Source organism: Vitis vinifera, chromosome 12, assembly GCF_030704535.1.
Source record: "Vitis vinifera cultivar Pinot Noir 40024 chromosome 12, ASM3070453v1".
Taxonomy (NCBI): Eukaryota; Viridiplantae; Streptophyta; class Magnoliopsida; order Vitales; family Vitaceae; genus Vitis; species Vitis vinifera.
The window spans coordinates 16,475,340-16,547,428 of NC_081816.1; the positions used below are offsets into that span (position 1 = coordinate 16,475,340).

At 33.6% G+C, this 72,089-nt stretch overlaps 2 protein-coding genes across 2 annotated transcripts; one reads left to right on the top strand and one right to left on the bottom strand.

Moving 5' to 3' along the window:
* Positions 1 to 8,484: 8,484 nt before the first annotated feature.
* Positions 8,485 to 10,128, bottom strand: LOC100264044 (15-cis-phytoene desaturase, chloroplastic/chromoplastic). The gene has a single exon (XM_002266612.4). The coding sequence runs from the start codon at positions 10,112 to 10,114 to the stop codon at positions 8,630 to 8,632; it is 1,485 nt and encodes a 494-aa protein (XP_002266648.2). The 5' UTR covers positions 10,115 to 10,128; the 3' UTR covers positions 8,485 to 8,629.
* Positions 10,129 to 15,320: 5,192 nt separating this feature from the next.
* Positions 15,321 to 17,580, top strand: LOC100852852 (uncharacterized). The gene is made up of 3 exons (XM_059740936.1): positions 15,321 to 15,713; positions 15,813 to 15,977; positions 16,072 to 17,580. The coding sequence occupies exons 1-3, from the start codon at positions 15,321 to 15,323 to the stop codon at positions 17,578 to 17,580; spliced, it is 2,067 nt and encodes a 688-aa protein (XP_059596919.1).
* Positions 17,581 to 72,089: the final 54,509 nt, after the last annotated feature.

Below are 72,089 nucleotides of genomic sequence, written 5' to 3' on the forward strand. Positions count from 1 at the left end.
AGAGTTTCCCAAGTTGCAAAGCAACCTAGCATCCCTTATTCAAGTTATAAAATTCTAACCTATCAACAAAAAAGATTGGTAAAGAGAACAACGACAAAATCAAATGGTACTTGAACACTACTAGAAAGTACGACTTGGGATGCAACACAACTCTAATGTTCAAAACTACACATGGATGGATCTTCATGTAGTATAATTCTCATAACAGGACCTCTAACACGTGGCCATACTTCACAATGACCCATTGGTAATCACAACGTAGCTCCTTACCAGGTTTAGAGGGTTCTTGTCAACATGGGGAGTTCCACCAACATACTTTTTCGAAGTTTCTTTCACCAAATGAAGCGAGAGCATGACAAACTTGAATCTTCCCAAATCATCCTAGTCGGATTTAATGGAAAGATCACCCATGCCATGAGATAACAAACCCTAGACGTCTCAACAAAAACGGTTTAAGTGCAGATGTTTTTCTTGGTGTAGACATCAACTTCACCCTACAATGCAATCTTAGGATGCTCATGGATAAATGCGACTACCGAAGTAACATTCACCTACCACCAAAAAATAAAAATTTCGACATCATTGGACGTGGTCGAGATATTGGGTGAGCAACTCACTACTTGGCGATGCTAGTTGTCTTTAATGAACAATGCACTCAAGGAAGCTAGTGCACCTACCCCCATGGTGCCTAGAATTACCTCTACAAATAGAAATTAAGGAAAAACCTCCTGTTCAAGTCAAAAGACGATCTTAGAAGGCAAGAGATGGTAAAACCCAATCGGAATGTAAAGATCAGGACTCAAAGTGAGTATGTCGTGAGTCTCGGAAGCAAAATCTTAGGTTTCTTACGAAAACAATTGGAAAAATGTTTGCAATCTCATAAAGATGTCTTTGCTTGGCATCCCTAAGATATGTCTGGCATAAACCCACAAGTTTTCTCTCACTACCTAAACGTCCAACCTAACTTCCCACATGTATAACAGAAGCAGCGACGATTCGCCCCACTCAAAAATTAGATCATACATAAAGAACTCGTCAAGTTACTCACAGTAGGGTTTATATGTGAGGTAAGGTATTCCACCTGGTTGGCGAACGTACTAATAATGCCTAAGAAAAATGGGAAATGTAGAATGTGTTTGGATTATATTGGCCTCAATAGATTTTGTCTTAAAGACAATTACCCTTTGCCACAAATCTGTTAGGATAGAGCCTTTAAAAGCATGACATAATATAATAAATTTGGAATTCATTATTTATTTAATGATGTTCCAGTTTCACCTTTATCTATCCTTATTCCATGTATCATACTTTATAAGCATTCTTATCTGCATCTTTTGCATTGTACGTGACTTAGGTGCATTAGGAGTTGCACAAAAGATCTAAGTCATGGGTTCCTTGTAAATAGATGACTTGTTCATAGTCGGTTTATGGGCCTAGGCAACCCATTAAAGGTTATAGTGCACCACCTCCTAACTGGAGGGATGGTTGGTTTTGGCTATCGGGATGAGTTTTTCATGGTCAGTGCACTAATGTGTATGGTTGCACATTGGACAAGACTTATGGTAAGTTATGACTTAAGGCTATTAAGTAGTCATGATTTCACCAAATTGCTTCATTATATCGTCTCTCAACCTTAAGAGAATGTTGAGCTTATGCTAAAGTTAGCAATGACTTTGACCTACGGGTGAGATTGTAAGCTAATCATATATTCCCTATGGATTTGATGGAAGCCAATAGCAATAAATATTCTCAATAAAGGCACCATGATATCTCTTGGGATTTAGACAATGAGTCCCCTTGGGTGATCTTAAAGAAGCGTGTTCATGGAAACTATGGCCATAGTAGTTCCTTAAGTGGAGCTTGACATAGGTTTTCTAAGAGTTAAGATAAGTTAATTAAACACACAATAAGAGGATTTGTAACTCAAGGATGGCAGAGGTAGTCTTGAAAGGCTGATAGCTTTCACCTAATTAGACAATAGACACCAGTTCATAGGGTGACTAAACATAATGGATAGTAGGTCATAGACTTCAGCACTTATTGTCTCGTTGTTATTTACATAGGATATTGAAGTTCGGTTGATTCTCTGTAGTGGGATGTTGAATCAACTTTAGAATTGGATTCTGAATGAGTACTTATGGTCCTAGTGGTCCTTGCTTTGAGATATCTTGTTGGCACGGATTATGAGAGTTGGATTGACTCTAGGTTCACTTTTGCGTATAAGGGTGTTTTAGTAATTACGTAAAGTTGCATAGGTTAAGGGAACAAGGTTTCTGGATAGGGCTAATTGATTAATTAGTAGACCCTCTTGGGTTAATTAATAAATTAGGACCCATTTTGGGCTAGATTCCCAAGCCTATGTGGGCTCAAGTCACTTAAGCCCACTTAGGAACCCTATAAATACCCCATAGAGGTTAAGGTTTCCATAACTTTTGTCTTCTACCATCTAGATAGATAGAGAGCCATAGCCTCCACCTTCTTTTCCTACTCATGAGAAGTGTGCTAAGATCAAGGTTTGAGTTATCGAGCGGAAGACTTCGGGTTTACGAGACTTTTGCAATTTCGATCTTCATATTCACTATGTGGATTTGATTTGGGAACACCTGAATATAAGGTATTGTTTTCATTAGTACTTTTTGAATCCTTTTAAAGTATAAAAATGTTATTTTTTCCGTTGTGCATAAGATTTAGAAAAAGCCTAGGATAGTTATGCATGTTTCTAACCTGATCCGGACTTGGGAAATGGAAAGATTCGGATTTTTTCCATCAACTGGTATTAGAGCCATAGGTTAGTAATCGAGCTAGAACCATTGTAGGGTATGTTAACTTGGTTTCATAGAGTTCTTGTTTATCCCATGGCCCCAGGGATAATTAATGTGTGTCCTTTATTATGATCTTGTTATAATATGATGGTTATAATTGTGATTGCTTTTTATTAGGTATGTAATCATTACTTGGATTGGTTTTTACTTTTCCTAGATGGGTTGTAAGCCTCATGAGAGGCATAAGATTTTTGTTCTTTTGTAAAAATCCTTATATATATATATATATATATATATATATATATATATATATATATATATATAAACTCCAAATCTTTGGAGTATAGGATTTTGTTGTAAAAATCTTTTTATTTATTTATTTATTTTTATCATTCTTTGTAACCTATGGAGAGTATGGAAGCAATGTGAAGCATCACTAAGTGTTCACGCATATTCTCTTATTGGAAAAGAGAAAATAAGGCTTTTTGAAGTTTTTTTCATAAGTTCCCATGGTGATTTAAAAGACAAGAAAAATTCTTGGAAATTTTTTATTTGAGATCATTGACAACCCAATTTCTCCATTCAACTTAAAATTGGGATGACTTACCATGAACTTTTTGGGGCAAACTACATATGGTTTTGAACCTTAGGAAGTCAGGAATTCGAGGCTTCAAACAGATTGCAATTCAGAGTTGAAACGTGAGAGTTATAGTTGATTGAAGCAAGGTTGGGCAAAGAGCATGATAGAACAGTGATGCTAACTTCAACTCAAAATTGGGGCTACATAACATGAGATGTTTGGGGCAAACACATATGGTTTTAAAGCTTAGGAATTCATGAATACGAGGCTTCAAACAGATCTCAATTCAGAGTTGAAAGAAGGAAGTTATAGCTAATTGAATCAAAGTTACGCAAAAGGCATGCAATTATGGGATGAAGTTCGTGCCAACTTGTTTTTGGTTGTTTTGGCTCAATTTTTGGGTCTCTTTTTAAGCTCTTTTTGTGGCAATTGAGTCCATTGATTTTTTCTTTCATCACTAATCCTATCTTTAGTTGTAGGGCTATTTTGATAATTTGAATTTTATCCAAGTTTTAGTTACCAAATTTGCAACAGGATCCCTAAGACCATGAGAATTATTTATTTAATTTTCTTTTATGTCTTTTATAATTTTTTTTTTGGCATAGAATATATTTTGGTATTCTTAAGTAAATAAATTTTCATTTTTTTTTTCTTGTTTCAGATAATTTATTAAATTTGAATGAGCTAGGAATTAGGAAATTTTTATTTTAGGTAAAGAGAAGTTGGAAAGAAATAAGGAACTTACTTTTTTTTTTTTTTCAAAATTAAACTCTTAAAGATTTTTTTTTTAGATTTTAGATCTCTAAGAATCTTTTTATTTTAAAGAAGAAGTTTTATTTTTCCAAGTCTTTATGAAATAAAATTTTTCCTATTTAGCACAAGATGCTAATTTAAAGAAATAAATTATTTTTGAAAAAATATATGATAGATAATTCATGATTAAGATAGCTTACCAAGATATTAACTCAAATAAAATAAATTAAAACGGTAATTTTGGATTTTCTTAAAAGAATAATTTTTCATTAGTTTTATTTTCATTATTATTTATTTAAGGAATTGGTTGTTGTCATTTGGAATTTCAAATTCCTTTTGGGACTTTTCTTTATTTGGGTTAGGTGGTTCTCCAAGCTTTTCCCCTAGAGAGAAGAAAAATGACACCTAAATTGGTCATCCAGGCTCTCCCCCTTGAGAAAAAAAGGAAACCGTTTAGTTTGAAAAGGAAAGTTCAAGGACAAAGAATATGAAATGTATCTCTATTTGGTACAAAAATCCGAATTCAAGTAAGAAATAAAAGTTTTGGAAATTCTCATAATGGATAATTTATTTTAAGATAATTACCAAAATTATCTTAAAGTCTCTTTTCCAAAATATTAAGTGGGAATGAGTCATAGGCAAGCCAATAGCCTCCAAAATCGAGTCCATCTTGATTTTGGGCTTATCACCATCATAAAGATGGGGTGGCCCAAGGAATCAAGGGATATGGACTATCCTTTATGGACAAGACTATATATGTTTGTAGTGGGAGTGGTCAATCCTAAAGATGGAACTCTTCACTTGATAACATTGATGTCAAGGATCTTGGTTACACACTTAACTTTTACATGAAGTAGTAGAATCACGTAAAGTGGTCTCACTTGCATAGGCGAAGGGGTAAACATAAAGGTATGTTGATCAATGACTTGGGATAACCTTTGGAGGTTTAAGGTAGGTTGATTAATTAGAGAAGGTCTCTACCTAGTAATAAGAGTCATAACCTGCTTAAAGTAGGCTTGATTCTTATGATACTAGGTTACCTTGCATGGATATATGTAGTTTGAGAATAATAATTTTTTGCTAAATTAATTACCAACTTGCCTTGAATGCTCACTTTCTTTTTATTAATATATGAAATTATTATTTTTGTTATAGGCATCATGTCTTTAACCTATCACCAATTATTTTTTGTTTAAATTGGATCTAATTATATATTGAAAATAATTTAGATATAATATTAATTGCATAGAAGCTGATTTTGGTAAAGTTTGTTATTTCCTTTGAACAAACCTATCATAAAGTAAGAGAATCATATCAAAGGTGGCATAAGACGGATCAAAAGACTAAGGTGGTGTTTGTTTTTTAGCTGAATAGAAAAAGCCAAATATTTTGGCTTTTTCTATTCAGCTAAAAGTACCTTATTAATACTAACCAACATAATTAAAGTGAACTTATTATCAATAAGTTTAGTTTAATGATGTTGGTTGATGTCAATGAGTTACTTTTAGCTGAATAGAAAAAGTTAAAATATTTGGTTTTTTTTATTAAGCCAAAAAACAAACACAACCTAAGTCTCTTATACTTGGGTCTTTAGATAAAGTGTTGCAAAAGCAATACATGTCTATTGTCTTAGTCTATGATATTCTCCTTAAAGTTGTAAGGGTTATTTGGTGATAAGGGCAAATCAACTAAACAAGTTGCCCTTAAGACTATTATGAACACCAGGATTCATGTTATCTTAGAGATCTTACCAGATTCCTTTGGGATGGGTAAGAAGATTCTCAAAGAGTAGAAAGGTGTTCATATGGAAGTCAAGGTTCTTCAGACTCTTCTATCAAGAAGAACAACAACAACACCAAATAAAGAAAGTTCAAGAAAAGGAATAAGAAAACAAACTCATGGGCAATGATTCCTTTGTGATATTTTGGGACACTTAAGAAAGGAATGCTTGGAGTGCTTAAGGATAGACAAGTACACATCATGTTCTTAGTGTTGAATACATAGTGGTGGATTTCACCAATTGTGGTGGATAGATTCCAGGCCCACTATGTGTAGTTCTTTACAGGGTTTTCAACAAGTGAGAAGGTCACATGATGGGATTGTACTTACCTTAGCTTCAATTACAAGATTAGTTGTGCAAGTTAGTAGGAGGTTTTACATTTTTTATGTGAGACTCCATTATCACTTTGCCAAATAATGAGAATAGTCAAAATCTCATTAAAAGAAATAACCTAGCACTAATCAAACATTTGGATTATAATGCCTAGGTCATATTAATCTATGTAGGATCCAAATACTAATTAAGTTTGGACCTTCTTAGTCCAAAAGATCTTTCAGTTTATGAATCCTATATAGATGGTAAAATACCAAGATGCCCCTTTATTTTTAAAGGACTTGGAACCAAGGAATGCTAGGAGTTAGTGCATAACCTTTTCGTGTTTATATATGGAAAGTATGGGTATTTGATCTTTTATTGATAAATACTTTAGTTTTGGATATGTAGATAGGAAATCTGATGCCTTGGATAAATTCATTGAATTTAAAGCTGAATTGGATAACCTATTGGGTAAACATATCTAGGCACTTCGATTAGATTGAAGTGGTTAATCTAGTAAGTTTGATTCTTTCCAAATAGAGCATGAGATCATATTCCAATTGTGTGCACCGACGACTCCATTTCAAAATGGAGTAATGGAAAAAAGATATTGAACTTTAATAGACAAAGTGAGATCAGTGATTGGTTTCTCATTACTTCCCATATTCTTTGGGGATATATCTTAATGATTGTATAATACGTCTTTTTCTAAAGAAGTGTATCAATTTATATGATATCCAAGAGGATTTAAGGATTATTACTTTATAGTCAGGATTATCAGAAGGTGTTTGTTGTTACAAATACCAGATTTCTAATGAAGAATATATATAATATGTAATAAGACAAACAATGATATAGATCGGAGAATACTAGAAGATAACCCCCCTATACACAAGATACTATAGATCCAATACCAACCATTCCCATTTCTAGTACACTGATGCCTTGTCATAGTGGGAGGGTTGTTAAACAACCTGATCAATTCATGTATTTGGGAATGCCTTTCGAGGCCATTATAAAGGAACTCGATCCCATAGATTACGATACAACAATGAGCAATGTGGATGCACATATTTGGCAAAAAGCTATAGAGGCAAAGTTAGAATCCTTGTGATTTTAATGTAATATGGGTTCCTATAGAAGTACCTGAAGGGACAAAAGAGTATATGGAAAAAGTTGAGATTTATGTGGCTAGTTTGTAGCTAAAGGCTATAGTTCTAAACATTATTTCGAATATGGGAAACCTTTTCACTAGTAGCCATGTTCAGATCCATCAGAGTACTCCTACCCATTGTGATATATCTTATTTATGAGATATTGCAATAGGATGTCAAGATAGTGTTCTTAAACGATTATCTTGATATTAGCATCTATATGATATAATTAGATATTTTCATATTAAAAATACTATGGAAAAAATTATCACGATAATTTTTGGTAATTAATTAAATAAAAAAAATTATTTCATTATAAAATAATTATCTTTTAATATTTTTTTTATAAGATAACTTTTAATATAAATATATTAAGATATTTTAAAAGTCAATATATATTACACCACTTAAAATAAGGTGAGTTAGACTCTTCAACTACTTAGAAAATAAGGTGAGCTTTGATCGTGTTTGATTGAAGCTAACAACAATTTTTTTCATCGAAATTTCGTCAAAAAAATACCAACAACAAGAGATATTTTCCCCACTTCATCGATTAATCGGTAGATATCGACATTTTGGTGAAACATGTCGATTGTTTTGAATATTTCTACCCTTCGATATTTCGATCCCCTGTTTCGTTTCCATGACTATTGAAACGTGATATTTTGACGGAATTTCACCGAAATTTATGGAAATTTTCATCCATGACTATTAGAATGGAATATTGGGTCTTATTTCCCCTTGAGATTTGAACTTAGGATTTAAGCTAGTCTCCAAAATTAACCATCCTCGATTAATTTTTATTTACTTAAAATTTGTTTTTTTAAATTCCAAACTTATAAAGATTTGTCTTTTTTACTTGGTCAAGCTTAGGTTAACATGTACATTAGTTAGGTTAGAAAACACAGGTCTTTGTATCATTGGATATCACCATAGTAATCCTTGTGTCGACCAAGTGGTCGTTTGTCGCTTGTTTCTTTTAGTTGTTTTAACTTGTAGAATATTAGCCTTTACTAAAACCAAGTTCTGAAAAGTTAATTGAAGTAATTTTTTTTTTAAAAGTAGTATTTAGAAAATATATATTTCAAATTCTTTCATGGAAATCCCCAAAAAAACTAGAAGTTAAAATTGCAAAAAGCATACCAATAAATCTTAAATAAAATTAATTTATCAATGGGTCATCAACACGCCATAACAAAATCAGAAGACAACCAAAAAAGAGTTGGAAAAAATTTACAAAATAAAATACACAAAATAGAAAATTTACAATTAATAATAAAAGAAATCAGTTTGGTGACTTCACCCTATCCCTCAGTAATGCCTCCACAGCTCTCCCTCCTGACACTAAAGCTCCATCAAACGTAGCTGAAGTCACGTGATCTCCACACACGTATATACCCGACCCTATCCTCGGATCTTGTACCAAGTTCGTGGGCGGGCTTTGATTCGGTTGTGCGAACCCGACCCTGTAAGTCCTCAAGTGCTCCCACGACCCTACGATTGATTCTCCGAACCAATCCGAGAGCTCCCCAATAACCTGGGCCGTTAGATCAGCATCCGAAACGGCGTCGTATAGCCCGATTAGAGAAACCGATACCAGAGCCTTCCCGGGTGGGCCATACGATGGCGCCACATTTGTGGCGAAGAACATATTGTTCACTATCCCCTTCCCCGAACCGTTCAGAAAGAGAATCGGTTCGCGAACCGGGATTTGTCTGCGGTCTGCGGAGAAGTACAGGCAAACCGTGCTCCGAGCCGGTTTTTTCTCTGCTGGTTTAAGCCCCAGGAGCTTGGCAACCTCTGGCTCTTCAACTGCAACCACGACGCCAAGCTCGCTTTTGATGGTATCTCCATTCTGCAACCTCACTGTCCCCGAACCGGACCGGTCCACGGAGACGACCTTCGAGTTCAGCAGAACCGAACCGGTCGGCAGCTTCGAAGCCAACTGTTCGGGAATTGCAGATATGCCCTTCGCCGGAAGAGTATTGTCGCCGAGAGCGAGGCATTTGAAGATAAAATCGAAGAGCCGCGAAGTGGTCTCGAGCTCTCTGTCGAAGAAGACGCCGCCGAAGAACGGCCGGAAGAATCTGCCAATGATTGATTCAGAAAAGCCGAATTTCCTCAAAAACTCAATGGTAGGGACCTCGTCGGCCGCCAAAATCTCCTCGTCCGATCGGCTCAAAACCCTCAGTCTCGCCAATCCGATTAATAATTTGTCCAGAACCGTCCCGATCGGATTCGTTAATGTTTGAATCGAGTCCCAAAAATGCAGGACCGGGTCCGCGACGGTGTGAAAGCCTCCGCCGTAGTAAACTCTAGCTCCGGCGTAGAACTTCTGAAGGTCGAGGGCTTGATAATCCAGAAGCCTCTTGGCTTCAGGATAGGCAGTGATGAAAATCTGGAAGCCGCGGTCGAGAAGGAATCCAGCGACGGGATCGGTCCTGACGCGGCCGCCGACGGCATCGGAGGCTTCGAGAACGAGGAAAGGGATATTCTCAGAATGGAGGCGGGTGGCGGCGGCGAGGCCGGCTAGACCAGCGCCGATGACGACAACGCCGGTTTGGCGTTCAGATGGGGAGAAGCTTCCGGGAGAGTCAATAGATAATTGTACGGAACGGGGTTGAAATGAGAAGCGGCGAGGAGTAGGGAGGGAGGGAAGAGAGAGAGTGAGACTCATTGAAGAGTGAAGAGGATATGAGATGGATTTATGGAGCTGCTTTTCCTGCCAATTATCCCGATGGAGCTTTGGCTTCATGCAATTTATCTCCATACAAAAATATCCAAAATAAAATCTTATAAATTTTAATATCCCAATGTTAAAAAAAAACACATACTTTAAAATTTTATTTGTACCGTGAAAACAGCGCTTTTAGAAAGCACTTTTAAATTTAAAAAAAAAAGGACTCTAAATTGACCTAAATTAGTAAGGTTGAATCAATTACATCATACCCATACCATACCCATGTGTTAAGTAATATGGGCATTATTAAGCCATTTGAATAAGTCAAGCTCCTTAGAAATCACTTGAATCAGGAGACTCTGTTTAACAATTATTTCAGAAAGAATTTTAATCTAAATAATTATTTAAAAAAAAGAAAAAAAAATTAGGGCTCTATTTAGGAACTATTTAAAAAAAAAAAATTTGTTAGAACAAAAAATATATTTGACAATTAAAAATTACTTTTTATTTTTTTGTTCTTAAAAATAGGTTTTGTAAAATAATAATAATAATAATAATAATAACAATAATTTTTCGTGTTAGGTGATATGGAAGTGTAAAATAATAATAATAATAATAATAATAATAATAATAATAATAATAATAGGTTTTGTAGTTTTTGTGTGTACAACGATGATTAGGAAATATAGATGTAGACCCCCATTTGGGGTTCACTTTCTGCAGCTAACTTTGGACAGATGTCGCAATCTCAAGGAACCACGTGTCACCTCGTAATTGGCTTTCAGTGAATCAAGTAGTGGAGTTGAAGGAGCCAATGAATGGTTGACACCTGGGGGGATCTTCAGAGAGGAGTGCGTTTCTGTTGAGGTAGCGGGAGAGGAGCTTTTGTTTGGTTATTTTGGGTAGAGATCCGAGGGCTGTTGGAGAGATTAGCTAGAGAAGGAGGTTTTTGCTTTTTGAGAGGCCGTTATAGATATTTTGAGGAGCAGACTGGTTCTGGAGAGGTTTTCCATTGGAGAAGCAAGCTGAGAGAATCGGAGTGCTGCCTGGAGATATTAGACGAGAGAGAGAGAACAGGGAGGTTTGGGGTTGGAGCAGAGAGGTGAGCTTTTGGGAGAAGAAAAGAGAGGTATGGATACCATAAATCAGGGGATTTACTTTATCAGTAGATAGTCTTGTTATTTTTCTCTTAGTAGTGGTGGTAGATTGTTTGATTATGTGTTTGATTTCATGATTCATATTTGAGTTAATGGTTTATTACTGCTACATTCTTCACTTCTCTGATTGGTTTTTTGAGAGTGGCTCTGTTCTAGCTTCACCATATATCATATAGAAATCTTTGTTTTGTTTCATTTTGCTTGCAACACCAAGTGATATTTGGCTTGATTTCACTCACCATCATCAAAGCCCGTTGATAAAAATACGGAACTTGGCTTGTATGAACCTTTTTTTTTGTCTCTACCATGTGTGCCCTGTTTTAGCTACCTTCCCCTGTTTCTGATATTGGTCCTGCTGAGCATCTATTTTCTCATCTCTGCCCGAAGGAGCAAGGAATTTCCAATAATATATTTCAGCAGCAATCCTGGGTCTCAATACTACTGTTATGGTTTTGAGGTTGTTTGCAAGCCTTGTAAAGTTTTGGTACCAGGGTCGCCGGTGCCATTATCGCCGGTGTCACCGCCGTCAGTTTCTCCACCGTCGTCCCCGTCCATAGCTTTATCCAGGGGTTTATTAGCTTTTGCCATTGTTGGATCAGTCGGGGCCTTTTCAGGCATTTGCACCATAATTTATTACTTGTGGACTGGAGTCTGTTGTGGGCACAAGAAGATCCACAACTCTATGCAGCCAATAATTGCTCGAGGCAATTCTAATGGGGATGCTGATATTAATTTAGTGCAGTCCGTGATTAATCCCGATACTAGGCTCGTATCGGTGATGGCAGTAAGTAATGAGATTGGCGTGATTCAACCGGTCGAAGAAATAAGGGATATATGTAGAGAGTTGTTCTGTTTCATGCTGATGTGGCTCAGGCTTTGAGCAAGATTCCTGGTGATGTATAGAAGACGCAGTTCAGCTGGCACTGAAGGTACTGAGCAAGACAATGGACAGCACGGGCCTTACTTCGGACTGCTGGAGTTGTTCTGGGGTGTAACGAAGATCAACCAGGCGCGGGCCATCGCGTGCCTTGCTGCTAAGTGGCATATATGCGCCACAATAGACACATTCGAATCCAATGAATCCGAGAGCCCCAAAGACCCGGATTCCCTACCCACGTGCCCCGTTCCTCTATTCCCATACATACTTTCAAAACGGATTTCATAAAAATCTCATTCTTATTGGTTTTTTTTTATTCTTTATCTCTCATTGTTTCTTGATCTTAAATAAGTCTAATTTCAATAAATCAACTCTTGCTATTCTCCTCAGGGTATATGCCTTTTTCATTTTGCTTATTTATTTATTTTCTATTATTGTTACTATATTTATTTTCATCTCTTTTATTTTATTTTATTTCATTTATTTTATCTTTTATTATTATTATCATTATTACTCTCTTTATTATCATTATTATTTTATCTTTGTTGATTTTAAAATACTCCATTAAATTCTAGCTTTCAAATAGTTTTTCCAAATTCCATTTCTATCAAACAATTTTATTTTATTTTTATTTATTTATTTATTTTTCAAATTTTCATCTTTAGAATTTTTAGGATCACTTAAAAATCTCTTTTCCAATAAAATATTGTTGCCATCTTTCCTTCTGGCAAAATATTTTCACACTTCCTTGATTTTAAAATGTTTTAAAATAAGCAAGGATTAAATTCCGTAATTCCAAGTGATGGAATTTATGGAATTAATTCATGCAAAAATGAATTGGGTCTTGGTGGGGGCCCTACATATGAGATTCCATGATTGATTGATTTATTTGTCATGCATGATTGATTTACTCTATTCCTTGATATGCGCTTAATTATATCTGTTCATAATTCACTAACCGTGTTCCATGATAGCGCGTTGCTGTTTGCCGCCCAGGTGCGCATCTATTCATATTTCGCCTATTCTTTATACATGCTTTACTTCTCATATTGTGCATGATCGATTTGAGTATTCATCGTTTTCCTCATTGATTGCCACGTCAGTTTCGTTCTATTAGTAGAGACCCGACTTTAGGGACTTAGAGGGGTGCTACGGTCTTTACCGTACCTTCCCGATAAGTAACCTGACCCCCGAACCCAGTCCGGTTTTTCACAGACCGCCTTTTCCAAAATAAGGAGTCACACTTAGGGTTTTTCTTTCTTATTTTGTTTACCCTTTAAAAATAAAACAAAAATAAGTGGCGACTCCAAGTCATTTTCTTAATCAATAAAAATCAATTTTTGAAATAAAAATCGAGTTTCGCCATCGAGTGGGAAACGCATTCGAGCAATCGAAATGCGGGGTCCACAAAATGGCGACTCCACTGGGGATCATTAGAGGGTCAAGCTTGAACTTAGGATGTAGCAAATGTGGCTTTTGATGAGTCGATTAGTGGATACTCACTTCTTGATTGCACAATGAGGGTTCTCGAGTTTTCACCTGGGACATTGACATGATTGATCGTATTAGTCGATTATCTTGATTGGGGATTTTGACACAGTGATTTTCTTTGTGCTTCATTGATATATTTTGTTTGAGATATTTGACATGTTGATTACGATGATTGATTCGTATTGATAGAGGATTCTGAGATAGCTATTTTCTCTGTGCTTGATTGCCATGTTCGTTTGAGGTATTGACATGCTGATTGTATTGATTGCCTATCTTATTTCGCTTAGTATAGTGATTTTGATTTGCCATGATTATTCTGACCGCCTTGCATGTATGGATTCGTTGTTGGTTTGATTCGACATGTCGATTCTCTGGCTTGCATATTATCTTGATCGTCTTTTGAGCATGATGTTCATATCGCTATTCATCTTGATAGTTGTAGCTTTTTGTGTGGACATGAGTGATATATCCTGTACTCTGCTTTACTGTATGATGCATGACTGTCCTCCCTCTGTATGATTGCATGTTGCTTGTCTATGTGGGTCTCACTTCTATCCCCCTACCTCCAACTCTTTTGGTGTCGGTCATTCCTTTCATCTCGGTTCTCACTATTGCAAGTGTGAGACCTTCTGTGTGCTTGCTCTTTGACCGAGCCAGAGATTAGGAGTAGGGTCTAGCGACGGGCTATATCGATGTACGGGAGCATTCTGGAGGAGAGCGACACTTTGATGTCAATTGGAGTCCGATCATTGAAGACCTGTATAGCCCGGAGCTAGGTTTCATGGATATTTGTGTGGCCAGTGTGTTTCATATCCTACTTTAGCTTCTTAGGGTTTCGGATGCACCCACACCATCACTGTGCACGCTAGTAGACTATTGAGTGTTGAGAGTTTGAGAGGTTTCACCATAGGAAACCCCCTGGGATGCGAGGTAGTGCATGTGTGGAGGTGATGACCATCTTGCATGGAAGCGCCCCGTCTCTTCGGAGGCGTGCAGAGGGTTGCGTACCGCCGGAGGGTATGATCGCTTCTACTAGGGATATTTTAAAGTCCACCCTTATCCATTTAGAGCCACCTTGACCTTGTAGGTTGAGCCGTAGATCATTCGATTAGGATTCCCTCCCTACACGTGGGTGCATCTGAGGGCTTTCCGTGCCTCTGTAGCCGCAGTTTTGGATCCGATTTTCCCTCTGTTTAGTCTCCAGTTGAGAGTGCACTGAGATCATGACGAGTTTGAGTACGGTCGGACCGCTCATCTTCACTTGGATGCTTTGCTTGTTCCTGTTCAGATTATCTTTTCTTCTATACATTCCCCGAGCCATATCCTTATTCCTTTCTTCGTGCTTTGTAGGATCGGACCTTTGTTCCTTGTCTTGATATACCTTTGTGGATCAGAGCAGAGGAGGAGTACTTTCAGGATCAGGATTTTTACTCTCAGTCTGGGTATAGTTTCGTGGATCAGAGTAGAGGGCAGATTAGTTCGGGTTTCAGATACACCAGATATGGATCAGCAGGTTGTCACGGTTGATCAGTTCACGACCGCCATGGCTTCTATCTAGGAGGCTTTGGCTAGCCTCAGGCAGGAGATCGGTGGTCAATAGGGTAGACCACCAGCAGTTCAGGATGAGACGCCGTATGACTCACATCCACCTCCACCACCCCTACCCGTTCCTTCAGTGCATCAGGCATCACCATATGTATTACACGGGCACTCAGAGATCGCTCCACCCGTAGTCACCCAGGCCCCTGTCGCTGATGACACGCATGCGCGCATGGACCGCATCGAGCAGTGTATGAGGCAGATGAGAGTGTCAGATGGATCAGTTGTTTGGGACGATTTTGGGGGTATGCCGGTAGCCAGTTTGCCGGCTAAGTTCAGGATGCCAGATATTGAGAGGTACACTGGTATCGGTTGTCCACGCATCCATCTCCGACTGTACAGCACCGTGATGAGGGCTCATGGACTGGACGAGCCTCAGATGATCACTCTTTTCCCCCTATCTCTGAGTGGGGCGGCTCAGCGCTGGTTTGCGTCTCTGGAGTCCTCGAGACGCCGTACATGGGATGACTTGGCCCAGGAGTTCCTACGACAGTTTTCGTTTAACACTGTTATAGACGTATCGAGGAGAGAGCTCGAGGCTCTGAGGCAGAGGACAGAGGAGTCCGTTTCTTCTTTCATTTCCCGCTGGCGCGGGAAGATAGCTGAGATAGTGGATAGACCATCAGAGAGAGACCAGATTCAGATGGTTTTGAGGAGTCTACAGCCGAGGATCGCCAGACATGTAGTCGGGGTCCCGTTCACAGATTTTGGGTCTCTGGTTATGGCTTTATATGATGTCGAGGACGGCATCACAAGAGGTTTATGGGCAGATTCTTCCCCTAGTGATGTTAAGGGGAAGAAACCATTCATAGGACCGAGACCGACAGAGGTTGGCGCTATCAGTTCATCCAGTCAGAGGCCTTTTAGACACCATCAGCCGCCCACAGTTTTCTGAGCCTCATTCTTCTTATGCATCTCATCAGTACAGGCCACGGGCACCTCGTCCAGCTTACGATCAAACACACATGCCACAGACATTGGTTTTACCTTCTTATGCCACTCAGGGCATTGAGAGACCCGCGGTCTCCTACACACCCACTGGACAGCCATGCTACGCTGCACAGTTCACTCCGAGGCCCGCACCTTTATACCCTGGGCCTCGAGCTCAGCAGACCTCTGCTCCGTTTGCTTCGAGGACGCAGAGACAGTTTTCACAGATAGGCATGCCGTTGAGCCAGGCTCTTCGGAAGCTTATAGAGACCGGTTTGTTGACTGCTCTCACCCCTCGGCCACTACCTCAGCCTATTCCAGCTCAGTTTAGGATGGATTTACACTGTGCTTATCATCAAGGACCTGGACATGAGACCGATCGATGCACCGCTCTGAGGCACGCTATTCAGGATCTGATAGACCAGGGTTTGGTACACTTGGGCCAGCCGAGTGTGACCACAAACCCGTTGCCGACCCACACCACACATGCAGTTCCTCCACCAGCCGGTGGTATTCATTTCTTGGACTTCGATGAGACTGATGATCATGTCCATATGTTGAGTTGGGATGATCCAGACCCAGAGCCTATCATGCCAGCTGGGATTTACGAGACGAGTGGGGTGACTCTAGAGCCACAGATGCTTGCTCCATTCCGACTAGTTCCTGAGGCAGCATCTGTACAGGCGGCCACTTCTGAGCCTCTGACATTCACACGCTATAGCGTTCAGGCGCCGTACATTCTGATCCCAGATGTTGAGGAGGTTCAGGCTCCACACAGTGATGATCCTCAGACTCTGGACGTTCAGTATATCCTCCGGGGAGGGAGAGTAGTGAGACAGCCACCTCCCGCGGCAGCTAGGCCAGTTGAGGGTACATTTGCTTCCCAGGAGGAGGTCAGAGCAGAGGATGACGGGATTTTGAGGCAGTTGCAGAGCACTCAGGCTCGTATTTCTATCTGGAGCCTTTTAGCGTCCTCTAGTACTCATCGAGATGCACTGACTCGAGCTTTGAGCCAGATCAGAGTTGATACCACGACCACTCCCGAGGGACTCATTCATATGATGACGGCTGGTAGAGCCACTTGTATTGTCTTTTCCGATGATGACTTGCCACCGGAGGGCTCAGACCACACTCGCCCGCTCTACATATCTGTTGGCTGTTCAGGCCGTCGAGTCCCATCTGTCCTCTTGGACAATGGCTCGGCCCTGAACGTATGTCCTCTTGCCATTGCCATCGCCCTTGGATACGGTCCTTCTGATTTTGGTCCCTCTACTCAGACCGTTCGCGCATATGACAGTACTCGGAGGGAGGTCATGGGTACATTAGAGATCGAGTTGCTGATCGGTCCGGCCACTTTTGTCGCTATATTCCAGCTTTTGAGGATTCCTACATCCTTTAACCTGCTTTTGGGCCGACCATGGATCCACCGAGCCGGGGCCATTCCTTCTTCCCTTCATCAGAAGGTGAAGTTTATTCACGATAGTCAGATCGTCGTGGTGTAGTCTGTGGGAGATATGTTCATTGCTGCCGAGCCTGTGCTCGAGATTAGTCACACTGATGACGATCTTTTTCTGACTGGATTCACCTTCGATGAGGTGCAGACTGTGGAGATAGAGGATTTCTGCCGGGATTTTGTGGCTATGTCCTTTGATCGGCATGGGAGCACAGTGGTGCTCGATATTATGCGGAGCATGTCCTATCTACCCGGCATGGGGTTGGGTCGACGTCAGCATGGACCGAGCGAGTTCATAGCCATCCCTGATCACGACGTACCGTTCGGACTCGGGTTCATCCCCACTGAGGCTGATTATCTCTACATGGCGCGTTTGCGCAAGGAGAGAGTGAGGGCTCGACTGACCCACACACCCTTCTACTATCCTCTTCGCCCATACACCAGGAGCTTAGCAGATTACTTTGCGAGGGCATCGGAGCCGCACGCACCATCTGATGGGATCGTCGGAGGACTTAGCACCACCCAGGAGGCCGAGCTTCAGCGCCTTGTCCAGCAGTTACGATTGAGAGATGGATCCCCTAGTCCTTCGACTTCTGTGTTGATTGCTCCTTCTTCTCCGGATCGCACGAGCCTTATGACGCTTTGTTTTCCTGATGAGATCGATGAGCATGAGACCCTTGCTGAGGTCGGGGACGTAGTGGACGGAGCTGCCCCACATGACGAGTACATCAACGAGATGCTCGCCCTGAGCCTGAGCCAGATTGAGGAGACTATTCAGCCTGGACTTGCTTCATCATTTGATCTCTTCGGGGTATTCATCATTGAGCTTGCCGAGGAGAGCCTGACTGCCCCTGCTCTGGAGTCTATTGAGGACCTTATACCTTTTGATGATTTGACTGATAGCCATGTTGGCATTGTTGAGGGAGCGTCCGACTTTGTGGACCCACCTCTTTCATTTGACGTTCTGTCGGGGTTCGTCTCCCGTTCTGACTATGTTTCCGATGTTTCATCTATGGATTTGAGCATTTTTGAGTATTTGCCTGTCTCTTGTGATATTGATTTATCTGCACCATCTTCACCCACATCACAGATTTTTTATATTGATGATGAGATTGCACAGCATGACTCAGATGATGACTCATCTTCTGTTTCCGATTCGAATCCCGTTGATCAGAGGGTTTCACCTGCTGTAGGAGACATAGAGATTGTTGATTTTGGCACTGCAGATCAGCCTAGGGAGTTGAGGATCGGGTCAGATCTATCTACAGATGAGAGGGACAGCCTCATCCAGTTGCTCAGAGCATATTTGGACGTCTTTGCATGGTCCTATGAGGACATGCCAGGCCTTGATCCATCTATTGTCCAGCATCGTTTGCCACTTCTACCCCATGCCAGACCGGTTAAGCAGAAGTTGAGACGATTGCACCCTCGTTGGAGCTTGCAGGTGAAAGAGGAGATTCAGAAGCAACTCAGTGTGGGATTTCTATAAGTGGTCAAGTACCCGGAGTGGCTGGCCAATGTCATCCCTGTTCCCAAAAAGGATGGCAAGGTGAGAGTCTGTGTTGATTTCCGAGATCTCAACAAGGCCAGTCCTAAGGATGATTTTCCTCTCCCACACATCGACATGTTAGTTGACAGTACAGCAGGTCACTCGATGTTGTCCTTTATGGACGGATTTTCCGGGTACAGTCAAATCTTGATGGCTCCAGAGGACATGGAGAAGACGTCCTTCATTACCGAGTGGGGTACTTATTGCTATAGAGTCATGCCATTCGGATTGAAGAACGCAGGAGCCACATATCAGAGAGCAGCGACCACCCTATTCCATGACATGATGCATCGGGATGTCGAGGTTTATGTAGACGACATGATAGTAAAATCCCGAGGTAGATCAGATCACTTAGCAGCCTTGGAGAGGTTCTTTGAGAGGATTAGACAGTTCAGATTGAGACTGAATCCCAAGAAGTGCACTTTCGGAGTGACTTCTGGGAAACTCTTGGGATACATGGTCAGTGAGCGAGGCATAGAGGTAGATCCGGACAAGATTAGAGCCATCCTTGACATGCCTGCACCGAGGACCGAGAGGGAGGTCAGAGGCTTCCTGGGCAGACTTCAGTACATCAGCAGATTCATTGCCAGATTGACAGACATTTGTGAGCCCATTTTCCGACTCTTGAGGAAGAGTCAACCTACTGTTTGGGATAATCAGTGTCAACGCGCATTTGAGAGGATCCGAGAGTATTGTTATCTCCTCCAGTTTTGGCTCCGCCTACACCAGGCCGTCCTTTACTCCTATACTTATCAGTCTCAGATTTGGCTTTGGGATGCATGTTGGCTCAGCTCGATGATTCGGGCAAGGATCGAGCCATTTATTATTTGAGTAAGAGGATGTTAGATTACGAGACGAGATACGTCACGATTGAGCGCTACTGCTTGGCATTGGTTTGGGTCACTCGCCGATTGAGACATTACATGACCGAGTATTCAGTGCATTTGATATCCCGTCTAGATCCTCTGAAATATTTGTTTGACAGACCCACCCTAGTTGGTCGCCTCATGAGATGGCTGGTACTTCTGACTGAGTTTGACATTCATTATGTCACTCAGAAGTCCATCAGAGGGAGCATTGTCGCAGATCACTTAGCCTCATTACCAGTTTCTGATGCTAGAGCTATTGACGATGATTTTCCAGACGAGGATGTCGCAGCTGTGACTAGTCTGTCGGGTTGGTGCATGTACTTTGATGGTGCAGCCAACCATTCTGGATACGGGATAGGCGTTTTGTTGATATCCCCTCATGGTGATCACATTCCCAGATCTGTTCGTTTGGCATTCACGAATCGACATCCTGCCACGAACAACATCGTTGAGTATGAGGCTTGTATCCTGGGATTGGAGACGGCTCTCGAGCTTGGGATTAGACAGATGGAGGTGTTTGGTGACTCCAATCTGGTATTGAGACAGATTCAGGGCGAGTGGAAGACTAGAGACGCGAAGCTTAGGCCTTATCATGCATATTTGGAGCTACTGGTCGCGAGATTTGAGAATTTGAGATATACACATCTGCCTAGAGCGCAGAACCAGTTTGCTGATGCTTTAGCTACTCTAGCTTCCATGATCGACATTCCCGCTGATGCCACTGTTCGCCCATTGTTGATCGAGTCGAGATCTGCTCCTGCGTACTGTTGTTTGATTGATGATATGGAGATAGACGATGGTTTGCCCTGGTATCATGACATATATCACTTTTTAAGACTCGGCGTATATCCTGAGGCCGCCACGGCCAAGGATAGGAGGGCATTGAGACAGTTGGCCACCCGATTCGTGATTTGTGGCGAGACGCTATATAGACGATCACTTGATGGGATACTGCTATTATGTTTGGATCGCGCTTCTGCCGATAGAGTGATGCGAGAGGTTCATGCGGGAGTCTGCGGACCACATATGGGAGGGCATATGTTGGCCCGTAAGATCATGAGGACCGGCTATTTCTGGTTGACTATGGAGACGGATTGTTGCCAGTTCGTCCAGAGATGTCCTGAGTGTTAGATACACGGAGATCTCATTCACGTGCCGCCCTCCGAGTTGCATGCACTGACTTCACCATGGCCATTTTCTGTGTGGGGCATCGACATCATCGGGAAGATTTCGCCGAAATCTTCCAGTGGTCATGAGTTTATCCTTGTTGCTATTGATTACTTCACCAAGTGGGTGGAGGCCGCCTCGTATGCGAGATTGACATCATCTGGAGTTGCCAGTTTCATTAGATCGCACATCATTTGTCGCTATGGAGTCACTCACGAGCTTATTTAAGACAGAGGGGTGCATTTTAGAGCAGAGGTTGACACCTTGGTGCAGAGATATGGCATCCGGCATCATAGATCGACTGCGTACAGGCCGCAGACGAATGGGGCAGTAGAGGCCGCGAATAAGAATATTAAGAGGATATTGCGGAAGATGGTTGAGACTTCTCGGGATTGGTCCGAGAAGCTTCCTTTCGCACTATGGGCTTACAGGACTTCTTTTCGCACCTCTACAGGAGCCACACCATACTCATTGGTATATGGCATGGAGGCAGTGCTACCCGTTGAGATTGAGATGGGATCATTGAGAGTAGCATTAGAGCAACAGATTCCCGAGACAGATTGGGCTCAGGCTCGGTTTGATCAGCTCAATCTCCTGGATGAGAGGAGATTGAGAGCAGCAGACCACGTTCGTGCATATCAGGGGAAGATGGCCCGTGCTTTCAAAAAGCGGGTCAAGCCTAGACCACTGCATGTAGGTGACTTAGTTTTGAGAGTCATCAGAGGATTGATCAGAGATCCTAGAGGGAAGTTCAGACCTAGTTGGAGCGGACCTTATTTCATCAGGGAGTTGACTCCAGAGGGCGCTGCATGGCTGATGGATTTAGATGGAAACCAGTTCTCAGAGCCGACCAATGTGGATTAGCTAAAGAGGTACTACGTTTGAGTCCATGGTTGCAGGATGGGTGGCCATCATTTCGGTTAGCTATATCCCTTTATCCCGTTTCTGATATATATAGTCCATTGCTAGCCCATTTGAGCCTTGCACGCGCATCATAGCCTTCATTTCTTATAGCCTTGCTCACATTTTCACACCGGGATTGGGGCCCTTTAGTGTATGCATGCATTGTTTGAGAGTTTCATGAGCCTTGGACCTAGGGGCACGTTCTTCTCATTATCTGTGCTCGCCACTACATCACTGCATTTCATCTCATCTCACTGTTCGTGTTATTCATCATATTTTCTTTATCTTATCTACTGTTCGTTTCACGTCATCTTCTTTCACCCCGAGGGGTGATCCTCCTCATTTCATCACATGGAGGGTAGTCATGTCATTTCCACTATCTATCCCACGGACACTGATCCAGGGATCCTCAGTTTGAGAAGGTCACCTCATCTCATTAGATTGAGTTTGTGATATATTGATATTTGAGGGCATGTTTATTCATTTTTGATCCCATCTTTGGGTCTTCTTTGTATGCGTTCAGATCATGTACAATTCATTTATATGTTGTAAAAAAAAAAAAAAAGAAAAAAAGAAAAATAAATAAATAAATAAATAAATAAATAAAAATAAAAATAAATAAAAAAAATGGAAAAAGAAATAAAAACCAGGTGTGTATTGTCATCCATCACTGAGTGTATGTATTGATATTCGAGGGTCACTTGATCGAGTATGTTTGTTGGCGGGAGTTCGTATGTGAGCTTCCCGGGATCCCCCAGGCTTTGTATTCACTTTGTTGCATGTTTTGTGAGCGAGATGAGTGACTTTCTCTTAGGAGCTCTGGGTTATTGTCCGTTCCATCATTATGTTCGTAGTTGATGTGACTTCACTCCATGTCTGATCTGAGTTGATCATCACTCCTTTTGATGTTATTCGCTTCATTATCATCGTCCTCGTTTTCGCTTCTGATTCATCATTCTCACTTCACCTCTTATTCTTTTCTTACCACGACCCATCTCGGGTTTGATATTCCCTTCGTATCACCATTACATATCTCATTATCAGTTTGATTTGCTTCACTTGTTTCCTCATTGACACTATGTTCACATTAGGCACCATTGGGTCCATGGCTCACGGGATTTACTATACTTGTTGCATTTCATACATGAGGGCATGGGTTTTGATCATCGGGTATTTGAGCTTAGTTTCCCTTCGTTTCTATCACCCTATCACCCTAGCCTACATTACGTCCCGTGTCTTAAGACCACCCTGAGGCCATGGGATCGGATATCGTCTTCTACAGCTTCTATGTGGACAGGTGTTTGAGATTTGGTTGACATTTAGATATTTGTCATGCATCTTCTTCTGGGAGACGCTTCTCCGATGTTTAGATCCGTTTCGACCATGTTTGGATTACCAGGATCACGTGTTTGATGATGGATGATTCGATGTTACCTGTTTTTCCTGATTTGTCGCACATCAGATGCCATACTGGGGCATATTCCGTTTCGGAGGATCTTTATGGATCTTCGCAGAGGTCACATGTTCGAGGATAGATGATTCCATGCTATCTGATCTCCGACCTATCCTACATTTCGATGCCATACAGGGGCATATTTCCGTTCGGATGAGATTTACAGATCATGAGGGAGTCGCGTGCTTATCCTTATTTACGAGATGTATGCAGGGATGATGACATATTCGCTATCCTCGCGATGATTCCTTAGTGGAACCTATCGAGAGCCATCTAGCCAGTTGCAGGCATAGATGATTTGAACTCATCTGATTTTTCGACATGTTACATTTCCGATGCCACACTGGGGCATATTCCCCATCTTGATAGAGATTTATAGATCCCCACTGGTTTACATGATCATCCACGGTTATGAGATACACGCCAGGTTGATGATTGATTTCATTTTGTCCTGATACTCCGAGGAGCCTCTCTTGACTCGTTCAGCCAGATTCATACTCTTTGATATAGTCGTGATTCCTGGATGGGGTTATGTCGAGTGCTTGGATCCCCAAGTCATTATTTCAGTGCGGTACACATCAGGTCTTTTATGCATCCCCATGGTGTTATTCTCGGGTCATCAGGGCAGATCGGGTACATCTGATGCCATACTGGGGCATATTTCCCTCATTTAGCCATGGAGGCGATCGTTCTCTCACATGTCCGTCGCAGTTTCCATCACTCGGCCGAGATATATTGTATTCACCTCACTGACCGTTGTTCCTGAGCTCTTCATTGACATGAGCTCTTAGTGGTGCGTCGTTCGAGACTCGTAGAGCCCCTTTTAGCCAGTTCTAGCAGTTTGAGATTTGCAGCGGCATGCCACACTGGGGCATATTTCCCCCACATTGTTTCCTTGCAGTCTGGCGTTCAGAGCCGCCGTTCATTCACGGTTTACGACATTCAGAGTCATCATGTCACATTTTTCAGTTTGGCGTTCAGAGCCATTTCTCAGTTTGACGTTCAGAGTCATCATCATCACTTCTCAGTTTCGGCGTTCAGAGCCATCATCGGTTTTCAGATCGACATTCAGAGTCACATCCTAGGTTTCGGCGTTCAGAGTCGTTATCACTTCTTAGTTTGACGTCCAGAGTCATCATCATCACTTCTCAGTTTCGGCGTTCAGAGCTATCATCGGTTTTCAGATCGACATTCAGAGTCACATCCTCGGTTTCGGCGTTCCAGAGCCATCATCACTACTTCTCTCAGTTTCGGCGTTCAGAGTCGTTATCACTTCTCAGTTTGACGTTCAGAGTCATCATCATCACTACTTCTCTTAGTTTCGGTGTTCAGAGCCGTCATCGGTTTTCAGATCGACGTTCAGAGTCGCGTTCTCGGTTTCGGCGTTCAGAGTCGTTATCACTTCTCAGCTTCGGCGTTCAGAGCCATCATCACTACTTCTCTTAGTTTCGGCATTTAGAGCCATCATCGATTTTCAGATCGACATTCAGAGTCACATCCTCGGTTTCGGCGTTCAGAGTCGTTATCACTTCTTAGTTTGACGTTCAGAGTCATCATCATCACTTCTCAGTTCCGGCGTTCAGAGCCATCATCGGTTTTTAGATCGACATTCAGAGTTGCATCCTCGGTTTCGGCGTTCAGAGTCGTTATCACTTCTCAATTTGACGTTCAGAGTCATCATCATCACTTCTCAGTTTCGGTGTTCAGAGCCATCATTATCACTTCTCAGTTTCTGCGTTCAGAGCCATCATTGCGTTCTCAGTTCGACGTTCAGAGTCATCATCATCGCTTCTCAGTTTTGACGTTCAGAGTCATCATCATCACTTCTCAGTTTCGGCGTTCAGAGTCGTCATCGATTTTCAGATCGACATTCAGAGTCGCATCCTCGGTTTCGGCGTTCAGAGTCGTTATCACTTCTCAGTTTGACATGAGTCATCATCATCACTTCCTAGTTTCGGCGTTCAGAGCCATCATCGGTTCTCAGATCGACGTTCAGAGTCGCGTTCTCGGTTTCGGCGTTCAGAGTCGCTATCACTTCTCAGCTTCGGTGTTCAGAGCCATCATCACTACTTCTCTTAGTTTCGGCGTTCAGAGCCGTCATCGATTTTCAGATCGACATTCAGAGTCCCCTCCTCGGTTTCGGCGTTCAGAGTCGTTATCACTTCTCAGTTTGACGTTCAGAGTCATCATCATCACTTCTCAGCTTCGGCATTCAGAGCCATCATCGATTTTCAGATCGACATTCAAAGTCGCATCCTCGGTTTCAGCGTTCAGAGTCGTTATCACTTCTCAGTTTGACGTTCAGAGTCATCATCATCACCTCTCAGTTTCGGCGTTCAGAGCTATCATCGGTTTTCAGATCGACATTCAGAGTCGCATCCTCGATTTCGACGTTCAGAGTCGTTATCACTTCTCAGTTTGACGTTCAGAGTCATCATCATCACTTTTTAGTTTCGACGTCCAGATCCATTACCGTCATCTTGTTTAGGCTTCCAGAGCCACCACCGTCATCTTGTTTAGGCTTCCAGAGCCATTGCTATCATCTTGTTTAGGCTTCCAGAGTCATTATCGTCATCTTGTTTAGGCTTCCAGAGCCACCACCGTCATCTTGTTTAGGCTTCCAGAGCCATTGATATCATCTTGTTTAGGCTTCCAGAGTCATTATCATCATCTTGCTTAGGCTTCCAGAGCCATTACCGTCATCTTGTTTAGGCTTCCAGAGCCATTACCATCATCTTGCTTAGGCTTCCAGAGTCATTTCCGTCATCTTGTTTAGACTTCTAGAGTCATTACCTTCATTTTGTTTAGGCTTCCAGAGCCATTACTATCATCTTGTTTAGGCTTTCAGAGCCATTACCGTCATCTTGTTCAGGCTTCCAGAGCCATTACTGTCGTCTTGTTTAGGCTTCCAGAGCTGTTATTTTCTAGTTTTAGTTTTTAGAGTTAGTTTTTGTTGGCTTCCAGAGCTGTTATTTTCTAGTTTAGTTTTCAGAGTTAGTTTTTTTGTTGGCTTCTAGAGCTGTTGTTTTCTAGTTTAGTTTTTAGAGCTAGTTTTTTTTGGTTTGCTTTCAGAGCTGTTATTTTCTAGTTTAGCTTTTAGAGTTAGTTTTTTTTTGTGGCTTCCAGAGCTGTTGTTTTCTAGTTTAGTTTTTTTGGTTGGCTTCTAGAGCTGTTGTTTTCTAGTTTAGTTTTTAGAGTTAGTTTTTGGTTTGCTTCTAGAGCTATTATTTTCTCAGTTTAGCATTTAGAGTTAGCTTTTTTTGGTTTAGCTTGCAGAGCTTTATTTTCTTATTTTCTAGTTTAGCGTTTAAAGTCAGTCTTGTCATGCAGAGTCACAGCTCCTAGCATTCCTATTCACTGGCATTGCGTGTCTCACCTTCATTGGATTTGCACTTATTCTCGTTCTCCACACTTCGTTACCCTGTGCTTATCGTGTATTCATCATGTAGTCCACATAGGGCTGTCTCCTTTAGACGCATTCTCGTCCGTACTCCAGGGTGGTTCGACCGTTACTCATCTTTGACATCGATCTTCGAGTCATTTTTGGAGACGTTTTAGAGGGAGCCTGGATCCTTAGTGTGGCCGCAGAGGCATTTTGTGACATCTTTTTTTTTTTAGGATTAGAGCCTTTATGTTAGTCTGGCAGCCTGAGCGAATTCGTGTTTTGCTGATGTCCCTATGGGGGTCTCCTTGGTTCTTCGGTAGAGTTCACTTCATTGCACTCACTATTCACACTTACCTTTCACTTCAGTGTTCATATTCTTTACACTCGTGAACTCTACCGAAGAAGGGCATATTTGTAGACCCCCATTTGGGGTTCACTTTCTGCAGCTAACTTTGGACAGATGTCGCAATCTCAAGGAACCACGTGTCACCTCGTAATTGGCTTTTAGTGAATCAAGTAGTGGAGTTGAAGGAGCCAATGAATGGTTGACACCTGGGGGGATCTTCAGAGAGGAGTGCGTTTCTGTTGAGGTAGCAGGCCAGCTGCAGCTAGAGGGAGGGTGCCTTGGCTGCCGTTGGAAGGGATTTTTGAGTATGGGGTATCTTTTCTGTTAGAGAGGCTGCAGAGTTTTTTTTTGGGGGAGAGGAGCTTTTGTTTGGTTATTTTGGGTAGAGATCCGAGGGCTGTTGGAGAGATTAGCTAGAGAAGGAGGTTTTTGCTTTTTGAGAGGCCGTTATAGATATTTTGAGGAGCAGACTGGTTCTGGAGAGGTTTTCCATTGGAGAAGCAAGCTGAGAGAACCGGAGTGCTGCCTGGAGATATTAGACGAGAGAGAGAGAACAGGGAGGTTTGGGGTTGGAGCAGAGAGGTGAGCTTTTGGGAGAAGAAAAAAGAGGTATGGATACCATAAATCAGGGGATTTACTTTATCAGTAGATAGTCTTGTTATTTTTCTCTCAGTAGTGGTGGTAGATTGTTTGATTATGTGTTTGATTTCATGATTCATATTTGAGTTAATGGTTTATTACTGCTACATTCTTCACTTCTCTGATTGGTTTTTTGAGAGTGGCTCTGTTCTAGCTTCACCATATATCATATAGAAATCTTTGTTTTGTTTCATTTTGCTTGCAACACCAAGTGATATTTGGCTTGATTTCACTCACCATCATCAAAGCTCGTTGATAAAAATACGGAACTTGGCTTGTATGAACCTTTTTTTTTGTCTCTACCATGTGTGCCCTGTTTTAGCTACCTTCCCCTGTTTCTGATATTGGTCCTGGTGAGCATCTATTTTCTCATCTCTGCTCGAAGGAGCAAGGAATTTCCAATAATATATTTCAGCAGCAATCCTGGGTCTCAATACTACTGTTATGGTTCTGAGGTTGTTTGCAAGCCTTGTAAAGTTTTGGTACTAGGGTCGCCGGTGCCATTATCGCCGGTGTCACCGCCGTCAGTTTCTCCACCGTCGTCCCCGTCCATAGCTTTATCCAGGGGTTTATTAGCTTTTGCCATTGTTGGATCAGTCGGGGCCTTTTCGGGCATTTGCACCATAATTTATTACTTGTGGACTGGAGTCTGTTGTGGGCACAAGAAGATCCACAACTCTGTGCAGCCAATAATTGCTCGAGGCAATTCTAATGGGGATGCTGATATTAATTTAGTGCAGTCCGTGATTAATCCCGATACTAGGCTCGTATCGGTGATGGCAGTAAGTAATGAGATTGGCGTGATTCAACCGGTCGAAGAAATAAGGGATATATGTAGAGAGTTGTTCTGTTTCATGCTGATGTGGCTCAGGCTTTGAGCAAGATTCCTGGTGATGTATAGAAGACGCAGTTTAGCTGGCACTAAAGGTACTGAGCAAGACAATGGACAGCACGGGCCTTACTTCGGACTGCTGGAGTTGTTCTGGGGTGTAACGAAGATCAACCAGGCGCGGGCCATCGCGTGCCTTGCTGCTAAGTGGCATATATGCGCCACAATAGACACATTCGAATCCAATGAATCCGAGAGCCCCAAAGACCCGGATTCCCTATCCATGTGCCCCGTTCCTCTATTCCCATACATACTTTCAAAACGGATTTCATAAAAATCTCATTCTTATTGGTTTTTTTTATTCTTTATCTCTCATTGTTTCTTGATCTTAAATAAGTCTAATTTCAATAAATCAACTCTTGCTATTCTCCTCAGGGTATGCCTTTTTCATTTTGCTTATTTATTTATTTTCTATTATTGTTACTATATTTATTTTCATCTCTTTTATTTTATTTTATTTCATTTATTTTATCTTTTATTATTATTATCATTATTACTCCCTTTATTATCATTATTATTTTATCTTTGTTGATTTTAAAATACTCCATTAAATTCTAGCTTTCAAATAGTTTTTCCAAATTCCATTTCTATCAAACAATTTTATTTTATTTTTATTTATTTAATTTATTTTTCAAATTTTCATCTTTAGAATTTTTAGGATCACTTAAAAATCTCTTTTCCAATAAAATATTGTTGCCATCTTTCCTTCTGGCAAAATATTTTCACACTTCCTTGATTTTAAAATGTTTTAAAATAAGTAAGGATTAAATTCCGTAATTCCAAGTGATGGAATTTATGGAATTAATTCATGCAAAAATGAATTGGGTCTTGGTGGGGGCCCTACATATGAGATTCCATGATTGATTGATTTATTTGTCATGCATGATTGATTTACTCTATTCCTTGATATGCGCTTAATTATATCTGTTCATAATTCACTAACCCTGTTCCATGATAGCGCGTTGCTGTTTGCCGCCCAGGTGCGCATCTATTCATATTTCGCCTATTCTTTATACATGCTTTACTTCTCATATTGTGCATGATCGATTTGAGTATTCATCGTTTTCCTCATTGATTGCCACGTCAGCTTCATTCTATTAGTAGAGACCCGACTTTAGGGACTTAGAGGGGTGCTACGGTCTTTACCGTACCTTCCCGATAAGTAACCTGACCCCCGAACCTAGTCCGGTTTTTCACAGACCGCCTTTTCCAAAATAAGGAGTCACACTTAGGGTTTTTCTTTCTTATTTTGTTTACCCTTTAAAAATAAAACAAAAATAAGTGGTGACTCCAAGTCATTTTCTTAATCAATAAAAATCAAATTTTGAAATAAAAATCGAGTTTCGCCATCGAGTGGGAAACGCATTCGAGCAATCGAAATGCGGGGTCCACAATAGAGTTTGTGTTTTGGAAGTGTAGAGAAAGTGACAATTACAGAAAATAATAATAATGAATATGCAATGCTATAGGCTTGTTAGCATAGAAAAAAAAAAGGAAATAGGAAATTAATACCGTAATAATCGGTTTTAGGTTTTTGTGTGTTGAAGACAACTGAGAAGTGGATTGGTTGGATATTAAATTTGATAACAAATATAATAATAATGTTTAGTTTTAAGTTAAAAAATAAGATACTAATAATAATAGTTATTTTTTTATGTTAGGTGAGGAGTAGATTTTTTACAATTATTTATTTTCTCCGAGTTTTTTGAGAACTTCCTTTAAAATAAGGGAAATTAATACAAATTTTGTAAAAGTAAATAATTTTTTTATATGTTATTTGAAATGTGTAAATGTAATTTTTGCTTTTACTACGTGGATCAAATATATTTTTCATAAAAAAATATATTATAATATTTCTTTTGTTTATAATAGAACATATGGAAATATTATGCTTTCGTAAATTTAAATAAATAAAACAAAGAATTTAACTCTTATTTGCTTGGCCCTTGTCAACGAGATATAATAGTTGACTTTTCGATCCTTGTCAACGGGATATAATAGTTGACCTTTATATTTTTGTAGTGGGGAATGTAATTGATTTGGATCCCAGCCTCAATGGGTTTGATTAGAGGTTACTAGTACTGTAGTAATTGGTTTTGTCCACTTTAGAAGAAACGATTGAGACTAACTACTCATTTGTAAAGTGCCACTTAATTGGGTATTATTTGTTATTTAATAACCAAAGTGAAAACAATTTAAATGGATTTGATTTGAAATGGATATGAAATGATTTTTATATATATGAAAATATTTGGTTAAACAATTTAAATGTATTAGCATGTTTAACTCAAAAGTTTTATAAAAAGAGTATACGTTATATCTCTTGTTTGTAAGTATAATTGAAAATATTTGATCCATGAGACTATGTTAATAATTCTTATTGGACTTTGAGCTCATCCCCTTTAGTTGATAATTTTCCAGGTATCCTCCGTTTGGGGTGAGAAATGACGGTTAGGAAGAGAAATTGACTTGTTAGGACATTTGTTAAAACTCTTTTTATTTTGAACATTGTTTAGATGTTAAAATTTATTTCCCGTTTGAATTATTTGAGTTTGGAATTAGGGATGGCAATGGGACGGGTTTTTTCGGGTACCCCGCCCTTAATGGAACGGGGTTTAAATTTAATAAACGGGTTTGGAACGGGTATAAGATTTTTTTTTAAAACTCGGGTTTGGGTGTTGCCCCATCCCGCACCGTTTACATATAAAATTAATTTTAAAATTAAATTGAATTTAAAATTTAAAATTAATTTAATTTAAAATTTAAAATTAATTTAATTTAAAATTTTATTTTACTATTTTTAATATATAGATAATAAAAAAATTTTAATAAAATAAGTTATAAAAAATATAATAATTTTATTATTTATAAAATATATTTATTTTAATGTAATTAAAAAATTTAAAAGTAATTTTAAAAAAAATTAAAAAAAAAAAAAAAACTAAACGGAGCGGGGCGGGGATGGGAATTGTTTTTAATAAACGGGGTGAGGTTGGGATGGGGGCGACCCGTCCCGAACCCGCCCCGTTGCCATTCCTATTTGGAATTATTTGGATAATAACATTTGGGTTGATATGTTAATTTGTAAAATTGATATTTAGAGATTTTAAAATTTATTAATTTTACTACTCTGAACAACAATTTGGTAATTGGAAATTTTCAATTACAAGATGAATCATTTGGACTTAAGGTGTGAAATGACCGTCATGCCCTTGGAGTGGGTTTTGGGGCATGACAAGAGATGTTTTCTCTAGAAGTGTTTTTAAGATAATCATTTATCAAGTGTTTCTAAAAAAAACACTATAAATAATTTTGTAATACTATAAGTGATTTTTCAAAAATTTAAAAATATTGCCTAAATTTTGTCAAACGCTTAATTTTTTTTTTTTCTTCAAAAAAATAGTTTTTAGGCTAAAAGTGCTTTTTAGATTACTGTGAAATGAACTCTTAGTAATTTTAAATGTAAGATCCGGGTAAAATTTATTTTTTGGAAGAAAATTTATACCTTCAAGGAAAAAGATGAAAAAGATAATGAAAACAACCAAGTTTTTATTGTAATACCACTAAATACAACGTGTACTATGTCCTTATACCATTGAAAAGAATGATAAAGAGTATATATCTTATTTTTCACTAAAAATAAAACATCTTAAATTCCAATTATTGTAAAAAAAATCACATAACTGAAATAACGATTATATATATATATATATATATATATATATATATATATATATGTATTTAAAAATAAAAAATTATTTATAAATCGAGATAATGATTATTTTTATAGAAAAATATTCACAAATTAAATATAAAATATCTAATTATTATTCTCTCATAATTTAACTATCAAAAATATAATTTAATATTTTTTTAAAATAGATAAAATTATAATATAACTATTACAAATCTAAGAGCGATGTTACATAATAAGAGAGTATGTTATAATATGTAAAGTAAATATCACATAATTGGTATTTTAAGTATTAAATATAATTTATTAATTGTCTTAAAACCCTAAAATTTAAAAAAAAATATATTATATCAAAATAAAACAAGTTTAGAATGATGGGAAATATTTGTGTTAGGCTTAAGTGTCATTTTAATTTTGATAACTAAGGCACATGATTTATGAATTTTGACCATGGACAGTCAAGGCAACTTTTTCCAGTTTTCGATAAGTTTTTTTATCAAATTTTTTTTATAAAGTTGTTCAATATTTGTTTGTATGTATAGTTCTTACACATTATATCAACAAAGTTTTCTTGATTTACCTGTTCTCTTAGTAATGTTGGGTTACTAAATTCTTCTAACATTCTATATATTAACTAATTTTGAATTTTTGTATAGGTTTTCTACTATTTCGATGTTTAATAAAATGTCTTCTCATATAAAATTTACAGATTCTATCTCACTATCTGACTTTACCTCTACATTTACGGTTTTATAGTTTCCAAAAGTTATATTTGCACTTCCATCTTGATTTTCATAACTACTAGATGTTGGATATTTTATTACTGGTTTATTTATTTGGAGTAATTCTCATTCTTGTCCTAACAAATAGTCTATCTTTATAGATTTCGCTTCTATCATAATCATCAAATTCCATCCTAAATTTCAAACTTAGAGCATTAGTGGTTTTTTCCTATAAATCATATAGTTATGCTAAGGTTCTTACTTCCTAATTCTATATCATAACCTTTAGTATTAACGGTTATTTTTATTTTTTTCTGCGAATTTAAGATCTATACCAAATTGAGGTATACAACCAATGGCTACGTAATTTTGGTCATATTAACTTCTACGTTGGCTAAAAGAGCTTGTCTTACTGTATTATTTCTAATATCTAAAAGATTAATATTTATAAGTGCTCCAATTTTGTTACGATGGAGTCCTATTATTCCTATTAGAATTATTCCTAAATGCATATATTATTAGTTTTATTTTTTAATAGTTTATGTTTTGTTTCTAAAGAGACTAAGTCTAAATATACAATATTTCCTATTGAACTTATAGTATTTTGGTTTAAAAACTTAGTTATTTTAGAATTTTGAACTAATTGTTTTTTGTAAGGTATTACTTTCTTTACTGCCATTTTTAATTTTTCTTCAACAAATTCTTTTACATTATCTTTAGGGTTTATAGCTTCTACTATTTTCATGGTTTTATTGCTAAACTTTTTGGTTCAAAAGGATTTATTTTTCATTCTATTCTAATTACTGGTTTTTCTCCTAAACCAAAGTTTTAAAATTGTTTCTAAAGGTTATTTAATTTCTATTCTTTCGATGATCATGTCTTTTTTTGTTTTAAAAGTTTATCTACTTTTTGGTTAACCTTTTCTAGTGTTTCTTTTAAATTTTGTTGTTCTAACTTTATTTTTTCTATTTCTTTTCAAACAATTTTTTCTTCTTTTACTAATTGTTCTCTAATATAATCTAGGTTATTTCTTAAAGAACAATAAATGAAATTTAATCTTATCTTATCTCAAAAAAACAAATATGATTTAACCTATTGATATAATCATTTAATAAATATAAATGTTTTAAAATAAAATATAATCAAATACAATGATAAAATAGAAGATGAACATTAATTTTTTTTTAAATTAATTAAATTTAAATATATAAAAATACGACAATTCACATGCTTTGCACGTGGAACAAGCCTAGTGTATCTATATCTATACTATATATAAAAGTTGAAATACAGTTACTTTTGTTGTGACTATTTTTTACCCTTATTTCCTTTAAATATTTACATGCATGCCATCTTTCCCCAATGTGCCTCGTCTTTTACCCTCATATCACTTGCAGATTGAATACTTTTTTTAATTTTAAAATAAATGTCACACACTTGTAGACTTTTTTAATTTTAAAATAAACATAAAACTATGAGATTATAATTATGAGTTATTAGTGGATATAAAGATGTCCAACAACCAAATAGGGCATCAAGCACATTGTAAACCTCATATAAGAAAACCCTTAATAATTTCTTTATTAATATCCATTATGGTCACATTTTTCTCCTTTTATTTTTCTATAAACAATTTCTTTATTTATATGAAATAAAAACCATTCCTAGATAATCAATTTTATTTTCTAATTATAATAGTGTGGACCCCGCATTTTTCACGATGTGTTCCCACTCAATGGAGCAACTCGTTTTTTATTTATTTGATGAAAATATGAATTTTAGACAAAGACTTGGAGTCGTCACTTATTTTTGTTTTATTTTTAAAGGGAAACCAAAAGAAGAAAGAAAATCCTAAGTGCGACTCTTTATTTGGAAAAGACAGTCTATGAAAAACCAAACCTGGGTTTGGGGTCAGGTTACTTATTGGGAAGGTACGGTAAAGACCATAACACCCCTCTAAGCCCCTAAAAACAGGTCTCTACTAAATAAGGTGAAGCAAATGTGACAATTGATAAAGAAATTAATGGATACCAAAAAGATCACAGATCAAAAGCATCTCATTATAATGAATAAATAAACAAAGTGAGAGTAAGAGCGTACCTTGACAGTAAGTAATAAAGCGATGGACAAAACCGGCGAGCCCCTCATCTGCTTCTTCTTTAGTTCCAAATTTCCTTGCTCAAGCTCCTTCTCTTTACAACTCCATTTCTCTCTCAAAACCTTCAAAAAATCTCCCACTTGTGGACAATCCTCTTCTTCTAAGAAAATATTTGCTTTTTTCTTCATTTTCCAGCTCGGTTTATCTTTCTCCCTTTTCAGCTTCCACTAACTCTCTGCTTTTCTTTCACTTCCCGTCCCAACTTCTATCCGTTCCATTGTTCCCCGTTCAGCAAATATCATCACCTCAACCACCACCATGACAAGATGGTGATGTATGCCACGCATCTCAGTAGCTCGTTCCACCTAGAAATCGTCTCCTACCCCTCCAAATGAAATGCCTAGCTTACCCGGTCCAAAGAGGGGTCTACAAATAGGTGTCACAACATAAATACATTAAGACTTTTTTTTTCAATATTCATAAATGTCCTCACTTTCATACCAATGTCAACCATGAACAAAAAAAGATATAAAAGAAAAGCATATATTTTTTTAGTTTTACAAGTGTCACGAACATTATTTGAATAAGATTATTATTTAGTTTTTTAAATCCAATAAATAATAAAATATGTTTGTTTATTAAATAATAAAAAATAAATTAAAATAACTATAATTTGTTAGTTATAATTAATTAATTTAATAAAAAATAATTAATTACTTTTATTTAATATTCAAACTTTCAATTAAAAAACAATAAAAATATAGAAAACAGATAAAAATTGTATTAATTTATTATAAAACTTATTTCAAATTTTAATATAGATGATACATCATTGAATTACAATTTGAAATTTTTTTAAAAAAAATAATAAATAAAATTTAATTTTATATTCTCTAAAAAAACAATATAATTTGACCTATTAATATAATCATTTAATAAATATAAATATTTTAAAATAAAATATATTCAAATACAACCATATGAACATTAATTTTTTAAAAATTTTAATTAAATAATTAAATATGAATTTGAATATAAAAAAATACACTATTAGATAACACTTCACGTGCTTTGCACGTGCAACAAACCTATTTATATATAAAAACCGGAATGCACTTTTATTGCAACTGTTTTTTACCTTTATTTTCTTCAAATATTTACCATAATGTCATTCTTTTCATGTAAAGCAACAAAGTACCTTTTTAAGTATTAGATACTAATATAATTAGTAAAAAAACAAAGAGCAAATATTTTTCCTACCCTATTTTAATATAGAAAATAAATAAAGATTTTATTAATTTATTATAAAACTTGTTTCCAATTTTAATATAGATTACAATTGGAAATATTATTTTTTAGAAAACGATAAAATTTAATCTTATCTTATCTAAAAGCATGATTTGAGGAATTAATATAATCATTTAATCAATATAAATGTTTTAAAATAAAATATATTCAAATACATGAACATTAATTTTTAAAAATAATTTAAATATAAAAAAAACCCTATTAGCTAACATTTCACATGTTTTGCACGTGTAGTAAGCCTAGTTTATTGTGACCGTTTTTTAACCTTGTTTTTTTATTTAATATATTTACTAAACTATCATCCTTTAATTTAATGCAACACCAAAGTATTGTTGATAATATTGTGATTTCACCCCATTCCAATATCATTTTCTATAAAAAGTAAAAGTCATTTCTTAAATTTGGTTGCAATCGGTGAACTTGAGGTTTTCTCTTTTTAATATTTTATAATTCTACATTTAATACAAAGTCTTAGAGTCAACAAACCTTTTCCTGAGAGTTGTTAGTTCCTTTTTAAAAAAGGCTTCAATGTTAGCTTTTTTCCTATAATGTGTGACCATATATAATTACATTTGTGTAAATATTATTTGAGGGTATCAATTGATAAATAGGTGAATCAATTGATTGGGCATCCAAGGGTCTTATGTATGGAAGACTCAAATTATAAATGAATAGTTAGAACATTTAACTCATATGAATGTGGTGTTACAACTTTTGTAACCCCATCATATTGAAATTTATTTGGTACATTATGTTTATAAGTAATGGAGGAAAATGGAAAAATATAACCTATGCAATTATAGAGATGCATTCAAGTTCATAACCCACCATTACCCATTAATTTGTACATAATGGGTGTAAATAATGAGTATAATTCCCATATAGTCTTTGATGGGAAGACTAAGAGATGTACAATTTTTTATAAGTTGAGGTCTTAGGCCACACTCTCATTCTCATGTCTTTTTGTTGTTTTATTTTCAACAACATACACCACACAAGTGACTCATCCACTATATGAGAGTAGTGAGTTGAAGACCTTGACAATACAATTCACAAGGTGACTCAATCTCACTTCATGGATCAAGGTAAGAATATGATCATTATTTTAGTATTTACATTTATTTTGTTTTATGCATCCAAAATTGTTTTTTAAAATAATTATTTTCGCATAAAGTTTATAAAAGTTTGGTTAACAATTGGTATCAGAGCCAACCAATTTTGGATCATAAAACATATTTTTTCGTTTTTTTATTATTGTTTGATCTTATGGACAACTAAAATATATATGATGTGATACATATGAATGATGTAGTAACACACATTTTCAATGTCTCATGATTTCAATCATATCTATTGCATGATTGTATGAAAGTTGCAAAAATATGATTAGTAATTTAAATGTGTGATTATGGAAATCTCAAGAAATAACTTTTCTAGTATGTATGTTTATTTTCTTGTTTGTTTGAAGATGGTCATATATATATATATATATATATGTATATATGTGTGTGTGTGTGTGTGTGTGTGTGTGTGGGTGTGTATGTGTGTTGTTCAACTTATGAAACAAGTGTTGATCAACCCAACGGAGGATCATCACCATGTTTGATTATATGACAATAGTTTAATAATAAAAGGTTGATGAAGATTTTACCCAATGGTATTAAAATTCTTTACGTTTCAATACTTTTATTTTAATAATTATGTCATATCTATATGATTTATGAATTATTATAATTCAACCCAACGAAATGATTATAATAATGTACTTTTGAATTATATGATTGTAGTTCAGTCCAACGAAAGAACTATGATATGATCTCTTATGGTAATGGTTAATGTGATATCTAACTTAATTTTTGTTGTAGTTAGATTATTGTAAAGTGTGGTGTTAAATATTGTCATAATATAAAATAATTTTCCTTTTAAATTAGATTTTGTTTTGCAACAATGAATCCTACTGCTATTACAGGCTATTTGTCTGGTATTGAACAATTAAGTGGGGCAAATTTTAAAAAATGGAAGGAACAAATTGGAATTGTTCTTAGTTGCATGGATTTGGACTATGCCTTAAGAGAGCCTACACCCACAAAGCCTACTTTTGAAAGTACTAATGAACAAAATGCTTTATATAAAAAGTGGGAGCGCTCTAATTGCATGAGTCTAATGATTATGAAAGGTTCAATCACTCCTACAATTCGTGGAGCAATCCCGAATTCAGATAATGCAATGAGCTATATCAAATCAGTTGAAGAACAATTCTTAGGAACTTCCAAGTCCTTGGCAAGTACTTTTATGATCAAAATGATAACAATGAAATATGATGGTCATAGTGGTGTACGTGAGCACATCATGAAGATGAGTGACATGGCTTCTCAATTAAAAGGAATGAATTGACAATTTTTGTTGGTTTTCTTGTTCACTTCATAATGACTTCCATTCCTTCACAATTTGGTCCTTTCAAAATTAATTATAATACTTAGAAGGATAAGTGCAAAATGAGTGAACTAAGTGTCATGTGTGTTCAAGAATAGAGGCTTAAAGTGGAAAAGCCCGATATGGCCCACCTCACTATTGGTCCAAATAAAAAAAATCCTTCAAGAAAGGTAAATTTAAGAGAAAGAATCAAGGTAATGATGTATCTCACAATAGGCAAAAGGACGAAAATAAGATACAATGTCATTTTTGCCACAAGAAAGGTCACAGAAGAAAAGATTGTTCTGGCTTTAAGGTTTGGTTGGAAAAGAAAGGTAAAACTCAATGCTTAGTGTCTTATGAATCTTATTTAGTTGATATACCACCAAACTCTTGGTGGATTGACACTGGTGCAAGCATTCACATAACAAATTCATTGCAGGGATACCTTACAAGCAAGAGACTAAGTAAATGAGAGCGAACTATTACTTTGGGAAATGGAACAGAAGTGGAAATTGAGGTTATTGGCACTCTTTGTTTAATTTTGGATACTGGTTTCATTATGGATTTAGTAGATACAGTTTATGTTCCTATTTTTACTAGAAACCTAATTTCAGTTCCAAGACTTGATTCTTATGGTTATGAATTAAAGTTTGGAAATAATGGAGTTTCCTTATTCTATAATTCTTGTTTGGTTGGCTCTGGCACTTTACATGGTAATCTTTATTCGTTGAATTTAGATTGCAAATATTCACAGTCTCTTTTATCTTATCATGTGTATGAATTCTCTAAAAAACGAAATCAAGTGAATGAAAATTCATCCATATTGTGGCATAAGCAATTGTGTCACATTTCAAGAGAAATGATGGAACATCTTATTAAAGATGAAATTTTGACTTCACTTGATTTTTTTTATTTTACTAGTTGTGCTGAATGCATAAAGAGAAAATACACTAAGGTTAAGAAAAAGGGCGCCTCGAGGGTTACTGAATTGTTAGAATGTATTCATTCTGACATTTGGGGACCTTATTCAATTCCAACTATCAATGGACATGTTTTTAAGATTTATAAAGCTGAAGTTGAAAATCAACTCAATCGACGAATTAAAAGTGTAAGATCTGATAGAGGTGGTGAATATTATGGTAGGTTCACCGAATCAGGTCAACATCTTAGTGCTTTTGCCTTATTTTTAAGAGAGCATGGTATCATTGCAAACTACACAATGCCTGGAACACCAGAGCAAAATGGTGTAGCAGAGCGACGAAATCGAACTCTAATTGACATGGTGAGAAGTATGATGAGTAACTCAACCTTGCCTGAATTTTTGTGGGGTGAAGCATTGAAAACTGTTGTTTACATTCTCAATCGTGTTCCTAGTAAGGCTATACCTAAAACTCCTTATGAGTTATGGGTGGGTAGGAAATCGACTTTGAATTATTTACATGTATGGGGATGTCTAGCTGAAGCTAAAATTTTTAACCCCCAAATAAAGAAATTAGATTCTAAAACCATAAGTTGTAATTTCATCGGCTATCCTGAAATATCAAAAGGTTTTAGATTTTACTGTCATGGTCAGGGCCCTAAAATTGTTGAAACTAGACATGATGTGTTTTTAGAAAATCAATATTTTAGTGGGAGAACTGAGCTTAAAAAGTTAACCTCTAATGAAGTATCAACACCAATGATGGAATATGGTGTAACTCAAGAGGTTTCTCGTAATGAAAATGAGAATGTACCAACTATGAAAGTATCTTTACGTAGATCACAAAGAGAGAAAAGACCTGCTATATCAAATGACTATGAAGTTTATCTTAATGAGTGTGATTATGATGTTGGCTTGGAAAATGATCCCACTTCTTATGGTCAGGCCATCAATAGTGAAAATTCAACTCTATGGCTTTATGCTATGGAAGAAGAGTTGAAATCAATGAAAGATAATGAAGTTTGGGATCTTATAGAATTGCCTAAAGGAATTAAAATTATTGGTTGCAAATGGATTTATAAAACCAAACATGATTCTAAGGGCAATGTCGAAAGATATAAGGTTAGGTTAGTTGCAAAAGGATACACTCAAAAAGATGGAATCGACTATAAGGAAACCTTTTCTCCTGTTTCCAAGAAATATTCCTTAAGAATAGTCATGACTTTAGTAGCTCATTTTGACTTAGAGTTACATCAAATGGACGTTAAAACTACCTTTTTGAATGGTGACTTGCATGAAGAGGTTTATATGGATCAACCTGAGGGTTTTCAGGATAAAGGCAAGGCACATATGGTTTGTAAACTTAAAAAGTCCATATATGGTCTAAAACAGGCTTTTAGACAATGGTATCTTAAGTTCCATGAAATTCTCATCACTTTTGGTTTCAAAGAGAATCTAGTGGATCAATGTATATACCTTAAGATCAGTGGGAGCAAAATTTGTATTATTGTATTGTATGTTGATGATATGTTGCTTGCTAGCAACAATATGGGAATGATTTTGGAGACCAAACAATTTTTATCCAAGAATTTTGATATGAAAGATCTTGGTGAAGCATCCTATGTGATAGGAATTGAAATTCATTGAGATAGGTCACGCAGATTATTAGGATTATCCCAAAAGAACTATATGGAAAAAGTTCTTAAAATATTCAACATGCAAAATTGTTCTAGCAGTGTTGCTCCTGTTGTGAAAGGGGACATATTTTGTGAACTTCCATGTCCCAAAAATGATCTAGAAAAGAAACAAATGGACAAAATTCCTTATACTTTTGCAGTAGGGAGTATCATGTATGCTCAAGTTTGCACTCGACTAAACATAGCTTATGTGGTAGGCATGCTTGGTCGATACCAAAGTAATCCAGGTATTGATCATTGGAAAGCAGTAAAGAAAGTATTGTGTTATTTACAAGGGACTAAGGACTACACGCTTACATATAGAAGAACAAATAATCTATAGATTATTGGTTATTCTGATTCTAATTATGCCGGTTGTAAGGATACCATAAAGTCTACATCTGGCTATATTTTTATGTTATCAAATGGACCTATTTCATGGAAGAGTCATAAGCAATCATTGATAGCTTCTTCTACAATGGAGGCAGAATATGTAGCATGTTATGAAGCCACATGTCATGCAATATGGTTGAGAAACTTTGTCTTAGGGCTTCATGTTATTGATTCAATAATAAGACCATTAAGAATATATTGTGATAATAGTGCTGCTGTGCAATTCTCTAAAAATAATAAGACTACAGGAGGATCAAAGCACATTGATATTAAGTATCTGGTTGTAAGGGAGAAAGTTCAAAATGGAGCTGTCTCTATTAAATATATTAAAAATACACTCATGTTGGCAGATCCATTTATAAAAGGTCTTCCACCTAAGCTTTTTATGGATTATGTTGCGCGCATGGGCTTGGTGGCAAGTTTGTCAATTTTAGATTGATTGAGAGTGTAATGTATGTGATCACATTATAATGAGAATAAAGTTCTTGATTATGATATATTGATGATTATTATGTTACTTTTATACATCCATTATGTGCACAATCTAGATGTTTAAAAGTTGATGGGACCATTATGTGAATGAATTGGCATTATCACCTTAATGTTACTAATGTCATAAAAGTCATTGATTGATGTTAATGGAGGTGCTAGTACTATAATCCTTAAAGAATATTGGATCGTTGTGTGATCCAATCATTTCAATGATTTGGTGTTAGTGGTTCCATGAAACATAATCTTAATGTAAGAGATGCCTATTTTTGAGAAATTGTTATGGTCATATTATGTTTTAATCTATTACAAATATAATTATGTAGGCCAAGTGGAAGATTGTTAGCTTTTTTCCTATAATGTGTGGCCATATATAATTACATTTGTATAAATATTATTTAAGGGTATCAATTGATAGGTAGGTGAATCAATTGATTGGGCATCCAAGGGTCTTATGTATGGAAGACTCAAATTATAAATGGGGAGTTAGAAAATTTAACTCATTATTTTTATGAGTAATGGAGGAAAAGGGAAAAGTATAACCTATGCAATTATAGAGATGCATTCAAGTTCATAACCCACCATTACTCATTAATTTGTACATAATGGGTGTAAATAATGAGTATAACTCTCATATAGTCTTTGATGGGAAGACTAAGAGATGTATAATTTTTTATAAGTTGAGGTCCCAAGCCACACTCCCATTCTCATGTCTTTTTGTTATTTTATTTTCAACAATATACGCCACACAAGTGACTCATCCACTATATGAGAGTAGTGAGTTGAAAACCTTGACAATACAATTCACAAGGTGACTTAATCTCACTTCATGGATCAAGGTAAGAATATGATCATTATTTTAGTATTTACATTTATTTTGTTTTATGCATCCAAAATTGTTTTTTAAAATAATTATTTCCACATAAAGTTTATAAAAGTTTGGTTAACATTCAAACCTATTGGCACAATTGTAAATAAAAAATTAAAAAATTGAAAGGTTAGATTATAGTGTGGATGATAATGTGGCATTGTTAAGATATTATTTCCTTCAATTAATTTGTCTCTCAAGAAACTTTTGAAACATGGGACAACTTTTTTCCATAAGTTCTTTACAAGGGCATTAAGTAAAATTTTGGAAAGAATTAAACTCTTTTTTTTTTTCTATAAATAATTTCTTTATTTATATAGAATTATAAATAAGAAGCATACCTAGATAATCAGTTTTTAATTAAGTTCTTTACTAATAAAAAATTCAATTTTTTTTTCCAAAATTAGAATTTTCTTATCGTACTTAGGGGGTGAAAAATAAAGAAATTATATGGTATAAAATAATTACACTTATTTGAATGGAAATAATATATTTTAAAATAAAATTCAATCACACCCTTCTTTCCATTTATATTTTTAGTTAAAATAAAAAATATATATATTCATCACAAATAAAGATTAATGATGGTCAAATTAATAATTACCAAATATATAAAATTAATGAATAAAATTTTCATACTAAACCGTTATTTTTATTTTAAAAGAAATTTTTTCTATGAAATTAAAATAAGAAAATATCAACAATTTGTTATATTGTTTAGAACAAATATATATATATATATATATATATATATATATATATATATATATATATATATATATATATATATATATAATTCTCTTATTCAATCTTTCAAATGAAAGATATTGCTTTTTCAATAGACTTAGAGTCTGTTTGACGGTGACTCTAGTAGAAGTGTTTTCTTCTGCGGTGTTTCTGTGAAAAACAATTTTATGAGAATCAGAAAAAATGATTTTAATAGTGTTTTTAATTATTTGTTGTATGATTATAAAAATACTTTTAATATTAATAAATTACCAAAAAGGACATACAATTTTAATTACAAAAAGAAAATAGTATGATAAACAAAAAACTATTCATTACAACAAAATATATAAACATTTATTTATAAGAATATATATACATTTATATTGTTAAAAAAAACTAAAAATATTTTTTTTATTTAAATAAATTTTTGAAAAATGTTTACAAAAAGAATTGGATTAATAAATTAATATCAATCATGATATAACAAATTATTTGATTATATATTAGTTTAAAATTAATAAAAAAAATTTCACTATGATAAAATTTTAAAAAATATTTTTAAAAAATTAAATCAATAAAAAAGAATATTGAATAAGAGATAATTTTCAAAGTAAAACAATATATGATTACCTATTAATTTCTCAAAAAAAAAAAAAACATTTTCTAATTAAAAGTAAATAAGAAGACAAATGTTTTCATAGAAAAAAATGGGGGAAAATTATATTCTTACATATTAAAGTCATAATCAAACGTCAATGAGATATAAGAAGATTTGCAATTTGATCACATTCTTCTTCCATCTCTCTTGCATGATGTGAACCATCTTCCTCAACAGATAAATCCACTCTACTCTCTTTTTCATTAAGTGGAAAAAACCCTTGATCATCATCATAAGGTTTAAATTTCATATCCATTCGAGCATTAATCCTTATGAAGTTGTGAAGAGCCATTAAAGCAATAACAATCTTTACTTATTTTTCAAGACGAAAACTATGCATTTCTCGTAGCATTCTCCATCTATACTTATTATAAAACTTATTTTCAATTTTGATATAGATTTCACATCATTAAATTATAATTTGAAATATTAATTTTTTTAAACAACGAATAAAATTTAATTTGATCTTCATTTCAAGAAAATATATATGATGTTACCTATTAATATAATCATTTAATAAATATAAATATTTTAAAATAAAATATATTCAAACACAACCATAAGATAGGTGGAGATTAATTAAATAATCAGAATTAAATTTAAATATAAAAAATGCTCTATTAACTAGTCGTTGACGTGCCTTGCACGTGGACCAAACCTAGAGTATATATATATATATAAGTGTAAAGTTGCACTAAATCTTATGAATTATCTTTCTAGATTAAATTAATAATTAATTGAAGCATAATAAGTCTAATTAATTAATTACAGTCCAAGTAGGCTAGATTAGGTGACGTAAGCCCAATTTGGGTCAAGTCACTTAAATCCACAAAGAAGCCTAGAAATATCTCCATAAGGTTAGGGTTTTAGACTTTTGACACTTTGTCTTCCAGAAAGGTTTTTCTAGAGAGCAACCTTAGCAATCCTCAAGGAGGAAGAGAAGCACATAGTTCTCTTGCATGTCTAGATCCTTTTGAGGAAAGATTGGGTGGAAGAGTATCTGGTAGACGAGATCTATGGCTTCTTCGACGACTTCAGTAAACTAGAATTGATTTGCGAACATCGAGATCACATGAATGAGTTACTTCTTCTCTAGATTAGTTTATCTTATTGGTTTTTATAACCATGTTTTTTTTTTTTAATCAAATCTAGAGAAGCTTAGGACTAAATGCATGCCTTATTGGTCTAAAGACATGGAATGGAGCAATTTGGGATTCAGGGCATTCTTGACTTGGTACAAGAAATGAAGCTTACAAAAGTTAATATGGTATCACAAACTTAGGTTCATATTGTCACTATCATCAACATTTTGATGATATCGAGTTAAATTTGTGCATAGACACCCCGATGAAGCCAGAGAAATGTCTTAGAAAAGCAGGTAAAGTCAAACCTTAACTGACCTTCTAGATATCATTAAGGATGTAACCCTCACTTGTACTCGAAGTCTTTAATTGACTATGTAAAAGAACCCTTGCATAACGATAGAAAGGGGAATCCAAAAATCTTTAGATGTAACAAGAGAGGTCCTTAGTAACCTTGGGAACCTAAGGAGTAAAAAAATAAAAAATAAAAAATTCTTAAGAAGCAAAAATGTGGGATTATTTAAAGAAAGAGAGATTAAAAGCATAAGAAGGGGGGGAAAGAGAATGCACCCGCTAACAAAAAAGTCTTTCAATTTTTTCACCTAAACAAATTCTCTATGAGCAAAAATACGAAGGAATTATGAGGGATCGAAAAAAAACCTTTACTCATGGTGAGCATGGATCTCCCAAGATCACAACTTTAAATATTAGTTGGATCAAGCAAGAGGGGACAACAAAAATGACCCAAAAAGCTAATGAGAGCTATCAATAAAGAATCAAATTAGAGGGGATGGTCTTGGAATCACCTCCTCTCATCAAGTACAAAATAAACCACATTAAATACCAAATGACCCACACCATAATTATAATGCCAAAGTTGTTCGTCCATTTCATTTGTCATCATATCTAATTTGGGCATCAAAACAATGAGTCATATTAATTTGGTCGTGTGTAATATTTGGCTGTCTCGTTAGACTCAATCCAACATGTATAATGCCTTTTACCCAAAACAGTGAGACACAAAAAAAAAAAAAAAATGTCTTGAATCATTAAATTTATGATGGCAGGAGACTTGGGCCACCAAGTCTCATCTCAGGGTAATCTCTTTTAACCGATCATAGGCTTCCAAATTCAATTATTTGGGCAGTAATTAAATCAAGCAATGAACACAAACCATTTACCTGGCAACACAATGGGATGCCTCATCCTCTCCACATCGGCCTGGCCACAACCCACTTTTGTCTACGTTTACTAATTTTGGAAGGTGGATGTCATTTTCATAATTATATATCAAATCCATGGCCCAATGCCCGAATAGGTTCTTTGTATAAACATGTACACAATTTTGACTAGGAGCCTAAAGAGGAAAGAACACAGATGATGAGGACGAAGAGCTTCCTGACAGTTGGAGTTTTGTTTGTATGTGTGTTGTGTAGCTCTCATCTGGACAACATCGCTGCCCATGCCTCCCCCTCCCATTGCAACCACGCTAGCGTCACGGGCTGCAGTTTTCTAAAAAGTAAGTTACCATTTTACCCCTCCCCCACTCTCTTTTATTAGTGTTATAAATATTTTAACATTTTCTTTTACAAATGCATCATCAAATGCAAAGGAGCTAGAAATTTTTGTCAAGAGGGGAAAGGTTGAAATATGCACAATCATAATATATATATATATAAAAAGACTTAGATTTTACAAAATAATTCAAAAGATTTTTTTTTTTTAAATAAAAAAAAACTAAAAAATAGTAAGAGTTATAACTATAAAATTTTCACTAATTCTAGTAATTCTTGTAGAAAAAAACTTAATTTTTTTTAAGGAATTTAATAATTTTCTAATAAATTTAATTTTTTCAAATAAATAGTTTTTATTTAGAAAATGTTTTCGAAAACGGTTTTTAGAAATTATTCTCTCAAATTTTGTAGAACAAAAATTTGTTTGGCATTCTAAAATATTTTAAAGTTGTTTTCTATGTTTTTAAATACATTTTAAAAATAACTTTTATATATAATGTTTTATTTTTAATCATTTTACGTATTTGTATAATTATTTTTAAAACAATATTAACAAAACAAGTGAAAACAATAAAAAATAACTAATAGATATTTTTTAAAACATCCTATTTTTCTACTTGTGAAATTTTTTTTTTTTATTTTGAAAAATAAAAAACTATTTTAAAAAAATTTTACCAAACAAAATCTAAGTCTTAAATCAACTAAAAGTAATGATATTTTTTTTCTTTAAGATTTTTTATGATATGATAATATTAGAATAACATTATTAGCAAAATAATATTTTAAAGCTAAATATAAATTCTCATATTGTGAATAATTAAATAGCACATAATCTAGTATAATTATTTAATTTATTTATAAATTAGACCTCATTTAATTAAGTCTCAAAATTTTAAAAAAAAAATTGAAACTCAAAATTAAAGAGAACACACAGTTTTTAAAAATTATTAAATAAAATGTCAAATATAAAATTACCAAAAAAAATTAATATTATTAGAAAAGTTATAATAAAATTAAAATTTAGATACAATGAAAGAATGAAAAATAAATGAGATGTTGAGTGCATGAAAAAGTTAAATTAAATTTTTAAAATTCAAAATTAAATTAATCTTTTTCGGGGTTTCTATTTTATTTTTTTATTATTTGAAAATCTTAATTATATGTATGAGATTTTTTGGGGGAGAAAATTGAGCAGGGCAGGCGCCCCGAGCCCATATAGGCTCCGTCAATGATGTCATATTAGTTTTAGATATAGATAAAATAGTGGTGGTAATTTGTATTAGTAGGTCGTATTTATGTTATATAAGTTGATAAAAAATAATATATTTATTAAACGAATTATATAAATCGATATGAGTTTTACAAAAACATGATTAAACTCGACTTAAATCCAAATTTGTGAAAAACATATCAAATTTCAGTCGTGTTAGTTAATCATATTCAATTTTACCACTTCTAATAAAAGGGTTAAGCCTTTAAAAAAAATAAAAAATTTAACTTCAATTGACTAGGTTTATTTTTCCGGGTCTATTATAATGTTTTAGATGTTAATATAAATTTTAGATCTTGAATAAGTTTTCCCATTTCAGAAAAGAAAATGAATTGTCACCTTATTTTTTCAAAAAAAAAAAAAAAGAAGCCAATTTAAAAGGCAAATAATCTTCCTTTATCAATTTCATTTCATGCACTGTGGGTTGGGCCACATGAATTGGGCCTGGTTTGATTTTAGCCCATTAATTCATGGGCTGAAGTTTAAAGACCTAGCTCAATCCAGCATATTTGGGCCAAAGAAGAACAAGGGCAAAATCGTCATTTCAACAAAAGGCAGCTGCTTCTTTTGAGGAGAGCATGCCTCGGCATGATTCAACACACTTGGATCCCACCTTACCTCTTCAATTAGTAAAATATTTCAAATCTATATTTTAATAATGAAGTCTTATATAGGAGAAAAAACTTGATTTGAAAGCATACCATGTAATTATTTTATTTTATTTTATTTTTTATAGTTTTTATTAAATATTTTAAAACATATCATATAAAACTAAATCGATCATTCAATTAAAAAAATTATCCGTTCAAAGTTATTGGACTGATGGTTTAATCGTAGTGGAATGATAATGTTATAAATATATAATTTATATATTATTAAAAAAATTAACAATATAAAAATTTTAAATTTTAAATTTTAAATACATTTGATAATTTTATCGTTTGATAAGCATAAATACGGAGATTTATTAAAATATATTTAACTTATAATTATTTTTATAAATAAAATTTTATTATTTAAAATTGTTTAGATTTTAATAGCTATAAATTTATTAATTTCAAAATTATTAGTTGTTTTATTTGTATTACTTTGATATTTATTATCCTCCTATAATATTGGATAAATTATAAAAATAATTATCTATTTTTAATTTATATATTATTATAAAACTAATTTTACTTTTAATGAATCTTAAATTGAATTTAATTCATATTGAATCAAATTGAACTGACAAAATTAAAATTGAAAATAATTAAATTTTATTTTTTTTAATCTTGTTTTTGTTTAAATAATAATTTGTCGAACATTCTTATTTTTTAAAAAATATTTTTTTGATATCGAAAAATTTTTAAAAATAAGTTTGAAAAAGCAGGCCTTTAATCATTAAATTTATGATGGTAATGGGCAGTCATAGGATCCCAAATTCAGCAAAGTATTGTATTTAAAAGAAGAAAAAGGCAGATGGGGATGAGTGGAAGCCAGTAGTGGCTCTCTACTCAGGACGCGTAGGATGTCATATTCGTAATTACTCATCGATTCCATGGGTTAATACTCGGTTAGGGTTTTTATAAAGGGAATTTATAAATGTATGCCCCTCCACTGTCTTTGGATCCACCTTTTTTTAATGAAATTGTTTATGGCATGAATGCTCTCTGACAAAATTCCCAAAATATCGCTCAAAAAAATAAAAAAAATAAAAATAAAATAGGAATATATGATGTGTACTAAAAGATCTAACATAGTTTAGTTGTCTCGCATTGAAAGATTGGACATAGTTGAGATGTCCAATATGTCTGGCCTTTTAAGACCCGTCATCTCACTTATATCTTATCATACGTTCCAATTTTTCATCTATTATTTACATTATAATGGTTAGATATCTCACTTTTAAATCACATCTATATTCTTTTTAATTATTTTTCAAGCATTTAAAAATTGGATATAGTTGAGATGTCCAATATGTCCGATCTTTTAAGACCGGTCATCTCACTTATGTCTTATCATAGGTTCCAATTTTTCTTTTTATCCTTCATTTACATTATAACGGTTAGATATCTCGCTTTTAAATCACATCTATATTTTTTCTAATTATTTTTCAAGCATTAGTCACAAATTGAATAGAGCAAGAAAAGATGATGATGATAAAGAAGAGGTTGAGGGTTGCAGTGTTTATGGTATGTGTGGTATGTAGGTTTGTACCCAAGGAACCCCTTATGCCTCTACTCTTTTTTTATTATTATTGATTTTTTGTCTTATTCTTTTTTATTATTATTTTTAAAATTAATGCTATTATTATTATTGTTTAAATTTTTTTAATGTTTTTAGCATAATCATGATATATCTATTATACTATAGTATTATTAACGTTATTTATTAAGATTATTATTTAATATTAGTATTATAAGTAATAAAGTGAAATGGTAGAAAAGTATTAAGAAAAAAAATTAATTTTGACATTTTTTTTATTGGCAAATGTCCATATTTTTGAAAATAATTTAACTGGAAATCATGGATCATCCGGTGAAATTTACACTTTTTATATATAACAAATTACATCATAAAATAAATATATTTAATTGTTTATAAATAAGGATGAAAATATCGATCTTGATGAATATATCGATTACTTGATTTTATAGATATATCGGGAGATATTGATAGATATTTTGACACAAAATATCACTGTGATGAAAAATGATAAAAAAAAAAACATTAAATTATGTGAAAAAAAAAACTCCAAATAGCCTATAAGAGTATGACTACGAGCGTTGGATCTAGAGCACTGTGCACCAGTCCTAAGGGTGAAACTACTCTCTTCCACTCTAATGTGCTAAACAAGTCAAATTTCATAATCCCTAAAAGGATCATGTGGAATGAGGTTGAGTTTCAAGATACTTGGCATTTTGTTAATGTTGTTCCAACCTTAGAGCAAAGATTTGAAAGGATTGAACAGATTGTTCAATATCCTGATGGAGGAGGAAATTAGAATGTGGAGGGGTTTCTAGCTTTTTTTAGGCTTCCTTACCATCCTTCTTTGGATGTGCCTTGATCGCTTAGTTTCATTCATCCTATAATTTCCATGGGTACCTCTCTTGTTGTGATAAAACTTTTCCTTACTAGGCTTTTTGCTTACTTGTTTCTTATGTTGCTTAGAGGGAGGCTTGGTTTCTTTTTGGTTGAATCCAAACTGGTTACAGAATGAACTGAATTCATTCTTGTAGATCCTTTGTTCATTTTTCATTTGTTGCTTAAGCTTAAAGTCATTACACAGTTTAATTCCTTCTGTTGTGACAATGCCTATGATTTCTCCATAAGTAAGCTTATCATAAGGGATTTGACCATTAAACCGTTCCCTTATCTTAATCCTAATTCTCTCATAGAAAAGTCTAGGTAATCCTAAGATGAATTTCTTTTTCCAAAAAGATTGATTACAATCTAATCTTAGCATGACTTTGGTTAAGAAAACTTCCTTATACCATCTAAAGTCATGAAGCTTGGGACACTTAAGGTTGGTTAAGAGATCTGCAGTCTTGTCCTTAATCATAGCAAGATCTCTAATGAAGTGCTTTGTTATTGAAAAGATTAGAGTAGCCATTGCATCCTCTATATCTTGTCCTTCTTCATCCTTAACCACTTCATTTTATTCATTAATCCTATAGGCTTTTAGGATACCATTCCTATCATTGAAAGTGAGATAGTTATCCCACCATCCTTTTAGTTGTCCTGTAAATCCAACAACAATTGTCTGGGCTACAACATGGTCTGACAATCTATTGTTTAACTTATAGGTTGTGTTAACCATGGTCATTTCTTGAAGCTTAGTAAGTATGTTATACTCAGTCATACCATCTATGTTCCATTCATAGATAGTACCACTAGTGTAGGAAGCTTGAGTATATTGGTTTCTTTCCTCATACTGCATATCAGGAAAGGTTGGTCTAGGATAGTAATTCCTAGTCTTAGGAGTTTCATGGTTATGGATAATTCTTAAAACTTTTTGGTCAGGGGATTCCTCAAAGATTTTGATTAGTTCATCAGCCTCTGCTTCAAAACTAATTTCTTCCTTAATAACATTAATTCTCTTGTGAGAAGGTTGAGGTGTCTCATGGACAATTAAGCTATCCTTAACCTTTTGATTGATTATATCAATCAAGGCTTGATCAATATGAGGATTCTCCTAGAATTTTTTAGAGAATTCAAATGACTTGAATAAAGGCTTATTATCTTTCTTAACAAAAGAGGTCTTAATGTGATCTTGAATTTCAATGATCTCCTCACCCCTGTTGAGTTGATCTCCTAGAGTCTTAAAAAACGTGTTAGTGTAGTTGTTCTGTTCCATGATTCTTCTAACATCTACAACACTAGTAGTTCCTTTATCTTCTAGCTTGGTCTTAAAAGGTGAAGCTTCAACTATAGTTCCATTAATGTTCTTTTCTATATTAGCTTCAGGAGGGTGAATGGATTCTATGACAATGTCTTCACTGGTTTTCCATATCTTAGTTTTTGTGGATGTAATATTAACACGCTTACTAGGGTAATCCGGATATTCCTCTTGTTTGAAGAGTTCAAACCAGATCCAATACTTAATGTTCTTCTTTTCTTGTCTTAAGTACGTATAGAATTCTTCTTGGTAGAGGGTTCTAATGTCCTTAGGGACCTTGCTAAAGAACCAATCTCTCATTTTCTTATTGACTTCAGAATAGAAGTCTTTCCTTAAGAGATCCTTGTTGATCTCAAAGTCCTCATCATCAAGGCTTACAATGTTAATAATATAGGAATACGTAGGAGACATATCAGGAAATTCATCCTGGTTTGAACCTCTGGTAGACTTCTTTTCCTCAGTGTAAAAGGGTCTGGCCAAATCGGTGTGACTTCTAACACCTGTTAGCTTAATGTTTTTAGGATTTGATGAAGTGGATCCTTCTTCTATCCTGGTGGTTCTTATAGGGATAGATGAACTTGAAGCTCTAGAGGGTTCACAATCTGAAATTCTATATATATATATAAGTATTTTTTATTTAAAAATATTGATATTTTTTTAATTTATATTTTTTTTTTAGTTAATTATTATTATATAAAATACTCAATAAAATTAATTTATTTATAATATTTTTTATTTGAATTAATTTATAATATATTTAAATATAATTTATATATAAATATATAATTAAATGTACAATTATAATAATAAAGCATATTTGGTATGGTGGTAGAGGTTGATTATCCTAAGCTTTAGGTTTTGGTTCAAATCCTTCTAGTATGTTTTAAGTAGTTTTCCCATTTAGCTTTTGAAAAAAGTAAGTTTGGCTAGTGCTATGAAAAGTCAAATATAGTAACTTCATTGCATGATTTTAGGAAATTATTCCCTCATGCTAAAGGAATGTTGGAATACTTGAAGTTCATTAGATATTTATTCACCTCTAAAATTAGATCTCAAGACTTTGATAGATATGGAAAATTGATTTTTTACATAAGCAAGAAATCGTTTGAAAACATCAAAGACATCATATTTAGAATGCAAAGACATTGAGAATGAGAAGGAAAATGAGACTTTCCCTAAAACATTTGTATGAACTAGATCAAAACAATTTTGAACATTATTTTTATGTGTTGGAAATGGAAGAGTCTTGCTTTTAACAATTTTGCAACTATCATAATAAAAGAACAAATTTGAAGAATCAACAAAATCCTTATTTAAAATAACTCATTTTTCAACAAGGACACAAAGTTTTGGCATTTAGATGACCAAGACATTTATGTTATATTTTTCCTAAAGAAACATAAACAAAATAGGGAAAATAAAGATTTATTCTTGGGATGGGTATGCAAGCTTAGAGGAAACAACCTTCCATATACAAATTTTCATATTTAAGTCCCCACTCAATCATTTTCCCTATTTCCTGATCCTTCACAATACAACTAGTTTTGAAAAAGAGGATTTTGCAATTATCATCAACTAATTGACCAACAGAGATAAGGCTAAAAGTAAAACATGGTGTATGAAACACATTAGCCAAATGTGAAGAGAGAGGAATATCACCAACTAATTTACCTGGCATGCCTTCTCCATTGGTAGTTTGAATTTCTAGATTTCCTAACAAGGGTTTCATATTAACAAGAGGTGTTAATGAGGAGATCATGCGGTTGGAAGCACCAAAGTCAATATAATAAAGAGATTAAGAAGCATATTTTCCTAAAATACCAAGAGTAGATAGTGTTGAATATATCATTTGTTGCACAACCTCAGTAGTAAGAGTAGTGGAACCAGGTTTGATGTAAGAGTTAGGTGTAGACCCTCTATTTTGTCCTATAGTCCATGTTATTTTATGTATTTTTCCTTCACTCCTTGTTGCCTTATAGCCATCCCATGGTGGTCTATTGTTACTCATTTGGTTTACCATTTTTTTAGCCAATTTTGGAGATTCATTGTTGAGGGGGTTTTTTATAGATCCCAAATGTGACCTTAGTTGCACCTTAGTCTAGTTCATTTAGTTGCACTCTTAGCTTAGTTTACTTAATTGCATTCTTAATCTAGCTCATTTAGTTAAATTTTAGGTCTAGCTCACTTAGTTACATTCTTAGTTTAGCTCACTTAGTTGCATTTTATATTTAGTTCACTTAGTTGCATTTTTAGATCTAGTTTACTTAGTTACAATTTAGGTTTAGTTCACTTAGTTGCATTTTACTTTTAGTTCACTTAGTTGCATTCTTAGCTTAGTTCATTTAGTTGCATTCTTAGTCTAGTTCACTTAGTTGTATTTTAGGTTTAGTTCACTTAGTTGCATTCTTAGTTTAGCTCACTTAATTGCATTTTAGGTTTAGTTCACTTAATTTCACTCTTAGTCTAACTCACTTAAGTTGCATTTTAGGTTTAATTCACTTAGTTGTATTCTTAATTTAGCTCACTCAATTACATTTTAAGTCTAGTTCACATAGTTGGATTCTTAATATAGTTTACTTAGTTGCATTTTAGGTTTAGTTCACTTAGTTGCACTTTTAGTTTAGCTCACTTAGTTGCATTTTAGGTTTAGTTCACTTAGTTATATTTTATTCACTTAGTTGCACCTTAACTTAGTTGCTCTTTTTAGAAAGTTCACATAATCTATCTAGGTGCATTTTGGGATAATTCATCTAGATTCATTTTAGTTCATTCCATTTAGGTATACTTTAGGATAGTTCATCTACATGCATTTTAGTTCATTCCATTTAGGTATATTTTAGGATAATTCATTTAGATGCACTTTGGTTCATTCCATTTAGGTACACTTTAGGATAGTTCACCTAGATGCATATTTAGTTTATTCCATTTGTGCACACTTTAGGATAGTCCATCTAATTTCATTTAGGACAATTCTTAGTTGCACTTTAAGATAGTTTTTAATGTCACATTGCGTAGCATATGCATGAAGGTTGATGAGAGAGAAATTTGAGAGGCAACCAAAATTGAGGAGGACTTTTTTAGAGGATACCCAACATGAAGATTTTTTTTTTTTTTTTTTAGAGGACTTTTTGGAGGACACAGCTATAAAGGAGAAGATAAGGAAATAAAGAAACTTTAGATTGAGGACTCTTTGGTTCACACCATTGAGAGATTTTAGAGAGAGAACTCTCTCTAGGAAATGACTCTCTAATTCATGGGTATGGGAAGAAGTTCACAACATTAAGGGGATTTAGGAAGGAGGCTTCTTTTGGAAAGAGAGCTCTCTTTCACATGGCATTGTAAATTTTTAAATGGAAGAGAATTCTTTTGTGGATGACATTGAGAGATTTTTATATAGAGATGGACTCTCTTTAGGAGGTGCATAGTAAGGAGAGTTTGGGACAAAGGGGATTCATGTCATATGTAGATTGAGACTCACGGCATAAGGAAATATTAAAAGTTTGAGATTGGAGTTTGAGATTGAGAAGAATTCTTTGAGACTCATGGCATAAGAGATTAAGATGGAAAGTTTGAGATTGAGAGTTTAAGGATTAATATAACTCTTTAGGGGGTGACATTGAGGGTTAAAGTTTGGGACTCCAACATTAGGGAGGGAGATTCACGCCATTGGAGATCAAAAGACCAAAAAATGAGATTTCGAGATTAAGACTCATGGTTTTGGAGTTAGGATTCACGCCATTGAGATTGAGAGTTGGAGATCACGGTATTGAGAGTGAGGGCATACGATTGTCACAAATTTGAGAAGAAAAGTTGAAGTCTTGGAAGACAAAAATGTGAGACACAACATAGGGAAGAAAGAAAGAGAAGAACATTTCATTTTTTTCAAAGAAAGGTATATTCTTTTTAATATTATGAATATCTTGTTAATGACTGGTCATCTTTCCATCTCTCTCTTTTCCTTCCATCTTGCCTGGATATGGGAGTTATCTTTGGTTGGTGTGGATGTATAGGCCACATGTGTAATGCCCCAAACCCAATTTAGGGATAAAATCATAATTTAGAAATTATAAATTAATTGAAGTAATTTAATAAGAGTGAAAATGTCTTTTCGTATTTAAAACCCCTAGATATAAATTAGATTTTTCCTACCTTCTCTATTCAGAAAACCCTTTTACACAGATATATGAAATATCAGAGAGCATAGGGCTAAAGATTTAGAGGTTTAGGGTTTGAAAATCAATTTTTTAGGTAAGATTTTTAATCCTTAAATTAATATTTTATATTCGGTAATTAGTTTTGAACACTTTAGATATTCTTTGGAATATCTCAATTTTGATTAGAGTTCATTTAATTAATTTATAGGTCAAAAAGATTAAAAATTTATGAACATAGTTTGATTTATTAATGGAGATTGACATATTTTGATTACTCAAATGAATAGATCTAAAAAATAATAATAAATAAATAAAATAAGAGTATCGTGGTTTTCTAGAACGGTGAAGAGAAAAAATAAATAATAATAATAATAATAATAATGTAGATGTGTGTCGTGTAGCAAAGAGTTTAAAAGAAAAAAAAGTGCTATTATTATAATAATAATAATGGGTGTATTTGGTGGCTTGGAGTAATGGTGTTGTAGGGTCTTTGAAAGTAATAATAATAATAATAATATATTTATATAATGGGGTGTGGGGGTGGAATTGTGGTTAAGTGACAGTTGGATTATGGGAATAATAATAATAATAATAATAATAATAATAATAGTTTCTTGTATAGGTTTTAATTTAATTTAAGTATATAAAGAAATAAATAGTGATGGTAAGATTAGGAAGGAAAAAGAATTTTACAATAATTTGGAAATTCAGTAAATTAATTTATTATTGTTTAGTAAGTTAAAAATAATATTGGGCAATAATAATATTAGCATGAGAAATTAATTAAGATCTCTAATACTAAATAAAATATTTTTAGGATTGTCAAATGTTTACCTTTAGATAATTGTGTATGATATTATGTTAGGTGAGGAGTAAATTCGTCAAGCTAAATACTTCAAGTTTTTGAGCATTTCTTCAAGGTAAGGGAAATTAATGCAAATTTTTATAAAATGAAATCATTTTCTTTTTATATTGTATTTTGAAATGTGTAAAAATATTATTTTTATTTTTTCGCATTGATCAAATATGTGTTTTATATGGAAAGTATATTTGAGAATCTTCTTTGTTTATGAAAATAAAAATTTTTGGAGATATGATATTTTGTTTTGCAAGTTTGAATTAGTGAAATAAAGTATTTAACTTTGGTTCCTATGGCCCTAGTCAACGGGTTATAATTGTTGACATATTCGGTCCAAATCAACGGGTTATAATAGTTGATATTATATGACCCTAGTCAACGGGTTATAATAGTTAACCTTATGGCCTTAGTCAACGAGTTATAATTGTTGACATTTGGTTTTGTTCACCTTAAATGAAACAAATTTGAAACTAGTTACTCAATTGTGAAGTCTCACCTAATTGGGCACCATTTGTCATACAATAACCAAAATAAAGATATTTTGAATGTATTCAGTTTAGTTTTGATGAGAAATTGTTTTGAAATGGATATGAGAAAGTTTTGTTGAAAAGTTTGAATGTATTAGTATTTTGAACCCAAAAGTTTTTATGAAAATAAGTATATGTTATATCTTCTATTTGCAAGCATGATTGAAAATGTTTGATCCATGAAACTGTATTAATGTTTCTTAATAGGCTTTGAGTTCATCCCCCTTTGTTGATAATCTTTTAAGTAACCTCAGTTCGAGCGAGAAGTGACCGTTATGAGGGAAATTTGGCTTTATTAGGACATTTGTTTAAACTCTCTTTATTTTGGACATTGTTTAGATGTTAAAACTTAATTCTTGTTTGAATTATTTTGAGTTTGGAGTTATTTGGATAATAACACTTTGGTTGATGTATTAGTTTTTTTTTTAAGTTGATACTTAGAGATTTTAGAATTTTGTCATACTACTTTGAATAAGAAATTGGTAATTGGTAAATTTTCATTTACAATACAAATGTTTGTGTCGTTTCCACTTTGAGTCTTTGGGCTTGAGGTATGAAATGACCATCATGCCCTTGGAATGGGTTTTGGGGATTGACAGAGTGGTATCAAAGTACTAGGTTATGATCTTGTTGGGAATTTATTTTAGTTGACTTTGGGGATAGATGAGTGACGCAATAGTTTAAGTTTAAGTTTCATCTTCTATAAATTCCTATTCTTCCTTATGAATCTAATTTGTCTAATTGGTTTTCTAGTGACTAATTTAGTTATACCTAATGCTTCATAGGACAACATGCCACCAAAAAGACCAGCATCTTCCCAAAACAGTCAGGCTAATAATGATGTACCTCTTCCACTTGAGGGTTTGTCTCCCAGGAATGCAGAAGGGCTTTATAGGTATCTTGAGACTTTAATTGGTTTGGTTGAGTGTCAGGCTAGAGCTATTGAGACTCAAGCTCTTGGACAACCCTCATCTTCTAAGGGTACCTCATTTGATGACTTTAAGAAGTTAAGTCTTCCTTACTTTTCTAGTACTTCAGACCCAACAGAAACAGAAGCTTGGATTCTTAAGATAAAGAAATTCTTTGATGTTATAGATTGCTCTAAGGAGCAAAAAACCTCTTATGCAACATTTATGTTAGATAAAAAAATAGATCATTGGTGGCGTATGACCAAAAGGCTTTTAGAGGATTAAGGACCTATAGTTTGGAGATAGTTTAAGGAGGCATTTTACAAAAAGTACTTCCTCGATAGTGTTAGACGACAAAAAGTAGGAAAGTTTGTTCGTTTGGAACAAGGGGATATGACAGTGGCCCAGTATGAGGCTAAATTTACAGAGTTGTCATGTTTTGCTCCACAATTGATTGCTACAAAGGAGAAAAAGGCATTAAAGTTTCAGGATGGATTGAAGCCCTATCTAAAGAACAAAATATCTATTTTGAAGCTTGGTGTCTATTTAGAAGTTGTAGATAAAGCCCTTATAGCGGAAAAGGATATTAAGGAGCTTCAACAGTATAGAGAATAACAAAAGAAGAGGAGTAGGAGTGATGGTGCCCATGATAACCAAGAACCAAAAAAGTTCATTTCAATTGAGAGTCGGATCAAAAGGGAAGTAATGCAAAATTTAGATGTGACTTGTTCTATTTGTGGTAAGAAACATTGGGGTAAACCTTGCTATAAAGAGTCTAGAGCTTGCTTTGGTTGTGGGAAGCATGGACATATGATTCAAAATTGTCCAAAGAATAAGAAGTTTATAATTGGGAAGCCTAAGGAGGAGCATAAGGAGAACAAACAGAAACCTAGAGTCCAAGGGCGAATGTTTGCTATGACTCATCAAGATGCTCAAGCCACTTTTGATGTGGCAACAGGTACTATTTGAATTTACACTTTATTGCTAGAGCCTTGATTGACCTAAACTCAACACACTCTTTGTTTTAATATCTTTTGTTGGTTTGTTGGGTATGCTTGTTGGTAGCCTAAACTTTGATTTGATTGTTGTTATTCCTATGGGACATTCTATTATGGATAATATAATGTTTGGAGGTTGTCTTATGATGACTAGTTATATGGAGATGTTAGTTGACTTAGTACTTCTTGACCTTTAGGATTTTGATGTGATTTTGGAGATGGATTGGTTAGTTTCCTTCTATGTCTCTATTAATTATTTTGGTAAAAGGGTGATTTCCATATTCCTGACCAATATAAGTTTAGTTTTAAGGGAAAGCATGTGATTAGACCATTGTGTATGATCTTGGCTTTGTAGGCTAGTTCCTTACTTAGGAAAGGTTGTTAAGGGTTTTATGCCTATGTGGTGCGAGATGGAAAATATATTATGTTATATTATTGTCCGATTGATAAAGGTATAGTGAAACAATCTTAGTATTCGAGAGGTCACTTAGGAAGTAGATGAAGAGATAAGAGAAAACATTTTCATTTATTTCAAGATTCATGTATGTCAAGTTTAGAGGACTAAACTTCTATTAAGGAGAGGAGAATGTAATGCCCCAAACCTAACTTAGGGGTAAAATCATAATTTAAAAATTATTAATTAATTAAAATAATTTAATAAGAGTAAAAAGGTCTTTTCGTATTTAAAACCCCTAGATATAAATTAGATTTTTCCTACCTTCTCTATTAAAAAAACCCTTTTATACAGATATCAGAAAGATCAGAGAGTATAGGGTTGAAGATTTGGAGGTTTAGGGTTTGAAGATCAATTTTTCAGATAAGATTTTTAATCCTTAAATTAATATTTTATATTCGTTAATTAGTTTTGAACACTTTAGATATTCTTTGAAATCTCTCAATTTTGATTAGAGTTCGTTTAATTAATTTATAGGTAAAAAAGATTAAAAATTTATGAATATAGTTTGAATTATTAATGAAAATTGACATATTTTGATTACTCAAATGAATTGATCTCAAAAATAAATAAATAAATAAAATAAGAGTAGTGTGATTTTCTAGAACGGTGAAGAGAAAATAATAATAATAATAATGTAGATGTGTGTCGTGTATCAGAGGGTTTAAAGGAAAAAAAAAAAAAACAAGGATGTGTGTGGACATCCAGGAAGAAAGAAACAAAAGAAGAAAAAAAAAAGTGTTATAATAATAATAATAATAATAATAATGGGTGTAGGTGGTGGCTTGGAGTAATGGAGTTGTAGGGTTTTTGAAAGTAATAATAATAATAATAATAATAATAATAATAATAATAATATATAATGGGGTGTGGGGGTGGAATTGTGGTTAGTGACAGTTGGATTATGGGAATAATAATAATAATAATAATAGTTTCTTGCATAGGTTTTAATTTAATTTAAGTATATAAAGAAATAAATAGTGAGGGTAAGATTAGGAAAGAAAATGAATTTTACAATAATTTGGAAACTCAGTAAATTAATTTATTATTGTTTAGTAAGTTGAAAATAATATTGGGTAGTAATAATATTAGTATGAGAAATTAATTAGGATCCCTAATACTAAATAAAATATTTTTAGGATTATCAAATTTTTACCTTTAGATAATTATGTATGATATTATGTTAGATGAGGAATAAATTCGTCAAGCTAAATACTTCAAGTTTTTTAACACTTCTTCAAGGTAAGGGAAATTAATGCAGATTTTTATAAAAGAAAAATATTTCCTTTTTATATTGCATTTTGAAATGTGTAAAAATATTATTTTTATCTTTTCGCATGGATCAAATATATGTTTTGTAGGGAAAGTATATTTGAGAATCTTCTTTGTTTATGAAAAATGAAAATTTTTGGAGATATGATATTTTGTTTTGTAAGTTTGAATTAATGAAATAAAGTGTTTAACTCTAGTTCCTATGACCCTAGTCAACGGGTTATAATTGTTGACCTTATGACCCTAGTCAACGAGTTATAATGGTTGACCTTATGGCCTTAGTCAACGGGTTATAATTGTTGATATTTGGTTTTATTCACCTTAAATGGAACAAATTTGAAACTATGTACTCAATTGTGAAATCCCACCTAATTGGGCACCATTTTTCATATAATAACCAGAGTAAAGATATTTTGAATGTATTCAATTTGGTTTTGATGAGAAATTGTTTTGAAATTAATATGAGAAAGTTTTGTTGAAAAGTTTGAATATATTAGTATTTTGAACTCAAAAGTTTTTTATGAAAATAAATATATGTTATATCTCCTATTTACAAGCATGATTGAAAATGTTTGATCCATGAAACTATATTAATGTACCTTATTGAGCTTTGAGCTCATCCCTCTTTGTTGATAATCTTTCAAGTAACCTTAGTTCGAGCAAGAAGTGATCGTTAGGAGGGAAATTTGGCTTTATTAGGACATTTTTTTAAACTCTCTATTTTGGACAATGTTTTGATGTTAAAACTTAATTCTCGTTTGAAATTATTTTGAGGTTGGAGTTATTTGGACAACAACACTTTGGTTGATGTATTAGTTTTTTTTTAAAGTTGATACTTGGAGATTTTAGAATTTTGTCATACTACTTTGAATAGGAATTTGGTAATTGGTAAATTTCCAATTACAATATGAATGTTTGTGTCATTTCCACTTTGTGTCTTTGGACTTGAGGTGTGAAATGACCGTCATGCCCTTTGAGTGGGTTTTGGGGCATGACAACATGGATTGTTGGTATACATTGATTGGATGATTATTGAAGATGATTGATTGTTTGTGCTTAAGATTTATTTCAATCATTGTTTTCCTTATGTTTTCTTTCACTTAGTTTAAGCATTTTTAATATCACATGAGATGAGGCCTTGCACCACATGATATCTTTATTTTGGTTCCATTTATTTGGTTATTTCTTTGAGATGTTTGAGTTTGGTTTAGTTATTACCTCACACATTCACCCACACAACAATCCTTACTATGAGTTTTGTTCTCTTATTTTCATCTTAAGGTCTTATGTGAATTGATTGTTTTAAAATATGTTTTCAAGGGTTTTTCTATTAAAAAAAATGATTTTTCTATTTTTCAAGTTCATATTAGATCATTTTTTTAAAAACATGCAACCATGTTTCAATCGGTATGCACTTTTCTTATTGATTTTCATGGGGTTTTTTTTTCTCACATGAATAAAGTCCACGGCTTAAAATAATGGAGTAATTCTCAGTCCTCCTAAGTTTCATCTTGATTATGGAGAATTGGGAAACATGGATTTAATTCGGGGACATTAAATCTAGACCATGGTGGAATCCAACATTCTTCCAACTTTTCTAAACAAAAGTCTACTATCACTTTGCTTGACTCATTGACCTTATGTAATGAAAAATTGGAATCAACGCACTCAAGTTTCTTTTCAAAATATTTTGATGTTTTTATGATGTTCTTAACTTCCTAAACTTGTCAACCAAATTTAATTTGGGCTCAAAATCATTTTTCAATTGAGACATTTAATTGGTTTTTACACAAGTTCAATTTTAACCCTATTATGTACACTTTAATTAATTGTGCAAAATTGAATTATTTCTTGACTTTCTTAATTTTTTTTGTTATATTTTTTTCTTAATCTAAACTTCTTAAATTTAATTTTAGAACCATGGTTCATTGAAAATCAATTTCCTAATTGGGAGAAAAAAATTGTTTTTCATATACCTGCTACATTGAGCTCATTCTATAGTAGGGATGGTTTGGCTTAATTTAAATATGTTCCTTATGCAATTTAATTATGTTATTATTTTTCTTATAAAATAGGCATATTGAAAGTATTATAAAAAAATTTATTGATTTTATCATGCTTCTAGGTTAGTCAAATAAATTCATTTTGATATGCTATTGAAATTTGATCTATTTTTTTTAACAATATGATCGTGATTAAATTTGGCATTAAATGAGACCTAATTAAATAATTTGGCCTTTTATGTTGTAACATAGGAGATATTGTTCAATTTTTTTTTTTTTCATGATGAAATTCCTTTTCTAGATTTGTTTTTAGGATTTATTTTGCAAGTCTCTCTGCTCTGGTCATATGCTGATTATTTTGGACAGTGTCCTTAATATGAATTAATATAGTATTAAATGGGACATAATTAAATAATTTGGCCTTTGGGTTGTAATCTAGACATATAAAAGATGTTGTTCAATTTTTTTTCATGAGGAAATTACTTTTCTAGATGTTTTTTTAGGATTTATTTTGTAAATTCCTTTGCTCTAGTCATATACTGATTATTCTATTTAGTGTCCTTAGTATGAATTAATTTTCTATTGATTGACACCTAATTAAATAATCTAGGCTTTTTAATTGTGATCTAAACATATTGAAGATGTTGTCCAATTTTTATTTTAATGAAATAACACATTTAGGTATTTTTCTAGAATTTGGTTTATGAATGCCAATGTTCTGTCAAATTGTTGAAAGCCTTGTTTGTTGTTAATAATATAGCTTCCTTAAGCATGCTTTTAAGTTGTTTTGACTTTTAATATGCATTATAGATATATTATATATACTAGATGAGTTCTCTTTCATATCCTTATCTCTCTTTTCACATGTTATTTGGAATTATTTAATGGATGAATATAGATTGAATTCTTAAATTTGATTGTTGTGTATTATTTCATCTTATTTCACTTCTTTGTTCTTTATTTTAGATTTGATTATGTGTAAAATGAGACCTTATCCATATTATTGCATTGATCATTTCATTCATTAAGTTAATCCCTTTGGTCTTATAAAAACATTTTATATGCTATCAAGGTATTCTTCTTCTATCACTTATTTACTTAATTCCATGGACACGTATGTCTTGTTTTTATATATTCTCATGCTTGATTACATCTTGTTATGCCTTAATCACTTCTTTGATTCGTGATTTGAGTGGAAGGCATATTGTGTATATCATAGGACATTTTTCATATTATACTCGTTGAACTAACTCTATTGTTTTATGGAAGCACTTCGGATTGCAATTGAGGTACATTCCTTCTATTTTCTTGTATGTTTGACTTCACTTGATATGCATGTCTTGTATGAGCAGTATTTTTCTAGGTTTTTTTGTTGTTGTTGTCTTCACCTTATTATTGTTATTTGGTATCCATGATTTATAAATCAATTGTCATAATTACTTCAACTTGATTAGTAAAAACCTTGATTTAGGGCTTAGAGGAGTGCTTCCTTATAGTATCTTTTCGATAAGTAACCTAACCCTCAGATTTAGACTCGGTTTTCAAATACATGATTTTCTAAATATGGAGTTATTTTTTTAGGATTTTATTTCTTATTTTATTTTCTCTTTAAAAAATAAATAAAAAGAAGTGTTTTCTCCAATTTTTACAAAAAAAAAAAATCATTAAAATACGAGTTTCGTCATCAAGTGGGGACATACATGAAAAATGCGGATCCACAATAGGTTGACAATATACAATGCTTGAGATGTTCAATTTTGACATCAACTTCAATAGTTAGAAAGTTTATGTCTAAGCTTTTTACAGTAGTTAATAGAATTTGTTCTTACATTGCTTAGTAATATGCCTAAACTCTTGTTAGCTACAACATTATACTCTGCTCATATCCCTTGACTTAGCCTAAACAAGCTACTTCCAAAGGATTAGACACTTGATTATGCTTTTGTTCAATGACAATTTGATTGACATATCGTTGTTCTTCACGAAGGAGCTTAGCAAAACATACATCTAAAGATGGAGAAGAAATTCTAGACATTAGATGGGAATGAGCCAGTTCAAATGTATATCTCAATTTTATTAGAAATTGATGTTATTGAGACACTTCATGCTATTTTTGCAAAGTTAATAAACTTTCATAAGGAATAATAGCATAAATTAATTCTTTGTATTCAACCCATAGATTCACAAATTAAAAATAATAATCATTCAAAATAATAACCTTGCATAGACAAGTTGCCTTGACAATATTCAGGTAACTTTAATTCAAGTTGAAAATGTCTAACACGGTTTCCTTGGTGATAAACTTTCTTTAATTAATCTCACATATCCTTAGCATAATGAAAAGATTGCAAATTAAGAACAATATGAGAATCTATAGAACTCAAGATTTGAGAAATTATTTTGGCATCATTTGAATTCCATTGTGTTATTTTCACTCTATTGATATCATTGTGAGGCCTTGGAATAGAACTATCCAAGCGTCCCCGTAGGCTTTTTCTTTTTAAAAACATGCGAAATAGAAATTCCCAAGAAAATATCATTTTCCTATTCAATTTAATAGAGAAGATTTATGATTTCTTTGACATTTTAAACACAAGAGTTCTCACTAACGTACATATTTGATTCAAACCATCGATTGGAAGTATTTAAGGCGACCAATTACAAATTAAGATATTGTTGAATTATCCTTTTTTAAAAATAATTAAAGTTTTAGATTTCTTTTTTTATCAAATTCCTAATATTTTCTATTCTTAAAAATAAAATAAAAAAATTGTTTTCCAAACTCAAAAATATGTTTAATCATTTTTGATAGAAAATATTTCTTTGATAACTTGTTATAAAAATAAAGTATCTTCTAATAACTTACTTTATTTTTTTTTAATTATTTCACTTATTTTCTTAAAGTTGTTTTAGAAAATAATTATATAAACATAGTGAATGATTAAAAATAAAACATTACAAATAAAAGTTATTTTTAAGAAATATTTGAAAACATAATATATATATTGAAAACATTCCAATTTCTCAAATATATTCTTATTCCAAAAAATATAGTAAAATTGTTTTAAAAAACCATTCTAATTCTCTCCTTCCAGTCTTTTCCTTCCATAATACCCTTTTTTTCTAGGACACTTTGTAAATTTTTTCTCACAATTTCTTTGGGTAGAAAGTAACACATCATTTGATTTAATTTTATATATGCTAATGATTTTTTTTAATATGACACATTATACAAAAAAAATATTCTAAAATGTAGGATTAAACCTAAGTTGAAATATGATCATGTGGGTTGTGATTTACTAGTGTGTTTAGCTCAAGGTTCAAAATATTGGTCGAGTCATATCCACCTCGATGTTGGCCGCGACAAGTTCAAATCCAGATACAAATTTATGCACAAACTCGGCATGGAATTGGTAAGACTCAAGTGATATTCCGAGTTAACTCGGTCGACTTGGTAAAAAAAAAAAAAAAAAACCTTAATAAAGATATTCCCTTTTCTTTCCCATTATAATAAGAATCAAAGATTTTCAAGGAAATAAGAGATTCCTCTACAAAAGAAAACACCTGTGAGTTTGTGATTCTAAAACCTAGTATTTCAACCACAACATCAAACAAGAAGAAGAAAAAAACAAATTGAAACAAACCTATGACCCTTTCAGAAGTCTTTAAAAGGAGAATCAACAAAGAATGAAGCACACGATTGAAGATTTACTTACCTAACCATAAATCTACCATTGCCTGAGTGTAGCCTAGGATTTTTGGTGCGCCGTGATTGGACGCTAACAAGGCAACCCTCCTCCTTCTAGTTGTGATTATGTGGTGTCATGATTGCTATAGTCGTGATCAATTCTAAAAGAAGGTAGGGGAAGTTCAAACCATCATGGAACCTCTCGTCAAAGTATTGAAATTGGTTGATCAAGATAAAAAGTTCATACTATTAATCATTTATGAAGTAATGGATAAAGCTAAATTGGCTATCAAAGCATTGGTCAAGTAATAGGAAAAGTATTGGGAAGTCATTGATAGAATGTGAAAAGGTCAATTGCACAAACATTTGCATGCTACAAGTAATAAAGAAATTCTTTATGTATTTTTTATTATTTTTTCAAGTACAAATTATTATAAATTGATAATTATTCAACTTCTACAGCATATTTTTTTTAATCCATGTTCCAATATTCAAAGTATTTTTCCAACCATTCGGAAATTAAAATTGGATTAAAGGATGTTATTAGGATATTAGAGCTAGATTTGGATAGACATGCAAAAGCTATTAATGAGGTATAATAATAATTTGCAACCTTTATATAATACATTTTGTATATGATATGTGCATTAACAAAAAAAAATGTTAATAATGTAAATGAAATTATTTGTTGAAGGCAAAGGAGAATTTGGAAGTGCACGTACAAAGAAAGCAATAAATCAATCTCTTCCAGGTACTCAATACATTTACATCTATTACAAATAAGAAATTATCATCATTTTTTGTTAAATATATCATGGTGATTAATAAGTATGCCTTTTATTTATTATAGTTGAATAGTGGAACAACTATGGTGATGAAGGTCCACATCTACAAAAAGTTGTCATTAAAATTTTAAGCCAACCTTGTTCTTCATCAAGTTATGAAAAGAAATTGGAGCACATGGTCATTGATTCACACAAAGCTACGTTGTCATTTGGCAATGAAAAAGTTGCATAAGTTAGTTTATGCGCCTTACAATATGCAACTTTAGGTTAAGAATTTGATGCAAGAGCAAAACAATGAAGATTTATACAATCCAATTTATCTGAATCTTATATTTAATGATGATGATATATTAGATGAGTGGATACGAGAAGGACAAGAGCTTATTTTATCATCTTATAATTTGGATTGGTTGGATAAAGGTCTTCCCCCTAATAAAGAAGGTAGAGGAACAATTCATGAAGATGATGGTGCCACAAGTTGTAGAGTTGGTAAGCGTACAAGCAATGCTACACAAAAAAGAGATATTGATTCTCGTCATAAAGGTAAGGGTCGTAGAACGGTTTCTTCAAGTCCTAACAGTGATGATAGTAACAATTGAGGCAGTAAGGGGGTTGTGACATTGGTGGGGGCAATGGAGGAGTTGGTGGCACTGGTGAGGATACTAGAGAATATGGTGGCGCTGGTGGCGGTTATGTTAGTCAAGGAGATACTGGCATGTCATGGGCATAAAAAGATGAAAATTACTTTGCCACACAAGATATAAATCGTGGGTATCGACCAGGGATATGGGAACGACAAAAGCATTTAGAAAAACTAACCACATTTCACAACGATGATGATTATTCTAATAGGCATGATTATCATAGATCCAATTATCATCATATTGATGAGCACTTATAGAATTTGGGTATAGAATCAAGGTCGTATTTCAGAAGAGTAGATGCTAGATCATATCACAACTTTAAAGACTGTGAAAGCTCTTTTAGTGCTTTTAGTAGAAATGATTTTGATCGATTTCCAAAAATGCATCCAAAGGGATATTCAAATACTAGAACAGAGCTAGTGATTCCTATGAATATGATCAATCTTCTAGTAGTAGCAGCATTGCCTATCGAGGTTTTGGATACTATGAATATGGTGTTGATCCCAAACAGCCTCCGAAGTCATACTTTCTTGATTATGGACCATCAAGCTAATCATCTTAGCCAACATATTCAAGTTATGAACAATTCTTTCGACCATATCCTCACTACGGGAATTACTGTCTCAATTTGTATACTCGTCGTAGGACTAATGATGATATTTTGATCCCCCTTGTCATTCAACATGGAATTGATTATTGTATTGTATGTCTTTTAGTAAAAATGTTATTACATTTGAAATATAATAATTTTCTATTATTAGCATTATCATAAATAACTTTCAGCGGATACTTTTTTTAACTATTTAAATAATATTAAATGTGAGACAATTTTGTTTTATTAATTTTTTTTGAGCTTATTAAATTGCACATATATTTTTTTTATAATTTACATAATATTTTTATAATTTTTTTTTAATTTTCTAATTAACTTATTTTATGTATCACCCAATATCAAGTCGATACACCAAGACCAATACGCCTCTGGACCCTTCAAGTCAATGATCGATATTGCGACTTTGAACCATGGTTTAGCTTCTTTTCATTATTTTTGTAATTGTACAAGAGATAAAGTTGAAAAAGAGCAATTGAAGGCATTTTTAGTCATGGAGATGCTCATGTATGCTATTAACATATATATGTAATGTTTATTAACCTTGAACCTCGAACATAACATATTTTATACAAAAGTTAGGATTGTTTTCTAAAATTTTTAAAATGTAAGGAAATAATCGACATGTCTTTTAAATTTTTGAAAGTTTTTAAACAGATGTATAAGATTTCTTATATTTTATATAATAAAAAATAACACTTTTAAAAGATAATGTTTACTTAATTATTTATATTTAATTTATTAAGTTATAGTAAGTCATTAATTTATTAAATATCATTATAGTGCATAAAAAAATATTTCTAATTAATATTTAGGTCTTTAATAAAACTTAAATTGACTTTGACTAATATTAATGTAAACTAATATTATAGAAAATTTTATAAAATCTTAATATTAAATGAAAAACCATTTATGTGGCAATAAAATTTGATACCTAATCAAAATTAATAGGAGATTAGCATGGTAAATGTTTTTAAAAATAATTTTCTATTCTTAAAAATAAAATATTGCTTTCCAAACTTGAAAAATGTGTTTCTATGCACTCATATGAAAAAAAAAAAAAAAGGCAAAATAAGAACCCAAGTGTATAAAATACAAATTTTAAGAAACTATCTAAAAATAATTAACATTTCATGCACTTTTTACCATTCAAGTCCTACCTTTTAGTTATATAAGTACTAACCATCCTATGTACTACTTTTAACCATGAGTATTTGAATTATTTTTAGAGGATTCCTATTTTATAATTATTTTTACATGAGTGTGTAGAAACACATCTTTTCCTTCTTATTTTTTTAGACTATTAACACATCAAAGTGAAAAAGGATCTATATAAAATACTATTAAATATATTTAAAAATACAAAAAATAAGTTAATAATATTTTAAAGAGTTAAATATATTTTACCCTCTCGATTTTTTTAGATGTTTTATATTGCTTTGACATTTAAAATTTAACACTTTGTTCTATAAACTCATTTTTTTAAAAAAAAAAAAAGAAAAAAAAAACCCACACACACACACACACACAACACTTTCTCATCATTTAGTAACCCTTCATTCGTTATAAAAGAAATTGTTCTTTCTCGTATTTTGATTTGAAAGCTCAAATTTTGGGTACAACCAACTTTGAATTGACAAGCTTAAAATAGAATTTCTCCATTAATTTTGAAAGATGATAATTATCAATTTTTGACAATGTAGAATTTCTCCAAGAATTATTTTTTTTAATTATTTTAAAGAAATATTTGTATGACTATTTGTAATTTTTATCCGTATATATATGAAATATCACAACTTCACATATGCACAATTTTTTTTAATTTTTTTCTTATTCTTGACTTTATAAATTGTTCATTCACTTTTAGGATAAGATGTTATTCTTTAACAAGTTCTACCAACAACTTTATTCCTACCTTAATAGTAAAATATCGAATTTTAAATATAGTAAAAGACAAAAAGAAAATTGTAATCCTATTCTAAATTTACAAACAGACTTTGTTTTAAAATATTATAAATAAAAATATTTTAAATAGTGTGTTTAAAAAAAATTACTTAGTTTTCCTAAACTTGAAGTAAATACTTTTAAATATCATTAAATTGAAAGCTGGTTGACCCTATGACTTAAAAATAGTTCTTTATTTTTAAAATTTTCAAACATGGTTTGATTATTATTTTTTAGAAATAATTTTTAAAAACAAAGTAAAATAAAAAATAATTTTTAAAGAAAATTTTTAGTAA

Excerpts from the sequence above, each read along its gene's own strand:
- LOC100264044 (XM_002266612.4), bottom strand. The coding sequence starts at position 10,114 with ATGGAGATAAATTGCATGAAGCCAAAGCTCCATCGGGATAATTGGCAG.
- LOC100852852 (XM_059740936.1), top strand. The coding sequence starts at position 15,321 with ATGGACCGCATCGAGCAGTGTATGAGGCAGATGAGAGTGTCAGATGGA. Across the intron at positions 15,714-15,812 it reads GGCAGAGGACAGAGGAGTCC|CCGAGGATCGCCAGACATGT; the intron begins GTTTCTTCTTTC and ends AGGAGTCTACAG. Across the intron at positions 15,978-16,071 it reads TAGGACCGAGACCGACAGAG|TACAGGCCACGGGCACCTCG; the intron begins GTTGGCGCTATC and ends GCATCTCATCAG.